This window comes from Phaseolus vulgaris, chromosome 8 (assembly GCF_000499845.2).
Source record: "Phaseolus vulgaris cultivar G19833 chromosome 8, P. vulgaris v2.0, whole genome shotgun sequence".
Taxonomy (NCBI): domain Eukaryota; kingdom Viridiplantae; phylum Streptophyta; class Magnoliopsida; order Fabales; family Fabaceae; genus Phaseolus; species Phaseolus vulgaris.
Genome location: NC_023752.2, coordinates 26,696,457 through 26,767,240, shown reverse-complemented (window position 1 = coordinate 26,767,240; position 70,784 = coordinate 26,696,457). Strand labels below are relative to the sequence as shown.

Sequence of the window (70,784 nt, the reverse complement as noted above, 5' to 3'; positions counted from 1 at the left end):
TCAGACCAAAACACCAAGGAGTAAGGCGCAGTAAGTCCCAGACCGAGAGTGAACAAAACCTGTTTTCCGAAAACAAAACGTCCTGGCTTTTCTTCCCCGTATCCTCTTTCTGCGATTTGTTTATGGACGTGCCTCCTTACCTGGGTGCAAACAACATACGAAAGTACTTGCGTGAACTTTTTCAGCGCAATACGGACCCGGAAAAAAATTGCAGAAAGTAGGGCGGGAATTTCACAAGTTTTGCTAGAGGATAGCCTTGGTCTGCGCAAAATTTCTGAAAAATTCTCCCGAAATGGTTTTTTCCTGAAATTCCGCGTAAGAATCTCCACTGAATTTGGGACAAAACGCGACAGATTTCAGGTCAAACGGATGAGTATTCACCAGGAAAACAGTCAAACAGTTTCACTCACGGACGAACCTCCCTTTCAGCCCGGGCAGTGATGAATAAAAATTTATTGCGAATCTTGTGGGACGAGTCTGGGGCTCAAATCTCAGCCAAAACTCAATAGACACAATGGCCAATGTCTGGTAAAAATTTCAGACCAAAACACCCAAGGAGTAAGGCGCAGTAAGTCCCAGACCGAGAGTGAACAAAACCTGTTTTCCGAAAACAAAACGTCCTGGCTTTTCTTCCCCGTATCCTCTTTCTGCGATTTGTTTATGGACGTGCCTCCTTACCTGGGTGCAAACAACATACGAAAGTACTTGCTTGAATTTTTTCAGCGCAATACGGACCAGGAAAAAAATTGCGGAAAGTAGGGCGGAATTTCACAGTTTTGCTAGAGGATAGCCTTGATCTGCGCAAAATTTCTGAAAAATTCTCCCGAAATGGTTTTTTCCTGAAATTCCGCGTAAGAATCTCCACTGAATTTGGGAACAAAACGCGACAGATTTCAGGTCAAACGGATGAGTATTCACCCAGGAAAACAGTCAAACAGTTTCACTCACGGACGAACCTCCCTTTCAGCCCGGGCAGTGATGAATAAAAAATTTATTGCGAATCTTGTGGGACGAGTCTGGGGCTCAAATCTCAGCCAAAACTCAATAGACACAATGGCCAATGTCTGGTAAAAATTTCAGACCAAAACACCCAAGGAGTAAGGCGCAGTAAGTCCCAGACCGAGAGTGAACAAAACCTGTTTTCCGAAAACAAAACGTCCTGGCTTTTCTTCCCCGTATCCTCTTTCTGCGATTTGTTTATGGACGTGCCTCCTTACCTGGGTGCAAACAACATACGAAAGTACTTGCGTGAACTTTTTCAGCGCAATACGGACCCAGAAAAAAATTGCAGAAAGTAGGGCGGGAATTTCACAAGTTTTGCTAGAGGATACCTTGGTCTGCGCAAAATTTCTGAAAAATTCTCCCGAAATGGTTTTTTCCTGAAATTCCGCGTAAGAATCTCCACTGAATTTGGGACAAAACGCGACAGATTTCAGGTCAAACGGATGAGTATTCACCCAGGAAAACAGTCAAACAGTTTCACTCACGGACGAACCTCCCTTTCAGCCCGGGCAGTGATGAAAAAAAATTTATTGCGAATCTTGTGGGACGAGTCTGGGGCTCAAATCTCAGCCAAAACTCAATAGACACAATGGCCAATGTCTGGTAAAAATTTCAGACCAAAACACCCAAGGAGTAAGGCGCAGTAAGTCCCAGACCGAGAGTGAACAAAACCGGTTTCTCGAAAACAAAACGTCCTGGCTTTTCTTCCCCGTATCCTCTTTCTGCGATTTGTTTATGGACGTGCCTCCTTACCTGGGTGCAAACAACATACGAAAGTACTTGCGTGAATTTTTTCAGCGCAATACGGACCAGGAAAAAAATTGCGGAAAGTAGGGCGGGAATTTCACAAGTTTTGCTAGAGGATAGCCTTGGTCTGCGCAAAATTTCTGAAAAATTCTCCCGAAATGGTTTTTTCCTGAAATTCCGCGTAAGAATCTCCACTGAATTTGGGACAAAACGCGACAGATTTCAGGTCAAACGGATGAGTATTCACCCAGGAAAAAAATCAAACAGTTTCACACACGGACGAACCTCCCTTTCAGCCCGGGCAGTGATGAATAAAAATTTATTGCGAATCTTGTGGGACGAGTCTGGGGCTCAAATCTCAGCCAAAACTCAATAGACACAATGGCCAATGTCTGGTAAAAATTTCAGACCAAAACACCGAAGGAGTAAGGCGCAGTAAGTCCCAGACCGAGAGTGAACAAAACCGGTTTTCCGAAAACAAAACGTCCTGGCTTTTCTTCCCCGTATCCTCTTTCTGCGATTTGTTTATGGACGTGCCTCCTTACCTGGGTGCAAACAACATACGAAAGTACTTGCGTGAATTTTTTCAGCGCAATACGGACCCGGAAAAAAATTGCAGAAAGTAGGGCGGAAATTTCACAAGTTTTGCTAGAGGATAGCCTTGGTCTGCGCAAAATTTCTGCAAGTTTTGCTAGAATGATAAATGCAATCGGTAAAGATGACCAAAAGGGGGCCAGGGAAAAGAAAAACCATACCTTTGGATGATCGTGAGAGTTTAGGATCACAGAGAATTTGAAGAGAGATGTGTGCGCAGAAGAGAGATTCGCAGAGAGTCTGGGGGTCAAATGAAGAAGATGAAGGAACAGTGGAAGGGCGCGCCAATTTGAATGAAAGAAGCGCTAGCGACGCACAGCGCTGGCCGTTGATGGGGCCACGTGTCGTGAGATTAAGAAGGGAAGTCCAAACGTTAAAGAAGCAGCACGTGAGGTGGCACGTGAGGCGGCCCCACTTACCACGTGGACTGAGGGCACGACCACTTAGTCTCTTCGCTGAGAACGAGTTCTCGACTCGAGACTGGGGGGCTTGTGATCCGATCGGTCATCGGTAGTCGATGACGTCAGCATCAGAGAACCACGTGGACCACTCGCAGGGCGACACGTGGACCAGGTAGCAGAGAGGTAGGGGGACGATCGCCAAGAGAGGTGATCGGTGGTCAGTAACCAAGTTACAACCGACAGATCAGGCGGGAGAGAGGTCGGGGAATAGATCACCGAGAATGGTGATCGGTTGTCGGTAGCCAAGTGACCACCAGCAGACCAGTTCCCAGACTCGCGCCTGGAGGCAGAGCGCGAGTAGCGAATAAACACTGATCAGTCATCGGGTGTATTGTCATCGGGGTCCCGTGTTACACGCAGTTAAACTGGGACTAAGGTTCCCAGCGAGAGCGTTACGCACGGACCTCGCATGAGCACACCTCAAGGAATCATGCACGAGAGTGGCCTGAGGGAACTAGTAAGCCAGTCGGTGATTGGTGATTCCCTCAACCCATTACGTGCGTGGCATCGTGAAGGGTAAGTCGCCTACGTAGAGAGTAACGTTTGGTGAGTGTGCCTAGACCAGCCACACCCGACGTTCTCCTAAGAGTATGCAATTTACCCAGATAAGAGAAGCATCCTAAGTTACTCCGCAAGGGCGTAACTTAGGCAGACAACGAGAGGCGCTAGAGCCCTTCCAGTAAGTGACACGTATGTGGTTAGATGTGAGTTGCAGGCCTCCACGTGTCATCATCTGAGAGGGGTGCGGTCCAGACAAAAGAGCACTCCGTACCACTAAAGGTACAGACAGGCACAGCCAAGCGCAGACATGCGCAGACTCTCACGCTCCCCATTGCTGATTCTGAAGGTACGCTTTCTCTGAAAAGCATAACAGGGTTCTGACACATGCCAGAAAAGCATAACGGAATTCTGTTATGCCCAGAAGCAGGGAAAAAGAGATAAAAGAGAGAATCAGAGGGGGAGTGAGGGGGATAGAGAAAGAAACAGAGCGCAAGTTTTACACACACACACATTTTACTAAGTTTCCAGTTTCTGGTGGTTCTGTTGAACTAACTTGATCGTCGGAGTGCAAACGGCCGCTAGAGGCGCCGTCTGTGTATTTTGCAGGTCACACTTTGAAGTTTCTGAGAGAGAGAGAGTTCAGAAGGTGATTCTTCAGGAGACGCAGTCGCGAAGACAGGGCAGAAAGTGTTACGAAGCGATTCACCCACGTTCAAGTTGCCGGCAGGATCATTTGGCGCCCACCGTGGGGCCCGAGTGAATCGTTGTCCCACATATACCATAGTTTTAAAAGCTCACCGGAGTTTTGTCAGTTTCTCTGATAGAGAAGATGCCTAGAAACAGACAACCATCACCTGCGCCATCCGCTGATGAAGGAGCTGTGACAATGGCGCAGGTCCTGGAAATGGTGCGCACGCTGCAGGATAACGCTGCAGCGTCGAAAGTCGAACAAGAGAGGATGCAGACGGAGTTGGCTGCGTCGCAGAGCAGGAACGACGAACTGAATCGTGTCAACGAAGAGTTGAGAAGAACGCTGCAGGCGCAGAGGGAGCACGTTGTTGACGAAAGGGTGTCTAGGCAGCCCTCACCTCCAAGGGCATTTCCCATGCCATTCTCCCCTGAGATCATGGGAACCATGGTGCCTCCCAACCTGGTGGGGGTAAAAGCGTCGTTCAAAGGGGAAGAAGACCCGGAGGCGCATCTGACGGCATTCCACACCCAGATGATGTTGTCTGGGGGCTCAGACGCTGTATACTGCAAGATGTTCATGAGCACACTGAGCGGAATCGCCATGGAGTGGTTCGTGAGTTTACCAGAAGGGCATATCACGTCGTTCTCTCAGTTCTCGAAACTCTTCATTGAACAATACATTGTCAACAAGGCACCTGCAGTGGTGTCCTACGACCTGTTCGACGTGCGCCAATACCAGGGGGAGTCGCTGAAAGACTACCTCAACCGCTTTGGAGCACAAGTGGTTAGACTACCCAGCAAAGATGAAGATATGCTTGTGCACGCGTTTAAGAAGGGAGTGCTGCCTGGCCCTTTCAGTGAGTCTCTCATCAGGAGCCATCCCAGCACCTTTGCAGAGATCCGACGACGTGCGGTGGCGCACATAGTGGCAGAAACAGAGGTTTCTGAGAAAAGGGGAAGCGCTGCACCACCCAGACCGCGTGGAGGGCAAGGAAAACCACAGCAAGCAAGGGTGCATGAGGCCAAAGAGGGGAAGAAGGCGCGGGAAAAACCTCGTCCCTATGCACCAGGCAAAGACCAGAGTAAGGGGCGTGCAAGGGAGAATAACGCACCCCCGAGATACAACTTCATGGTGGGATTGGCGGATCTCATCGCCCTTCCTGCTGTAGCAGCAAGACTACGAGTACCAGAGAAGACAGACAAGGTACTCGGAAGGAAGAAGAATGAATGGTGTGAGTTTCATCAGGCCTTTGGCCATACACTTCATTCCTGTTTGGCGCTGGGACACCAACTGGCAGAGTTGGTGAAGTCTGGCTTTCTAGCAGATTACCTGCGTGAGCCGCAGGGTGATCGAGCGTCAGGATCCCAAACTGGAGAGCAACAGCATGAAGTCCCTGTGCATGGGGAAGTGCAGACGATCGCTGGAGGCTTCTCTGGTGGGGGATGCACAGCTTCACAAAGAAGGAGATACACTCGATCTGTGATGGCGGTAGATGCAGTGAATGAGAGTCATTACCCTGAGGTGGACATTGTCTTCAGGAAAGCTGACCTACGAGACGTTGTCCCGCACGACAACGACCCTGTGGTCATTTCTCTCATCACAGCAGGAAGACGGGTGCATAGAGTACTCGTAGATCAAGGAAGCTTGGCGGATGTCATGTTCTGGCCAACATTCAACAAGCTACAGTTGTCCCCTGATCAGTTGAGACCGTATGCTGGTTGTCTCTACGGTTTTGCAGGGGATCAGGTAGAAGTGCGGGGATACATCGAGCTGAGGACAACGTTCACTGACGGAACGACAGCCCGCACGGAAAAGATAAAGTACCTGGTGGTGAACGCCCCTTCTGCGTACAATGTCCTGTTGGGGAGGCCAACGCTCAATAGACTGGGCGCAATACCATCGACAAGGCATATGAAGTTGAAGCTACCGTCGATGGAGGGGGCCGTGATAACCATCAAGTCGGATCAGGCTGAGGCAAGACGCTGTTATGAGAACAGCTTGAAGCAAAAAAGAAGTGTGTGCCATGTCACCACAAAACCACCACCAGGCGTGCGTGAAGAGCGATTGGCGGTCAGGGAGACACAAGGCGCTCAGAGGATGGAGAACGCTGCGGTGGGGGGCGCCCAGGTGGCCCAAGTCGAGGAAGAAGAGGAAGGCACGATCACTCCTCGCGAGTCAGGGATCGCGAGAGCGGTCATTGCCAGTGAGAGGAGGCCCCACCCAGCTGAAGGATGGGTCGAGGTGGACATCGGGGGAAGAAAATTCAAGCTGGGGGGATCCCTCATTGAGGAAGAGCGAAGGCTGATCATGGGTGTGATTGAGAAGCACATGAATGCCTTTGCATGGTCATCATCCGATATGCCAGGAATCGACCCCGATTTCCTCTGCCATCGTCTATCAATGGACCCCATGGTTCGACCGGTACGGCAGAGAAGAAAGAAATTTAACGAGGAGAAGAGGAAGGTGATCCACGACGAAGCACAGAAGCTCCTTGACGCAGGGCATATCAGAGAAATCCAGTACCCCGAGTGGCTAGCGAATGTGGTACTGGTGCGGAAGGCAAGCGGCAAGTGGAGAATGTGCGTGGACTTCACTGACCTCAATAAGGCGTGCCCCAAGGATTCTTACCCCTTACCCAGTATAGATGCTCTAGTCGATAGCGCCTCCGGGGGAAAGCTACTCAGCTTCCTGGACGCTTTCTCAGGGTATAATCAGATCAGGATGCACCCAATGGACGAATGCAAGACCGCGTTCATGACGGAACGGTCTTGCTACTGCTACAAGGTCATGCCATTTGGGTTGAAGAATGCGGGGGCTACCTACCAGCGGCTCATGGATAGGGTGCTCTCGCCCATGCTGGGGAGAAACGTACACGCCTATGTAGATGACATGGTGGTTACGTCCCAAGAGAAGAAGCATCATGCAGCTGATCTGGAAGAGCTATTCGCCACCATCGCCAAGTATAGACTGAAGCTCAACCCTGAGAAATGCATTTTCGGTGTAGAGGCTGGGAAGTTCTTGGGTTTCCTCTTGACAGAGCGAGGAATCGAAGCTAACCCGGAGAAGTGTGCGGCGATCGTGGCGATGAGGAGCCCAACGACGGTGAAGGAGGTGCAGCAGCTCACCGGTCGCTTAGCGGCACTGTCCCGGTTTATGTCTGCTGGGGGGGAGAAAGGTCACCCATACTTCCAGTGTCTCAAGCGCAACAGCAGATTTCTCTGGACGCAGGAGTGCGAGGAGGCCTTCATTAAGTTGAAGGGATATCTGGCAAGCCCACCAGTCTTGCGAAAGCCCCAGGTAGGCATCCCTCTCCGTCTATACTTTGCTGTTACGGAGAGGGCAGTCAGTTCAGTCCTGGTGCAAGAGCAGGACCAGGCCCAGAGGCCTGTTTATTTCGTCAGCAAGGTGCTGCAAGGCCCTGAAACCAGGTACCAGGCCCTCGAGAAGGCTGCTCTGGCGGTGGTATTCTCAGCCAGAAGACTCAGGCATTATTTCCACAGCTTCACAGTGGTGGTGATGACTGATCTGCCTATCCAGAATGTATTGAAGAAACCTGATGTGGCAGGAAGGATGGTCAAGTGGGCAGTAGAATTGTCGGAATTCGATATTCAGTATGAGCCCCGAGGACCGATCAAGGGGCAGGTGTTCACAGACTTCATAGTCGAGCTATCATCCATCGCGACACCTGCAGAAGGGCTAGATTTCCGATGGGTGTTATCGGTGGATGGCTCCTCTAATCAGCAAGGAAGCGGCGCTGGGGTCATCCTGGAAGGGCCAAACGGAGTACTAATCGAGCAGTCCCTCCGTTTCGCCTTCAAGGCTAGCAACAATCAGGCGGAGTACGAGGCCCTGATCGCGGGAATGTTGCTAGCAAGGGAAATGGGAGCAAGAAATCTGCTGGCCAAGAGCGATTCGTTACTGGTCACCGGGCAGGTTACCGGGGAGTTCCAAGCAAAGGACCCCCAGATGGCAGCCTACCTGGAGTATGTGCAGCTCCTGAAGACGTCTTTCGCCGAGTTTGAGTTAGTGCATGTACCAAGAGAGCAGAACGCCCGAGCAGACCTGCTTGCCAAGCTGGCCAGCTCAGGCAAAGGGGGGAAGCAGAGGACTGTCATTCAGGAGACCCTGAAGGTGCCGCGCGCGTTTGTATCAGACAACCAAGTGCTTCATGTATACAAGTCAATGGAGCGTCTAACGATCGGTCATCGGTCGTTGACTCAAGAGACGCTGAGAGCGTCGAGGGTGAGATCGCGACCCTCAAAGATCGGTGAGTCGATGGAGGTCCACGCGGAGAAGGAACCCCACACCTGGATGACGCCATACCGGCTATACTTAAAAGATGGTGTACTCCCGCTCGATCTGGCAGAGGCCAAAAGAATAAAGAGGGGTTCAAGTAAGTTTACTCTCATAGATGGAAGCCTATTTAGATTTGGATTTTCTCACCCTGTGCAGATCTGTGTACACGGCGAGCAGTGCACCAGACTCATGTCCGAGCTGCACGAGGGGGTGTGCGGAAGCCATGTAGGTGGTCGCGCTTTGGCAAGTAGAGTACTCCGCGCGGGGTACTACTGGCCGAAGCTGAAGGAAGATTGCATAAGGTTTGCTCAGCGATGCAAACAATGTCAGCTGCATGCAGATTGGCACAAGGCACCCCCTGAGGAGTTGAGGTCCATCCATAGCCCGTGGCCATTCCATACATGGGGGATTGACATCCTAGGACCTTTTCCCCTGGCGACAAGGCAGATGAAGTTCCTCATTGTGGCCATCGAATATTTCACTAAGTGGGTGGAGGCAGAGCCAGTTGCACACATCACCGCACAGAAAGTCGAACACTTCGTCTGGAAGAACATTGTCTGCCGCTTCGGAATACCCAAGAGGCTGGTTTCCGACAATGGCACCCAGTTCACCAGTCATCAGTTGAGGAAGATGTGTGAAGAGCTAAAGATACAACAGGTTTTCGCATCAGTGGAGCACCCACAAACAAATGGGCAGGTGGAGTCAGCAAATCAAGTGCTGCTCAGGGGGCTGAAGCGAAGGCTAGACAAGGCCAAAGGAGGCTGGGCAGAGGAGGTCCCCAGAATTGTATGGTCTTATCACACCACCCCACAGTCCAGCACCCATGAGACACCCTTCAGCCTTGTCTATGGGACAGACGCCATGATTCCTGTGGAGATACAGGAGAGCTCCCCCAGATTCTTGAACTTCGTTGCTGAGGAGTCCAATGAAGAGCGTAAGGTGAATCTGGATCTGCTAGACGAAGTGCGAGAAGAGGCCAGAGTCAGTGCTGAAGCTGTGAAGAGAAGAGTAGAGCGGAGGCACAACTCTAAAGTGAGGCCCAGGCGCTTCCAGGAAGGTGATCTGGTGATGAGAAAGGCGCATCAGAATGACATGCAGAACAAGTTATCCCCAAAGTGGACAGGCCCGTACAGAGTGGTGGAGACATTAGAGAACGGAGCCTATCGCCTAGAGACTTTGGAAGGAGGAGCAATCCCCAGAACGTGGAACGCCACCTACAGTAATGGCGTTCTCGCGCTAAAAGACACATGCTCTGTATGTGGTGGAAACAGTTGAACAGACAAGGGGGCACTCTTTTCCCTAAAGAGGGTTTTTAACGAGGCCACCCAATTAAAGAAAAATTTCCAGCATATCAAGTGTGCTCAAGTATTAAAGTTAAAATCCTCCTTGCCCCGGGTGCAAGTGCAGGTGATTGGTTAGGCCCTACTTGCCCTAGGCACAAGTACTGGCACCGATCTAAGTCTTCCTCACCCCAGGTGTGAGCGCAAGCAGAAAGGTTTGAAAAGCCAGGGGTGCTAGTAGGACCAACAGAGGGAAAGGAAAGGTTTTGATAAAACGTCCTTACCCACTTGGCATGCACCAATATTGGCCCAGTAAGACTCTCAGTCAGAAAACCTTTCTCACCCCAGGAGTGAGACAGGGAGTGAGCGACTCAACCCGCCAAAGGGTGATGACCTCGGGGAAAGGGAAAGGGGTTAGCGAGAAACACTTCCTTTCCCCCAAGATGAGGCCTCACTTTGAGCAATCGATGTCAAGGTCCTTTATGCACTTAGCGCTAGAGCGACAGAGAAAGCTAAGTAAGGACTAAAGAGCGATCACCGATGAGTCGTCAGTAATTGGCTAGTAGTACAAAGCAGCGCACGAGGACTGTTAAGCTGAGGGAACAGCCAGTCGAGATCATGCAGATCGCGCTAAGCCTGAGTTGGTTAACACTTAGTCGCGCGCAAAGAGTAAGAGAAGCAGATCGCGCTAAGCCTAAGCTGGTTGACACTTAGTCGTGTGCGAAAGGAAAGGCAAAGCCCAAGATCGCGCTGAACCTAAACTAGCTAACAGTTAGTCGCGCACATAAAAGTAAGTGGAGTCCAAAGAAAATACAAAGAAAAATTGAGCAATTGAAACCAAGGTATATCACCAGAGATGTTCATACAATTGTCAGTTACAAAGAGTTGAATGGTGCAGAAACATAAGGTTACAAAATGAAACTTTGTACAGAAGAAGTCAAAATTACAGAAGGAAGAGATTCAGGGAGTAGGAGGCTTAAGTTTCCCATCTACCACCGAGTGATGAATGCTGAATTGCGCAAGGTCCAGTTCTGGAAGGACGCAGCGGACTTGCTCGAGCGCCAGCTCGAATCCATCAATGAGGGAATCGGCGCCCACGTTCATCAAGTCCTCTTTCTCCGCCTCCAGACTTCGCCTCGAAGCCTCTGCAGCATCCCTCTGCGTGGTAAGGGTAGCAAGGGAGGAGGCAGCCTCAGACAGCTTGCCCACTGCCTCCTCAAGCTTCTTTTCGGCGGCAGCAGTTGCCTCCTTGGCGGCCTTGAGCATCTCTACCCGCTGAGAATCCTGTTGGCGTAGGGAGGAGTTCTCAGCCTCTAACTCCTCCACCCTCTGACTCCGTTCGAGCAAAGAGGAATTCTCAGCCTGTAACTCTGCCACCTTCCAGTCCAGGGGACCAACAGTCTGCCCCATCAAGATCTCCATCTTGATGGTCTCCTGGACCTGCAGCAAGTACTCCCTCCTGGCCTTCTCCACCATGCCTCGCATCAGCTCGACAGACCCCTGAGCGGCTTCAAGGTCACTGTGCAGCGACTCGTTGTCGTGCTCAAGTTCCTTCACCCTTTTCTCCAGGGCTTTCTGCTTGCGATGCTGGTTGGAGAACTCCAGCGAGAGCACCACCTGCTTGGCAAGGTGTGCGTCTATCTCCTCCCCGCTCCAGTCGACGAGCTCCCCATTGCTGATGTGCTGTCGCACCATGGAGATAACTCTGCTGAAGTTCTCATGGTTGGCTCCAGTGTTGCTTGGGCGCGAGCCAGACCCACCATGTTCAACATTGGCGGTGGAGATTGTCATTGGAGGCGGGGCACACTCTTTTTGAGCAGAAACACCCCCAGCAGGGTGAGCGGATGGACCAGGTGATTGGCCTGCTGGGGGGAAGTTGGTGGTTGAGAGGTTGGGGGCGATTTTTGACCAGGAGAAGGGGACATGCGGGCTCTGGGGCCGATCGAGTAGAGGGAGAGGGAGGTGGTGAACCTTCCTCTACCTCTACCACCTCTATCCCTCCAGGCTGGAGAGACGAGACCCCCTCGCTACTGCTTTCTTCCTCTGGCGGTGAATGAGGGGGGAGCCTGAGCTTTCCTCTTCCACTGAGGCAGCAGCAGCAGTAGGTACCAGCGAAGAAGCCTTCACCAGTCTCTTCCTTTTCTTCCCTTGCTCAGGGCCTTCGGCTGGCGCGACCGAGAGCGGAGGGGCTTCGATTGGCTCAGTGGTGGAAGAGGAAGAGCCAGTCCCTTTGGCCGCTCGGCGTTTAGCGAGCTCCAACACCGCCAACCTCCTATCTTTCCCTGACATTGAATCTGCATAGGCAAGAAAGAGGGAAATTAGACAGCTAAGAGACGCAAGCAAGGTGAAAAGTATAAGAGCATGCATGAGGAAGTATAAATGTCCTAAGGGGCGGCAGAGAAAGAACTACCTATATATTTCTTCAGGGAAACCACATCAAACTCATCCTTGATGAGGCGAGCGGAGTCATACTTAGCCCCCAGGAGCAGCCCACACAGCTCGCGCTCGTAGGGGCCATGGTCTGGAGATCCTTGGGTTTCTTAAATTGAACCTGGGGAACCCAGTAGAGGGGGTACCCCTCGAGCAGATGAGGGCTTTGTGGGGTGGCGGATATCATATAAAATCTGCCCTTCCAGTCTTTGAAGGACTGCTGGTACAGGCCCAGAAGCACCCGTCCAGCAACCCCGTTCAGGCTGACCCAAAACCTATCCCCTGGTTTCTTCGCCTCAAAGAAGTAGAGGAACACCTCCACCGAGGCGTTGTGCCCAAAGTAGTTGCACAGAATCTGGAACGCCCGGATGAAGGCCCAGGCTTGGGGTGGAGTTGGCAGGGCGCGACATTCAACTCCATCATCAGCTCTTTCTCGAAGAAGGTGAAGGGGAGTCGCAGCTTCAGCCTTTTGAAGATCGCGGAGTAAACAAAAACGAAGGGCACCCCATTGGTGGCCCTGTCGTCAGCGCAAATGGGCATCCCTCGGGGAGGGATGCGGACTCGGATGTGGAAGTCGTTTTCCCTGTCTATGGAACACGAGGGTTCTCCGGGTCGTGGCTCAGAAGCGAGTTAAGATGATCCTCGGTAGCAAGATGGACGTTTCAGATAGCAACGCCAGAGGGGCCCAGTCATAGACTTTGGCGTTGTCATGGAATGAGGTGACAACAGGCGGTGGCGAAGCTGGTGCACTCGCGGAGGGCTGTGCACCAGAAGAAGAGGCAAGGACACGAGCGGTCTGCTTCAAGCGAGCCATCGAGAGATAGCTGCAATGGAGGAAAAACGAAGGGTCAGAAATAGAAAGGGAGAGAGTGATGGATGGTCGGTGAAAAACAGAGAGGGGAATGAGGGAGAAATGCCCAGGTAAAGGAGAAAGAAGGGAGGCAGAAGCCAAAGCGGAAACATGAGAAAAACCCTAGCGCGGGTTGAGAAGAAGAAAAACAGGGAAGTGGATGCATGATAACTAGAATGTAAATGCAATCGGTAAAGATGACCAAAAAGGGGCCAGGGAAAAGAAAAACCATACCTTTGGATGATCGTAGGAGTTTAGGATCACAGAGAATTCGAAGAAGATGGGTGCGCAGAAGAAGGTTCGCAGAGAGTTTGGGAGTCAAATGAAGAAGATGAAGGAACAGTGGAAGGGCGCGCCATTTGAATAAAGAAGCGCTAGCGACGCACACGCTGGCCGTTGATGGGCCACGTGTCGCGAGATTAAGAAGGAAGTCCAAACGTTAAAGAAGCAGCACGTGAGGTGGCACGTGAGGCGGCCCCACTTACCACGTGGACTGAGGGCACGACCACTTAGTCTCTTCGCTGAGAACGAGTTCTCGACTCGAGACTGGGGGCTTGTGATCCGATCGGTCATCGGTAGTCGATGACATCAGCATCAGAGAACCACGTGGACCACTCGCAGGGTGACACGTGGACCAGGTGCAGAGAGGTAGGGGGACGATCGCCAAGAGAGGTGATCGGTGGTCAGTAACCAAGTTACACCGACAGATCAGGCGCAGAGAGGTCGGGGGAAAGATCACCCAGAATGGTGATCGGTGGTCAGTAGCCAAGTGACCACCAGCAGACCAGTTCCCAGACTCGCGCCTGGAGGCAGAGCGCGAGTAGCGAATAAACACTGATCAGTCATCGGGTGTATTGTCATCGGGGTCTCGCGTTACACGCAGTTAAACTGGGACTAAGGTTCCCAGCGAGAGCGTTACGCATGGACCTCGCATGGCACACCTCAAGGAATCATGCACGAGAGTGGCCTGAGGGAACTAGTAAGCCAGTCGGTGATTGGTGATTCCCTCAACCCATTACGTGCGTGTCATCCTGAAGGGTAAGTCGCCTACGCAGAGAGTAACGTTTGGTGAGTGCGCCTAGACCAGCCACACCCGACGTTCTCCTAAGAGTACGCAATTTGCCCAGATAAGAGAAGCATCCTAAGTTACTCCGCAAGGGCGTAGCTTAGGCAGACAAAGAGAGGCGCTAGAGCCCTTCCAGTAAGTGACACGTGTGTGGTTAGATGTGAGTTGCAGGCCTCCACGTGTCACCATCTGAGAGGGGTGCGGTCCAGACAAAAGAGCACTCCGTACCCTAAAGGTACAGACAGGCGCAGCCAAGCGCAGACATGCGCAGACTCTCACGCTCCCCATTGCTGATTCTGAAGGTACGCTTTCTCTGAAAAGCACGACAGGGTTCTGAACATGCCAGAAAAGCATAACAGAATTCTGTTATGCCCAGAAGCAGGGAAAAGAGATAAAAGGCAGAATCAGAGTGGAGTGAGGGGAAAGAGAAAGGAAAAACAGAGGCAAGTTTTTCTCACACACACATTTTACTAAGTTTCCAGTTTCTGGTGGTTCTGTTGAACTAACTTGATCGTCGGAGTGCAAACGGCCGCTAGAGGCGTCGTCTGTGTATTTTGCAGGTCACATTTTGAAGACATCTGAGAGAGAGAGTTCAGAAGGTGATACTTCAGGAGACGCAGTCGCGAAGACAGGGCAGAAAGTGTTACGAAGCGATCCACCCACGTTCAAGTTGCCGGCAGGATCACCGCCAATCGCCGAAAAACGATGGGGACTTTAAAACTTTTACTTAGAAAGCATGCAACATAACTTTAAACTTGCCTTGAATCATGTACGAGTGATAAGGTCTTTTTTCTAAAACTTTCGAAACAACAAGCATGCAATCTTAGAAGCTTTAAACTTTGAAAACTCTTCTTTATTGGGTGGCCTCATTAAAAACCCTCCTTAGGGAAAAAAGAGTGCCCCCTTCAAACTGTTTGAACAGAAAGCTTGCAAATCTCTTCATCTTCGTTTTTACTTACAACGCTTTAACTGTAATATAACTTGAGGTCTGTGGCATTCCAGGTGCGAGGAATCGCCCCTCCTTCTAACGTCTCTAAGTGGTAGGCGCCGTTTCCGAGCGCCTCGGTTATTCTGAACGGTCCTGTCCACTTAGGCGATAACTTGTTTTCCATCTCGTACTGGTGGGCCTTCCTCATCACCAGGTCGCCCTTTCTAAACTGCCTTGGCATCACCTTCGAGTTATACCTTCGCTCAATCCTCCTTTTCACTGCCTCAGCCTTTACCCTTGCCTCCTCCCTGACCTCATCCAGTAAATCCAGATTCAACCTTCTTTCTTCGTTCGAGTCCTCCGCCACAAAATTCTGGAATCTCGGCGAGCTCTCCTGGATTTCAACTGGAATCATTGCATCACATCCATAGACCAAGCTGAACGGAGTCTCGTGGGTTCCTGACTACTCGGTGGTATGGTACGCCCAAACTATGCGGGGTACCTCTTCAGCCCACGATCCCTTAGCTTTCTCTAGCCTTCTCTTCAAACCTCTTAGCAACACCCGATTGGCAGACTCTACTTGGCCATTAGTCTGAGGGTGCTCGACGGATGCAAACACCTGTTGTATTCCCACCTCTTCGCACAGCTTCTTCAGTAGGTGACTTGCAAACTGAGTCCCATTGTTTGACACCAGGCGCTTAGGCACACCAAACCGGCACACGATGTTCTTCCATACAAAACTCTCGATCTTGTGTGTGGTGATCTGGGCTACTGGTTCTGCTTCGATCCACTTGGTGAAGTATTCAATCGCCACCACCAAGTACTTCATCTGCCTGATCGCCAATGGGAAAGGTCCCAGAATGTCAATTCCCCACGTATGAAACGGCCAAGGGCTGTAAATTGACTTTAACACTTCTGGAGGCGCCTTGTGCCAATCAGCGTGCTGCTGACATTGCTTGCAACACTGTGCATACTTCTTGCAGTCCTCCCTCATCGTTGGCCAGTAATAACCTGCACGGAGAGTTCTTGCAGCCAGAGCTCGACCCCCGACGTGACTTCCACATATCCCTTCATGGAGCTAGGCCATAATTCTAGTGCATTTTTCTCCGTGCACACATTCTAGGAGTGGGTGTGTGATCCTGCCTGTTGACCGGAACGCTGGAAACTGCCTCGTCAAAGGATCGACGTGCGCACCGCTTCACACCTCTGTTCCTCTTCGAGATCCACCTCAAGAACCTGCAAAGAAACAGAGCGGCGCCGCTGCGACCGATCGCACTCCAACGCCCAAGTCAGTGACCGAATCACCCAATACTAAGAGAACAAGAACCGTGCAAATCCTCTCTCACAGTCAGCTCTATAACTCGTAAGCGTAAAGAGTATAAATTGAACGTGCGTACCTCAGAAAGTTTGTTGAGAACTCTTTTATACCTGGTTGTTTTCTCTCTCCTGGTAGTTACAGACCTGGACACGTGGCTCGCATCCAGTCGTACACGTGCCATCATCTGGAGCCTCCTTGACTTGGCGCTGCTTCTACTCTCATTTTGGCTAAGTTACTTATGCATGGTACTGCCCAGTGCATAGCTAACTTGGGAGTGCGATCTCTACTGGAATTGGCGAGTTAGGGTGTCCTCATACACCTTCCCTATGGTCTCGCCGGCCGCCTTCGTAATTTGCTTCTCCTTCATCTTCGGCGATGTGCCTTCTCTGGCGATCTCCAACTGCCTGGTCGCCTGAGTTCACATCTGGCGACTTCATCTTTAACCCGGTGATCGCCTATTCTGATATGCTGGAGATCGGAACACGCCAACTTAATAACTGGCGGCTTCACGAGCCCCCCGACTTCCTTTCCTTCTGCCAGCCTGGCGCCTTGCCAACACGCCTATACTGTAGCAGGATGCCACGTCATCACTCCCGACTACCAGGGCGGTACACAAGCCCCTCAGTCTTAAGCGAAGACTTGTCTAGCGAAAAGACTGAAAGAGTCACGTCAACACCGGTCTACGTGGCACTGACGCAGAATTCCAAACGGTTGTACCTTCTGCTTTTCTGACGCTCCACCAAACCCCTCGCCCATCGCTCGACACGTGGCTTCATCAACGGCTCTCTTCAGTTGCCGTTTGCACTTCCTAAACCCATTTCGAAAAAACCCTTAAACCTGTTTTCACTCAACACTGTTCCATCACTTTCCCTCGCATTCACGAACGCTCTAACTTTCTTTTGCGGAAAACTCTCAGCGCTCTCCAGCATTCTGAATCACCATCAACCTTCATCGTCTTCCTGTTCATCAAAAGGTACCTACTTTCCTTCTTCTGCTGGTTTTCCTTGCATTTTAACCGATTCGCATCATCCTGTAACTGCCTGGTGCATACGCTGTGGGTTGCTTTTCCATTTCTCCTACTGCGTAACTTAGGGCTTCGTCAATCGTCGCAACGAACCTACATTCGTTCGTTTTTCACCTTCCTTCTATGATCGAGTCAGCCTCTGTAACCCCTGATCATTTTTCCTTTTCTTCTTCCTTTGTAGCTGCAACCATGATTCGCACAAAGATCACCTCGAATCCTCCTCCTTCATCAAGAAACCCCCCTTCTCAAGCACACGATCCACCACGAGTTCGTGGCGCTTCATCTTCCCAGGCTGAGAGGCCTGCCTCTTCCCGTCCTGTCCTGGCCCAGGCGACTCCACCTATCGCCGGAGGAGCCCCCGTTCCCTTGCCAGACTTCAAAACCTTGTATCCCTGGGCCAACTCGACCCTTCTGAGGGAGACATCCTCTGTGAACACTGCGGGAGCAGTTTTGCGGCTGACTAAGGGGGATGAGCCTCATCAATCATTTCATAAGGAACACGACGAAAGGATGATGGTGCTGCCTTGCCCCCCCGATCTGCCTGTTTGTGCCGATGACAAGGTGAGTGCCGACGGGCCTTTCTGCTTCGTCTACACGACCTTATTCAAGAAGGTGAAACTCAAGTTCCCTTTCACACGATTCGAGAGGGAACTCCTTACCGAGCTCAACATTGCCGCTGCCCAGCTTCACCCCAACAGCTGGGCGTTTGTTCGAGCTTTCCAAGTGATGTGCGACCATCTGGGGTTGCCCGCATCAGTGGACGTGTTCCTATTCCTCTTCGAAGCCAAGCACCCAGGAGACCGCCTGTGGGTTAGCTTGAACGCGATTGCTGGGAGGTCCATCTTTGCTATCTTCCAGCAATCCTACAAGGACTGGAAGGGGAAGTTCGTCCAAGTACACGCTAATGACAAAGACGCCTCCCTTCTCGACGGCTTCCCCTTGTACTGGGTGGACAAGGGGAAGAAAGAGTCCAAGAACTGCTTCAGGAGACCCAGAAGTCCTGACAGCATGGGAGCATTGGACAGAGATCTCTGTCTCTTCTGGAAAAGGGTGGCGGACGCCAACATTACTTTCCTTACCACCACCTTGATCTGCTTCGAATTCTACGAAGACCAGCTAGAAATTCGAATAGGTTAGAACATTAAAAACTGTTGTTTTAATACTGCTTCTGTTTAACTGTTTCTGGGCGTCTTGTGCGTTATGCGCAAGACTTTGGTTTTATCTTTCCTGCACATATCATCTGCTTTGCTCTGTACTACCTTACGCACTTATTTTTTCCTTGAGTTAACCCATGCATTTTCGTTCCATGTAGATAACATGTTGGGCAAAGGCATGCTCGCTGAACTGAAGGCGCTCGCTCGAAACCACGGGTTGGCGACGGGTTCTCAAACGGTGCCTAACTCGGTGGTGGAGACAGCCATCGTCCACGGGCGATCGCCACCTAAGGAACCTGCCCAACGCAAGAAATTGGTCCTCAAGAGACCTAAAAGGAAAGCCCCTCAGGTGATCCACGAGGAAGAGGAAGAAGATGACGAGGACACCGAAGACGGTTTGGTCTCAAAGAGGAAGAGGGTGGCACCTTCTTCACCGCCTGCTCCACCCCCTCTTCCAACCTCAACACCTCCATCGACGCCTGCTCCTCCTCCATCATCGCCACCCCCACAGGCTCCTGCCTCACCAGTCCAAGCGGTCCCACTGGCCACTGCGCCACCTGCAGTTGAGGCCCAAGAGCCAAACTTCATGGAGGACCCCCCAAGCGCCTCTACACCATATGTGTCAGCTGGAGGGGGTCCCCCTTCAAACACCTCAGCTGCAGAAGTTGCTCCAATCGGGGATGAGGTTGCTCATACCTCTCCGATTCTGATCACCGAATCCCCGATTCCGTCGCCACGCCAGGAAGCGCCTACTGAAGAACCCGCTAAGGAAGGTGGCGACGAGAACCAATAACAGGCTCACCTGGTGCCTCTCCAAGCAGCAAACCTCCCTTTGGAGGTCACAAGGATGTGGGAGCCTCTAACTGCCAAGCTGAAGACCATAGCAGAAGATATCCCGGCGATCATAACCAGAGCTATGGAGAGCTCAACCAGGAGGCTCCAAGACGACCTCTTCAACCTCAAAACAGAAAACAGCACCATGAGGGTCGAGGTGGAGAAGTTGTCTTTCAACCTAACGCTCGCAGAAATCGAACACTCCCGAGTGGAGGATGCAATGAACACCGAGCTCAGGCTGGCGCGCAAGGAGGCCACTGACCTTCGCCACAAGGTGCATCAACTTGCTCAAGAGAAGGTCGAACTGGAGAGCAAGATTGTCCCTCTTCGCGTCAGGGTGGTTGACCTGGAGGCTCTCATGAAAACTGACGCCGCTAAGGTGCAGAAATTGGAGCAGAGGTCAGTCGACCGAGAGAAATTCCTTGGGCAAGTGGAAAAGGCAAGGGACGACGCCATAGCCGATCTTGTCGAGGCCAACACAGAGAAGGGAAAGGTGGCTGCTGAACTGGCCCAAGCACAAGCGGAATCCAAGAAGGTTACTGAAGACCTTCTCCAGGCTCAAGAGACCAATGAACAACTCAAGAAACAGGTTGAAGAGCTGGAGCAACAAAATAAAGAGCTGAAAGAGCAAACTGAAGACCTCAAGAAGCGGATTGAGGAACTTTAGAAGCAAATTGAAGAACTCAAGCTGAACTCTGCTCAAATTCTGGCTGCTGGATTCAAAGCTGCGCGGGAACAATTTGCTTGCCTATTCCCCGACCTGGATCTCAGCATGGTGTCGCTGAACAATGAAGTGGTGGATGGAAAAGTCGTTCCTGCTGAAGACTAATCAACTCTTCTTCATCTGCTACCTTCGTGCTTTCCCTTGTATTATAACTTGTAATAAACTTTATGTCCCTTCGTATATATGCTCTGAACTGTTAACTGTTAATGACAAAGGTCTACGTTTTTCCTTTTATAACTTCTTCACTCGCTTCAACTTTCCTTGCTTGTTTAATTTCAAAGAAATGACTTAGGAAAACTGTAGGTACAACCTTTGACTTAACTGCTTCGGATCACTTCATCCTTAAGCAACAAACACTTAACAATTCGTAATCTTAAGGCAATTAACCTTATCGTAAAAATATCCCTCGAGCAATGAACTGCAACTCAGTCACTGGCTTAAACACCGCTCCACTCGACCTGCTTCATCAAACAGGTGTTTTAACCTTCTCGCCGCTGTTTGAACTCTTCCTGATCGCCAAAGACTCTTGGTGATATCAGCTTCTTTCTAGCCTCATGCTTTGGCCATTGCTTCTTTGTCTGGGGGTAGAAACGCCTTTTGGGATCCTTCTTTACCTCCCTGAACTTCAGAACAAAAGACTGGGTGACTAGGCGTTCTCTTCGAACCTACCTTAGCCACCTTCCAAACTTCTTCCACCCTCTGCACCATACCTGAACTCGTTCGAGACGAGAAGGATTTTATCTTGCTTAAGCTCGCATGTAGGCGAGAAGGTCTTTAACTCGCCTGAACTCGCTCATCGGCGAGAAGGTCTTTAACTTGCCTGAACTCGCTCATCGGCGAGAAGGTCTTTAACTTGCCTGAACTCGCTCATCGGCGGGAAGGTCTTTAACTTGCCTGAACTCGCTCATCGGCGAGTAGGTCTTTAACTTGCCTCCACATTGCCCCAGGGGTTACATCTTCTCGCCCTCAGAAACACGGAGGACTTTTTACTGGTGCCTCTACATTGCCCCAGGGGTTACATCTTCTCGCCCCCAGAAACACGGAGGACTTTTTACTCTTCCTCGCCTGCACTCGCTCGACGGCGAGGAGGTCTTTATCTCGCCTCAGAACGCGCGAGGGCGTTGAGGTCTTTTATCTGGTGCCTTCGATCGCCGAAAAATGATGAGGACTTTAAATCTTTAACTGGTGCTTCCAATCGCCGAAAAACGATGAGGACTTAAAAACTTTAACTGGTGCCTCCGATCGCCGAAAAACGATGAGGACTTAAAAACTTTTAGAAAGCATGCGATATATCTTTACTTGCCTTAAATCACGTACAAGCGACAAGGTCTTTCTTCAAAACTTTTGGAAAATAGCAAACATGCAATCTGAAAACGCCTTATACTTCGAAAACTCTTCTTTTATTGGGTGGCCTCATTAAAAACCCTCCTTAGGGAAAAAAAGAGTGCCCCCTTCAAACTGTTTCATCAGAGACATTGTAATATGACCTTTGTGTTTGTCTTTACTTACAAAGCTCTTAACTATAGTACAACTTCAGGTGCGTGGCGTTCTAGGTGCGAGGAATCGCCCCTCCTTCCAGCGTCTCTAAGCGGTAGGCGCCGTTCCCGAGCGCCTCGGTTATTCTGAACGGTCCAGTCCACTTGGGCGACAGTTTATTCTCCATCTCGTACTGGTGGGCCTTCCTCATCACCAGATCGCCCTCTCTAAACTGCCTTGGCATCACCTTCGAGTTGTATCTTCGTTCGATCCTCCTCTTCACCGCCTCCGCCTTTAATCTCGCCTCTTCCCTGACCTCATCCAGTAGATCCAGGTTTAGCCTCCTCTCTTCATTCGAGCCTTCCTCTACGAAGTTCTGGAATCTCGGCGAGCTCTCCTGGATCTCCACTGGAATCATGGCATCACACCCATAGACCAAGCTGAACGGGGTCTCATGGGTTCCTGACTGCTCGGTGGTGTGGTACGCCCAGACTATACGGGGTACCTCCTCAGCCCAACTTCCCTTGGCTTTCTCAAGCCTTCTCTTCAAACCTCTCAACAACACCCGATTAGCTGACTTCACCTGGCCGTTTGTCTGAGGGTGCTCGACGGATGCAAACACTTGTTGAATTCCCACCCCTTCACAGAGCTTCTTCAACAGGTGGCTTGCAAACTGAGTCCCATTATCCGACACCAGGCGTTTAGGCACTCCAAACCGGCACACGATGTTCTTCCACACGAAACCTTCGATCTTGTGTGCGGTGATCTGGGCCACTGGTTCTGCTTCGATCCACTTGGTGAAATATTCAATCGCCACCACCAAGTACTTCATCTGCCTGATCGCCAGCGGGAAAGGTCCCAGGATGTCGATTCCCCAGGTATGAAATGGCCAAGGGCTATAAATCGACTTCAACTCCTCGGGAGGCGCCTTATGCCAATCGCCGTGCTGCTGGCATTGTTTACAACATTGGGCGTACTTCTTGCAATCTTCTCTCATGGATGGCCAGTAGTATCCTGCACGGAGAGTCCTCGCGGCCAGAGCTTGACCCCCGACGTGGCTTCCGCATATACCTTCGTGGAGCTCCGCCATGATTCTCGTGCACTTCTCGCCGTGTATACACTCCAGGAGCGGATGAGTGAACCCAAACCTGTACAGATCGCCATCAATCAGGGTGTACTTGCTAGAATTCTTCTTTACCTTCCTAGCCTCAGTCGGATCCAGCGGGAGAAGGCCATCTGCCAGGCACCGCTTGTACTGTGTTATCCAAGTGTCTGGCTCATGGGTAGCGCAGACCTGCATCACATTCACCTTCTCTCCTCGACATGCTCTAATTCTCGGCGATCTCAGAGTTTCTTGCATCAGGGACTTATGGCTTCTCGCGACGTTCTCCGTCGACTTGCTGATCTGAAGGACCAGGTGATCTGCCACAAATGCTCTCGGCGTCTTCAGAGTTTCTTGAATCACCGTCCTCTGCCTACCCCCCTTGCCTGAGCTGGCGAGCTTAGCTAGCAAGTCAGCTCGGGCATTCTGCTCTCTGGGTACATGTACTACTTCAAAGGAGGCAAAGGAACTCTTCAATTCCTGCACATACGCCAAGTAAGCCGCCATTTGTGGATCTTTAGCCTGGAACTCGCCTGTTACTTGCCCCGTGACTAGCAGCGAGTCACTCTTAGCCATCAGCACCGTAGCTCCCATCTCCTTGGCCAGCAAAATTCCGGCGATCAGCGCCTCACACTCTGCTTGATTGTTACTGGCTTTGAAGGCGAACCTCAGAGATTGTTCGATCAGCACGCCGTTGGGTCCTTCCAATATGACTCCAGCACCGCTGCCCTGCTGGTTCGACGATCCATCCACCGAAAGTACCCAACGGAAATCGTCTCCTTCAACCCGCGTCGCCTCTGATGAGAGCTCAACCACGAAATCTGCAAAGATTTGCCCCTTGATCGGGCCTCGGGGCTCATATTTAATATCAAACTCTGACAACTCTACTACCCACTTCACCATCCTTCCCGCAACGTCAGGTTTCTTCAAGACCTTCTGGATGGGCAGGTCAGTCATCACCAGTATTGTGAAACTATGGAAGTAGTGGCGCAACCTCCTCGCCGAAAATACCACAGCCAGCGCAGCCTTCTCCAGGGCCTGATATCTCGTTTCGAGGCCCTGCAACACCTTGCTCACAAAATAGATAGGCTTCTGAGCCTGATCTTGATCCTGGGCGAGCACCGCACTCACCGCTCTCTCAGTTACAGCAAAATGCAACCTGAGAGGGGTTCCCGCCAGCGGTTTGCACAGAACCGGCGGGCTCGCTAGATACTCCTTCAGCTTGACGAAAGCTTCCTCACACTCTTTCGTCCAAACAAACTTATTATTTCGCCGCAGACACTGAAAATAGGGATGCCCCTTTTCTCCGCTAGCTGACACGAAGCGAGATAGGGCTGCCATCTGACCTGTTAGCTGCTGGACTTCTTTCACCGTAGCTGGGCTCCTCATCGCCAAGATGGCGGCACACTTGTCTGGGTTGGCTTCTATTCCTCTTTCAGTCAAGAGGAAACCCAAAAACTTTCCAGCCTCCACGCCGAAAATGCATTTCTCCGGATTGAGCTTTAACCTGAACTTGGCAATCGTTGCGAACAATTCTTCCAAGTCGGCAACGTGCTTGCTTTTTTCCGGCGAGGTCACGACCATGTCATCGACGTACGCTTGCACGTTCCTTCCCAGCATTGGTGCAAGTACTCGATCCATCAGGCTCTGGTATGTGGCCCCCGCGTTCTTCAGCCCAAACGGCATCACCTTGTAGCAATAGCACGACCTCTCCGTCATGAAGGCTGTCTTCTCTTCATCCATGGGATGCATCTTGATCTGATTATATCCCGAGAAGGCATCCAGGAAACTCAGCAACTTACACCCTCCAGCACTATCGACAAGGGCATCTATGCTTGGTAAAGGATACGAATCCTTTGGGCAAGCTTTGTTCAGGTCGGTGAAGTCGACGCACATGCGCCATTTCCCGTTACTCTTCTTCACCAGCACGACATTCGCCAGCCATTCAGGGTACTGGACTTCCCTGATGTGGCCTGCAGCGAGGAGTTTCTGTGTTTCGTCCCTGATCGCCTGCCTCCTCTCCTCGTTGAACTTCCTTCTCCTTTGTCGCACTGGTCTCACCAAATTGTCCATCGCCAGATGATGGCACAAGAAGTCGGGATCAATCCCGGGCATGTCCGAAGAGGACCATGCAAACGCGTCCAGATGCCGCTCAATCACCTTGGCGATCTGGTCCTGGAGCTCGACCTCCAGAGATCTTCCCAGCTTGAAGACCTTTCCTCCGATCTCCTTTTCGAGCCACTGCTCGACAGGTTTTGGCCTGGATTCTCTGGCGATCACCGCCCTGGCGATTCCCTGCTCCCTCGCTTCCTCAGGGCGATTCCGCTCCTCTTCCTCCTCCAGACCAGCATTCTTCTCCCCCAGCTCAGCGTCCACCATCTCCACATCTCTTCCGGCGGCCTCCTCTGTTACCGTCGATCTGGGCTTCACACCGGGAGGTGGGGTGGTTGTTACATAACTCACTGATCTCTTGTTTTTCATGCTATTCTCATAGCACTTTTTCGCTTCTTTCTGATCAGACTTGATTGTGATCACCACCCCTTCCATGGACGACAACTTTACCTTCATGTGCCGAGTCGACAGAATGGCGCCTATCCTGTTAAGCGTGGGCCTTCCCAACAGGATGTTATATGCTGAAGGAGCGTTTACGATGAGGTACTTGATTTTCTCCGTCCTCGACCCAGCCTCATCTGTAAACGTGGTTCTCAGCTCAATGTACCCCCTGACCTCCACCTGAGAAGCCCCCTGCAATGGTGTGGATCTCCCCGTGGATAGGCATCTCGTGTTGCTGGGCTTCTCCACCTGCTGGCTGGGAACTTGACACTCCCCCCGTCCTCCTGTCCAGCAGATAGTCATTTAGGAACCCGCTCTTAGCCAGATCGTCGAGCTGATATCCCAAGGACAAACACGGGTCCAAAGTGTGGCCAAAACCTTGGTGAAACTCACACCAGGCATCCGGCTTTGACCCCAGCACCTTGTCGCCCACCTTCTCAGGCGCTTTCAACCTAGCAGATATATTAGGAATGGCGATTAGATCCGCTAGTCCCATGACAAACTTGTGCTTAGGCGGGCGATTGTATTCCCGGCGTGCTGGTTGCTGGCGCCCCTGGCTCCTTCCCTTGTTCCTCCTATCGTAAGGATGGCGAGTCCTCTGGTCCTTCCTGGCCGCTGCCGCTGTTTCCAGCACCCTCTGCGGCTGGATCCTGGTCTGGGCGCGTGGCCTGGCGGGAACCACGCTTCCTCTCTTCTCGGCGACTTCGCTCTCGTCAGCGATGTGAGCCACCGCAAGTCGCCTGACTTCAGCAAACGTCGCGGGGTGAGCCCTGATCAAGGCCTCGCAGAATGGTCCCGGCAGCACGCCCTTTTTGAAGGCATAGACCAGCATTTCTTCATCCTTGGCTGGCGACCTGACCATCTGCGCTCCAAAGCGATTCAGGTAATCTCTGAGGGACTCTCCCTGGTACTGCCTTATATCAAACAGATCATAAGACACCCTGGGCGGTGCCTTATTCACGATGTACTGCTCGACAAAAATCTTCGAGAACTGTTGAAAATTGGTTATGTGGCCGTTAGGCAGGCTCACAAACCACTCCATCGCCGTTCCCTGGAGCGTACTCACGAACATCTTGCAGTAGACGGCGTCTGACCCTCCCGACAGCATCATCTGCGTATGGAACGTGGTTAGGTGAGCCTCTGGGTCCTCCACGCCGGTAAAGACAGCCTTAACCGGAACCACGCTCGTGGGAATAGGCGTGTCAGTAATCGCCTGAACAAAAGGCATAGGGAAAACACGAGGTGGCGATGACGGCGCCACCTCCTCAGCAGAAGAACGCCCTTGCTGCTCCTGAAGAGCTTGACGCAGCTCCTCAGTCACCTTGCTGAGCTCCTCATTCCTGGCGCGAGAGGCGACCAGGTCCTCATGCATTCTCGCCTGCTCCACGCGTGAGGCTTCCACAGTTGCCTGCAACGAACGCATCATCTCTACCATCTGCGCCATGGTCATGGCAGCGGCGCCTTCGGCAGCAACGGGCGCAACTGGACTTGAACGATTGCTTCTCATTTTTCTCATGAAACTCAGCGAATCACAGAATGCAGCGAACGACACTTCAACCAAGATCGATTCAGCGATCAATCGGAGAAAACTGTGCGAAACTGCGCAAGAAAACTCAAGAACACCGTAAACCTTCAAAGAAAACCACAACTTCACCAGAAACCACCGCTACAACCAAACGAGCGAAAGAACTCGAACTCCACCGAACAAACTACGCGCAAACAGCAGAAAAACCTCACTCCACCGATCGAAAACCCAAACAAATGGTGTAAAACGCGAATTCACCGAACGAAACTCAAGCAAACAGCGAACGATGGTTGCACCAGCACACAACCACGCAGAAAACTTCGAAAACCTCCAAGAACTCCCGCTGTGGATGGGAGCAATTTTTACACGGCCCCACGGTGGGCGCCTGATGATCCTGCCTGTTGACCGGAACGCTGGAAACTGCCTCGTCAAAGGATCGACGTGCGCACCGCTTCACACCTCCGTTCCTTTTCGAGATCCACCTCAAGAACCTGCAAAGAAACAGAGCGGCGCCGCTGCAGCCGATCGCATTCCAACGCCCAAGTCAGTGACCGAATCACCCAATACTAAGAGAACAAGAACCGTGCAAATCCTCTCTCACAGTCAGCTCTATAACTTGCAAGCGTAAAGAGTATAAACTGAACGTGCGTACCTCAGAAAGTTTGTTGAGAACTCTTATATACCTGGTTGTTTTCTCTCTCCTGGTAGTTACAAACCTGGACACGTGGCTCGCATCCAGTCGTACACGTGCCATCATCTGGAGCCTCCTTGACTTGGCGCTGCTTCTACTCTCGTTTGGCTAAGTTACTTATGCATGGTACTGCCCAGTGCATAGCTAACTTGGGAGTGCGATCTCTACTGGAATTGGCGAGTTAGGGTGTCCTCATACACCTTCCCTGTGGTCTCGCCGGCCGCCTTCGTAATTTGCTTCTCCTTCATCTTCGGCGATGTGCCTTCTCTGGCGATCTCCAAATGCCTGGTCGCCTGAGTTCACATCTGGCGACTTCATCTTTAACCCGGTGATCGCCTATTCTGATATGCTGGAGATCGGAACACGCCAACTTAATAACTGGCGGCTTCACGAGCCCCCCGACTTCCTTTCCTTCTGCCAGCCTGGCGCCTTGCCAACACGCCTATACTGTAGCAGGATGCCACGTCATCACTCCCGACTACCAGGGCGGTACAGTGTGTAAACCCAAACCTATACAGCTCGCCATCTATCATGGTGAACTTGTTGGAGTTCTTCTTTATCTTCCTAGCCTCCGTCGGATCCAGCGGGAGAAGGCCATCTGCGAGGCAGCGCTGGTACTGTGTTATCCATGTGTCTGGCTCATGCGTAGCGCAGACCTGCGTCATGTTCACCCTCTCCCCCCGACATGCTCTTATTCTCGGCGATCTCAAGGTCTCCTGAGTCAAGGACCTGTGACTCCTCGCCGCTTTCTCCGTCGACTTGCTTATCTAAAGAACCAGGTGGTCTGCCACAAATGCTCTAGGCGTCTTCAGAGTTTCTTGGATCACTGTCCTCTGCCTACCCCCCTTGCCCGAACAGGCGAGCTTGGCTAGCAAGTCTGCTCGGGCATTCTGCTCTCTGGGCACATGCACTACTTCAAATGAGACAAAGGAACTCTTCAACTCCTGCACATACTCCAAGTAAGCCGCCATTTGTGGATCCTTGGCCTGGAACTCGCCTATTACTTGTCCCGTGACTAATAATGAGTCACTCTTGGCCATCAGTACCCTAGCCCCCATCTCCTTAGCCAACAAGATCCCGGCGATCAGCGCCTCATACTCTGCTTGATTGTTGTTGCCTTTGAAGGCAAACCTCAGGGACTGCTCTATCAGCACGTCGTTGGGTCCTTCCAGAATGACTCCAGCACCGCTACCCTGCTGGTAAGACGATCCGTCCACCGAAAGCACCCAACGAAATTCGTCCCCTTCAACTCATGCTGCTTGTGACGAGAGCTTGACCACAAAATCAGCGAAAATCTGTCCCTTGACCGGTCCTCAGGGCTCATATTTGATGTCGAACTCCGACAGCTCCACCGCCCATTTTACCATTCTCCTAGCCACATCAGGCTTCTTCAAGACTTTCTGGATGGGCAAGTCGGTCATCACCAGCACTGTAAAGCTGTGAAAATAGTGGCGCAACCTCCTCGCCGAAAATACTACAGCCAATGCAGCTTTCTCCAAGGCCTGATACCTTACCTCCGGGCCTTGCAATACCTTGCTGACGAAATAAATAGGCTTCTGAGCGTGGTCTTGATCTTGGGCGAGCAGCGCACTCACCGCCCTCTCAGTCACAGCAAAATACAACCTGAGAGGGGTTCCTACTAAGGGTTTGCACAAAACCGGCGGGCTCGCTAGGTACTCTTTAAGCTTCACGAAGGCTTCTTCACACTCCTTCGACCAGACAAACTTATTGTTTCGCCTCAAACATTGGAAATACAGATGGCCCTTCTCTCCACTAGCTGACACGAAACGAGACAGGGCGGCCATCTGACCTGTAAGTTGCTGCACCTCCTTCACGGTAGTCGGGCTCCTCGTCGCCAATATGGCAGCACACTTATCAGGATTTGCCTCTATTCCTCTTTCAGTCAAAAGAAAACCCAAGAATTTCCCTGCCTCCACGCCAAAAATGCATTTCTCGGGGTTTAGCTTTAATCTGAACTTGGCAATCGTGGTGAACAACTCCTCCAGGTCTGAGACGTGTTTGCACTTCTCTAACGAGGTCACGACCATATCATCTACGTACGCTTGCAGATTCCTTCCCAACTTCGGTGCAAGTACCTTATCCATCAATCTTTGGTACGTGGCCCCCGCATTCTTCAGCCCGAAGGGAATCACCTTGTAGCAGTAGCACGATCTCTCAGTCATGAAGGCAGTTTTCTCTTCATCCATAGGATGCATCTTTATCTGATTGTACCCCGAGAAGGCGTCCAGAAAACTCAGCATCTATGCTTGGCAAAGGATACGAATCCTTTGGGCAAGCCTTGTTCAGCATCTTCCCGTTGCTCTTCTTCACCAGTACGACATTAGCCAACCACTCAGGGTACTGGACCTCCCTGATATGGCCTGCGGCGAGGAGCTTCTGTGTTTCATCCCTAATCGCCTGTCTTCTCTCCTCATTAAACTTCCTTCTTCTCTGTCGCACTGGTCTGACTTGTGTGTCCATTGCCAAATGGTGACACAAGAAGTCGGGGTCAATTCCCGGCATGTCTGAAGCAGACCATGCAAAAGCATCCAAATGCCGTTCTATCACCTTGGCGATCTGGTCTTGGAGCTCAACCTCCAAAGATCTTCCCAGCTTGAAGACCTTTCCCCCGATTTCCCTTTTGAGCCACTCCTCGACGGGTTTGGGTCTGGTTTCCCTGGCGATCACCGCCCTGGCGATTCCCGATTCCCTCGCTTCTTCTTCCCGTCCGGCGCTCTCTCCCTCCGGCTCAGCATCCACCATAGTGACATCGCCTCCGGCGGCCACTTCCATCGCTGCATCAACAACTCGCCATTCTGTTGGCCTGGGCTTCACACCGGGAGGCGGCGTCGTGGTGATGTAACTTACTAACCTCTTATTCTTCAGGCTATTTTCATAGCACTTCTTCGCCTCCTTCTGGTCAGATCTGATGGTGATCACCACCCCCTCCATCGATGGTAACTTAACCTTCATGTGCCTAGTTGAGGGCACAACTCCTATTCTGTTGAGGGTTGGTCTCCCCAACAGAATGTTATACGCTGAAGGGGCGTTCACAACGAGGTACTTGATTTTCTCCGTCCTCGAGGCCACCTCATTCGTGAACGTTGTTCTCAGCTCAATGTACCCCCTGACCTCCACCTGGTCGCCTGCGAACCCATACAAGCACTCTCCATATGGTCTTAGCTGGTCAAGGGGTAGTTGCAACTGCGTGAAAGTCGGCCAGAAAATTACATCCGCCGAGCTTCCTTGGTCCACCAGTACCCGGTGGACTTTCCTTCCCGCCGTGACGAGCGAGATGACTATGGGATCGGTGTCGTGAGGCATAACGTCCCTAAGATCCTCCTTTGTGAACGTGATGTCCACATCTGGCGAGTGATCCTCGAACATATCCACCGTCATCACTGACCTTGCATATTTCTTCCTCTGTGATGCAGTGCATCCACCACCCGAGAAACCTCCAGTGATGGTGTGGATCTCGCCATGAGTGGGCATCTCATGCTGCTGAGCCTCACCACTCGCCGGCTGGGAGCTCGACGCACCTCCCGTCCTCTTATCCAGCAGGTAATCATTCAAAAAACCGCTCTTGACCAGGTCGTCGAGTTGGTATCCCAAGGCCAAACACGAATCAACAGTGTGACCAAAACTCTGGTGGAACTCACACCAGGCGTTTGGTTTTGGTCCCAACACCTTGTCGCCCACTATCTCAGGCGCCTTAAGCCTGGCTGCTATGTTGGGAATGGCGATCAGATTCGCCTACCCCATGACAAACTTGTACTTTGGTGGGCGATTGTACTCCCTGGGGCGCCTTGGGCCCCTTCCCTTGTTCTTCCTCGGATCATAAGGATGGCGAGTCCTTTGATCCTTCTTGGCCGCCATCGTCTCCAGCACCCTCTGCGGCTGGATTCTAGTCTGGGCTCGTGGCCTAGCAGGGGCCACGCTCCCTCTCTTCTCGGCAACCTCACTCTCGTCGGCGATGTGGGCCACCGCAAGTCGCCTAACTTCAGCAAATGTGGCGGGGTGTGCCCTAATCAGTGCCTCACAGAAAGGTCCCGGCAGCACGCCCTTTTTGAAGGCGTACACCAACATCTCCTCGTCTTTAGCGGGCGAGCACACCATCTGTGCTCCAAAACGGCTCACGTAGTCCCTGAGGGACTCTCCCTAGTACTGCCTTACGTCAAACAAATCATAAGACACCCTAGGTGGCGCCTTGTTCACAATGTACTGGTCGACGAAAAGCTTCGAAAACTGCTGGAAATTGGTTATGTGTCCTGTAGGCAGGCTAACAAACCATTCCAGCGCTGTTCCCTGGAACGTGCTCACAAACATCTAGCAATATACAGCATCTGAGCCTCCTGACAGCATCATCTGCGTGTGGAACATAGTGAGATGTGCCTCAGGATCCTCCATGTCGGTGAAAGAGGCTTTCACAGGTACCACGCTTGCAGGGATCGGCGTGTCCGTGATCGCCTGAGCAAATGGCATCGGGAAAACGCGCGGTGGCGACGACGGCGCAACTTCTTCAACCACTGTGCGTCCTCTCTGCTCCAGAAGAGCTTGTCGCAACTCCTCAGTGACTTTGCTGAGCTCTTCATTCCTGGCCTGAGAGGCGACCAGGTCTTCATGCATCTTTGCCTGCTCTATGCGCGATGCCTCCACATTCTCTTGCAATGCGCGCATGATCTCCATCATCTGCGCCATAGTTATGGTGCCTTCTGCGGCAGCTGGCACAACGGGACTTGAACGTGTGCTTCTCATCTTTCTCATGAAAAATCGACAGATCAAGCTTCAGCGAACAAAACCTTCACCAACAAACGATCGATCCATCAATCAATCGGTCAAAAAACTCTCAAACTCCCAAGAACTTCCAGGAACGCAAACACAACAGCACGCTGATCGATTCGGACGCAGAACCTTCACAGAAACTTGCGTTCTCAGCACAAACCTACTGCTTCTTCGCCAAAACTCCCAATTTACCGGTCAAGAACACAAATGAATGGTAAAGACTTCAATTTACCAATTGAAACTCGTACAAACAGCGAAAGACTTCAACTCTCCGAATAAGAACTCGAACGAACGGGGAAAAACTCCAATTCACCGAACAAAACGCAAGCAAACGGTGAAAAACCTCAATCCACAGAACAAAAGCTCAATCAAACGGTGAAGAACGTCAAACTACCGATCAAAACTCCGAACGAACGGTGAAAAACGCTAATACACCGAATGGAACTCGAACGATCGGTGGAACACGCCGAAAATGGTTGCACCAGCACACAACCACACAAAAATCACAGAAACCTCAAGAACTCACGCTGTGGATGGGAAACAGGTTTTACACGGCCCCACGGTGGGCGCCTGATGATCCTGCCGGTTGACTCGAGTACAAGAGTCTTGCCATGTCAAAGGTATCTCCAGCAGTACACGTGTCAACATCTGGAGCGTCCTCTACTTGAGCGCCACTTCTACTCTTCAGGCTGTTCGACTAAGTTACCCATGCGGGGAGTAACTCGGTGCTTAGCTGCCTTGGAGCGCGATCTCTTCTAGTGGCGAGCACGGGGTGTCACCATGCACACCTTCTCTGTGGTCTCGCCTGTCGCTATCACGATCTGTTTTACTTGCTTATCATGTATGTTCTGGTAAACTGTTCCCTTGCCTCAACCTCTGGCTGGGGAATGATCATCTGATAACTTCGTCCTTCGTACTCGTACCCACTGAAGGCCCTAAGCAAGCCTTCCTGATCCTTCGGCGATGTCCTTCTTTCGGCGATCTCTAACCATTTGGTCGCCGAAACCCACATACGGCGACTATGATACAAGCCTGGTGACCGCCGGTTAGATATGCTAGAGATTGGAGAACGCCAACTTAACGATTGGCGACTACATAGACTTCCCGATGTACTTCCCTTCTGTCAGCCAGGTGTTCCGCTCAACACGCCTATATTATCGCTTGCTGCCACGTCATCACTCCCGACTACCTGGTCGGTACAGTTTTGGAAAAACTGAATCCTAAATCAAGGTTCTTTCAAAGTATTTTCATTCTAAGGTTAAAAGTTTGCAAAAATCTTTCTTAAACAATTCACCCCCCCTCTCGTTTAAGGCCATATATTCTAACACTCATAGCTGGAATGCTCTTAGCCAAGGAGATGAGAGTACGAAGTTTGCTGGTAAAGAGCGATTCCCAATTGGTTACGGGTCAAGTGATCGGGGAGTACCAAGCCAAGGATCCACAGATGGTCGCGTACCTAGGGTACGTTGAAGTCTTGAAGAGCGCGTTCATGGTGTTTGAGCTGGTGCACGTCCCAAGGGAGCATAATGCCCGAGCTGACCTGCTAGCCAAGAAAGCAAGTTCGGGCAAGGGGGGAAGGCAGAGGACGGTGATACAGGAAACCCTCAAATCACCACGGACGTTTGTCGCTGATAATATGGTAGGCGTTCATCAGATCAATACGTTTAAGGGAAAGGCGAGGAGTCACCGGTCGTTGACTCAGGAGACGCTGAGGAAGCCCAGTGTGTGCGCTTACCCGGTTTCGCTAGGAGAAGGGGATCCTATGCAGGTATGCACGGTTGAGGAGGGGGACACATGGATGACACCCTACAGGCGCTACCTGGCTGATGGGATACTCCCATTGGAACCCGAGGAGGGAAAGAAGATTAAGAGAAACTCTGCCAAGTACACCCTTGTGGATGGGGAGTTGTTCAGGCATGAGTTCACTCACCCAATCTTGGTGTGTGTGAGTGGAGATCAGTGTACACGAATAATGGCTGAGCTCCACGAGGGATTTTGTGGAGGCCATGTTGGTGGTAGGTCCTTGGCATCAAAGGTTGTCCATGCAGGGTACTACTGGCCAACAGTAAGAGAAGATTATACGAGGTACGCCCAACAGTGCAAGTAGTGTCAATAGTACGCTGAATGGCACAAGGCGCCGTCAGAAGAGCTGATATCGATTTACAGCCCGTGGCCTTTTCACACATGGGGAATCTACATTCTGGGGCTCTTTCCTTTGGCGATAAGACAAATGAAGTATCTTGTAGTGGCCATTGAATACTTCACGAAGTAGATTGAGGCTGAGCCAATAGCGCAAATCACAGTTCACAAAGTACAACACTTCGTGTGGAAGAACATAGTATGTCGCTTTGGCGTGCCGAGGCGTCTAGTTTCTGACAACGGTACAAACTTTGCAAGCCAACAACTGGGCAAGCTGTGCACAGAGGTCGGGATAAAGTAGGTGTTCGCATTGGTTGAGCACCCCTAGACAAATGGGTAGGTTGAGTCCGCCAACAGAGTCCTACTCAAGGGCCTGAAGAGAAGACTCGAGAAGGCTAAGGGGACCTGGGCGGAAGAGGTTCCCAGAATAGTGTGGGCTTACCACACCACGCCTCAGTCCACCACTAGAGAGACACCATTCAACTTGGTGTACGGGTCGGATGCAATGATTCCGGGAGAGATTTGGGAGAGCTCGCCACGTTTTCAAAGTTTTGTGGCTGAGGAGTCTAATGAAAAAAGAAAGGTGAACTTGGATCTGCTGGACGAGGTCAGAGAGGAGGCAAGAATCAAAGCGGAAGCAGTAAAGAGAAGGGTGGAGCATAAGCGCAATTCCAAGATAAAGCCCCGACAGTTCCAAGTCGCTGACCTGGTAATGCAGAAGGCTCACCCATACCAGTTGGAGAACAAGCTGTCCCCCAAGTGGATTGGCCCCTTTAGGGTGACAGAAGTCCTGGGAAACGGGGCATACAGGCTTGAGACCTTGGAGGGAGGCGCCATTCCTCGTACTTGGAATGCAGCCAATCTCAAGTTTTATTTCAGTTAAAAACTCTAACACTGTGCACAGTTTAATGGGACACTCTTTTTCCCTTCTTAAGGGTTTTTTAACGAGGTCACCCAATAAAAATTACATTTCATGTACACTGATCCGATCGGTCATCGGTAGTCGATGACGTCAGCAACAGATAACCACATGGACCACTCGCTGGGGGACACGTGGATCAGGTGGCAGAGTAATCATGGAGGAGATCCCCCGGTATGGAGATCGGTGGTCAGTAACCGAGTGGCCACCGACAGATCAGTTCCAAGATAAACGGGGGACACGTGGATCAGGTGGCTGAGTAATCATGGAGGAGATCCCCCGGTATGGGGATCGGTTGTCAGTAACCGAGTGGCCACCGACAGATCAGTTCCAAGATAAACACCCGGGGGAGAACGCGAGAAGCAATAGAGCACCGATCAGTCATCGGGTGCATTGTCATCGGGGTTTCGTGTTACACGCAGTTAAACTGGGACTGAGATTCCCAGCGAGAGCGTTACGCATGGACCTCGCATGATCATACCTCAGAGAAAGAGGAGCTCCTCGTCGGTATAGTCATGCACGAGAGTGGCCTGAGGGAGTCAGTAAACCGGTCAGTGATTGGTTACTCTCTCAACCCATTACGTGCATGGCATCGTGAAGGGGAAATCGTGTATGCAGAGAGCAATGCTTGGTGAGTGTGCCTAGTCCAGCCACACCTGGCGTTCTCCTGGGAATGTGCGATTTCACCCAGATGGAAGAAACGCGCTAAGTTACTCCGCAAGGGAATAACTTAGGTGCACAAAGAGATGCGCTAGAGCCCTTCAGGTGGTGGCACGTGCACGGTTAGATATGAGTTGCATGCCTCCACGTGTCACTGTCTGAGAGGGGCGTGACCCAGATAAAGGTGCACTCCGTGTCGTGAAAGGTACAGACAGAAAACCCAGACACCCACGTCCCTGACTGTGGTACATTTTCGTACAAAAGCATAACAAAATTCTGACACACGCAGAGAACAGCGTAGCAGAATTCTGTTAGGCACAGACACAGAGGGAGATAAAAAGGGAATCAGAGAGAAATACAAACACACTATTTTTTACACACATTATTTTCTAGTGATTCTGTGATCTAACATGAGCGTCGGAGTGCAAACGGCCGCTAGAGGCGCTGTCTGTGTGTTTGCAGGTTGCGTTCGGAGTTCCCAGAGGAGGAGGTTCTAAGAGTGTTCTTGCAGATAGCACAGTTGCCATAGGCGGGTCAAGCAAGTGACGAGGAAATTCCTCCACGCTCGAGTTGTCGGTAGGATCATTTGGCGCCCACCGTGGGGCACGTATAAAAGGTGATTCCCAACCATAGTTTGTGTTGGTGGTGCTTCGAGTGTTTTCTGTTCGACTGCTCGCTATCGCAGTCGACTCCTGGAGTTTTCACCGTTTGTTTGGAGTTCTTTGAGTTGCTGAGTTTGCTGAGGAAGGATGAGGAATACGCGCTCCAGTTCAGTTGCGCCATCAACCGACCAAGATGCTGTGTCCATGACGCAAGTGATGGACATGATGAGGACGCTGCAGGAGAACGTGGCTGCATCGCGTTCTGAGCAGGAAAGGATGCACGAGGCGCTGGTGGCCTCGCAAGCAAGGAACGAAGAGCTCAACAGGATCAACAAAGAGTTGCGCAAAGCCCTTCAGGAGTGGGAGGAGCGTGCGGCAGGGGACAGATCTGCACCCCCATCCCCACCACGCAGCTTTCCTATGCCATTTTCCCAAGAGATCATGGACTAGGTAGTCCCGGCTAACACTGTGGCAGTGAAAGCGTTTTTCACTGGGGTGGAGGACCCTGAAGCCCATCTCACGGCGTTTCATACTCAGATGATGCTCTCAGGGGGCTCAGACGCGGTGTATTGTAAGGTGTTCATGAGCACTTTGAGCGGAACGGCGTTGGACTGGTTCGTCAGTATACCCACTGGCCACATTACCACGTTCCAACAGTTTTCCAAGATGTTTGTTGAGCAGTACATAGTGAACAAGACGCCACCTTTGGTGTCTTACGACTTGTTTGATATAAGGCAGTACCAAGGGGAGTCCTTGAAGGATTTCCTGAACAGATTCGGAGCTCGGATAGTCCGTTTGCCAGGAAAGGACGAAGAGATGTTCGTGCACGCCTTCAAAAAGGGCGTGTTGCCTGGGCCTTTTAGTGAGTCGCTCATCAGCAGCCACCCCGCCACGTTCGCCGAAATCCGGCGACGTGCTGTGGCTCACATCGCCGCCGAGAGCGAGGTCACCGAGAAGAGAGGAAATGTGGCCCCAGCAAGGGTACAGCCTCAGAGGGTAATGGAGGCGGCGGCGGGAAAGAGGGATCAAAGGACGCGTCATCCTTACGACCCTAAGAAAAATAAGAGCAAGGGACCAGGGCGCCCCAGGGAGAGTAATCGCCCCCCGAGGTATGAGTTTGTGATGGGTTTGGCTGATTTGATCGCCATCCCAAACATAGCTGCCAAGCTCAAAGTGCCTGAGAAAACGGCGGAGAAGATTTTGGGGCCAAAACCAGACGCATGGTGTGAGTTCCACAAGAGTTTTGGCCACTCTATCAATTCGTGTTTGGCTCTGGGCACCAGCTCGCCGAGCTGGTCAAATGTGGTTTCCTGAAGGATTACTTGCTAGAGAAGCAAGCGGACCAAGCATCAGGGTCTCAACCGGGGAGCAGCGGAGGGCAACAGCACGAGGTGCCTATTCACGGCGAGATCCACACCATAGCTGGCGGATTCTCCGGCGGGGGGTGAACAGCGTCGCAACGAAAGAGGTACGCGAGGTCGATAATGTCAGTGGAAGTCTTTGAGGATCACTCGCCCGACGTCGACATCACGTTCACCAAGGGGGACCGCAGGGACGTGGTGCCTCACGACAACGACCCCATTGTGATCTCGCTTGTCACGGCGGGAAGGACCGTCCACCGGGTGCTGGTCGACCAAGGAAGCTCAGCAGATGTGATGTTTTGGCCAACCTTTGAGAAGTTGCAACTGTCCCCTTATCAGCTAAGACCATATGGGGGCTGCTTGTACGGTTTTGCCGGCGACCAAGTGGAGGTGAGGGGGTATATCGAGCTGAGGACGACCTTCTCTGACGGCTTGGCCTCACGAACGGAGAAGGTCAGGTACCTTGTTGTAAACGCCCCGTCAGCATACAACATACTGCTGGGGAGGCCAACGCTCAACAGAACAGGAGCTGTGCCTTCGACAAGGCACATGAAGGTCAAGCTGCCGCCTATGGAGGGTATGATCATCACTATTTGCTCCGACCAGAAGGAGGCGAAGAAGTGTTACGAAAACAGCCTCAAGAACAAGAGGTTTGTGTGCCACGTAACCACAACGCCTCCCCCTGGCGTGGAGCCGGAGCGCGAACCCCGGCGAGCTTCGGATGCAGCGTTAGAGGTGGTCGCCGAGGGCGATGTGCCGATAGGGAATGTAGAGGCGAGGTCGGAAAGAAACTGCTCGGAGGCCGCCAGAGAAACCGGTATCGCGAGGGTGCTGATCGCCAGCGAGAGGAAACCTCAGCCAGTGGAGGAATGGCTCGAGAAGGAGATCAGCGGGAAGGTGTTTAAGTTGGGAAGAACCCTGGATAGCAAGACGCAAGACCAGATCGCCGAGGTAATAAGTAGACACTTGGATGCGTTTGCGTGGGCTGCTTCAGATATTCCGGGGATCGACCTCGATTTCTTGTGCCATCGTTTGGCAATGGACCCCCAAGTCAGGCCCATCGGCCAAAGAAGAAGAAAATTCAATGAGGAGAAGAGACAGGCGATCAAAGAAGAGACGCGGAAACTACTTGCAGCGGGCCACATCGGGAAATCCAATATCCAGAATGGCTCGCTAACGTTGTCCTGGTCAAGAAGAGCAGCGGAAAATGGCGGATATGTGTTGACTTTACAGACTTGAACAAGGCCTTCCCGAAGGACTCTTACCCTTTGCCAAGCATTGACGCCCTAGTAGACAATGCATCAGGGTGCAAGCTGCTCAGTTTTCTGGATGCCTTCTCGGGGTACAACCAAATCAAAATGCACCCCATGGACGAAGAGAAGACCGCCTTCATGACGGAAAGGTCATGTTATTGCTACAAGGTAATGCCCTTCGGGTTGAAGAATGCAGGGGCCACATACCAAAGGCTGATGGACAAGGTGCTCGCGCCCATGCTCGGAAGGAATGTGTAGGCATACGTCGACGACATGGTCGTGACGTCCCTGGAGAAAGACAAGCTCGTCACAGACTTGGAAGAGTTGTTCATCACAATAGCCAGGTACAAGCTCAAACTGAATCCTGAAAAGTGCGTTTTTGGCGTAGAAGCAGGGAAATTTCTGGGGTTTCTTCTGTCAGAGAGGGGAATTGAGGCTAACCCCGAGAAATGCGCCGCCATTTTGGCAATGAGGAGCCCCGCCAATGTGAAGGAGGTGCAGCAACTCACGGGGCAGATGGCCGCCCTGTCTCGATTCGTATCGGCAAGCGGAGAGAAGGGCCACCCATACTTCCAATGTTTGAAGAGGAACAACAGATTTGTTTAGACAAAGGAGTGTGAGGAGGCCTTCGTAAAGCTCAAGGAATATTTGGCGAGCCCTCCAGTTCTGTGCAAGCCCCAAGGTATAACACCCCTCAGCCTGTACTTTGCCATAACTGAAAGGGCGATCAACGCAGTGCTAGTGCAGGATCAGGACCAGACCCAAAGGCCTATATATTTCGTTAGCAAGGTGTTGCAAGGCCCGGAGGTAAGGTACCAGGCCCTAGAAAAGGCAGCATTAGCGGTTGTATTCTTGGCGAGGAGATTGCGTCATTACTTCCAAAGCTTCACGGTACTGGTGATGACTGATCTGCCAATCCAGAAGGTTTTGAAGAAGCCCGATGTGGCTGGAAGGATGGTGAAGTGGGCGGTCGAGCTTTCGGAGTTCGACATCAAGTATGAACCCCGGGGATCGATCAAAGGGCAAGTCTTCGCCGATTTCGTGGTCGAGTTGTCCTCCGAAGTGGCACAGAACACCGAGGGTGACTTTCGTTGGGTACTCTCTGTTGATGGGTCGTCCAACCAGCTGGGCAGCGGGGCTGGGGTCATTTTGGAAGGGCCCAACGGAGTTGATAGAGCAGTCATTGAGGTTCGCTTTCAAAGCAAGCAACAACCAAGCAGAGTATGAGGCTTTGATCGCTGGAATCCTGCTGGCTAAGGAAATGGGGGCGAGAGTGCTGATGGCCAAGAGCGACTCACTGTTGGTCACAGGACAAGTAACTGGCGAGTTCCAAGCCAAGGACCCACAGATGGCAGCCTACTTGGAGTACGTGCAGGAGCTAAGAAGATCTTTCGCTTCATTTGAAGTGGTACACGTGCCAAGATAACAGAATGCCCGAGCTAACTTGCTAGCCAAGCTCGCCAGTTCGGGCAAGGGGGGTAGGCAGAGGACTGTCATTCAAGAAACTTTGAAAGCGCCTCGAGCATTCGTGGCAGACCACCAAGTTTTCCATGTTTGTATATCAATGGGAAGACCGGCGAGAAGTCATAGATCCCTAACGCAGGAAACTCTGAGGGCGCCGAGGGTCAGAGCGCGCCCAGCGGAAGGGGCAAGATCGATGCAGATTTGCGCTGTCCACGAGCTAGACATGTGGATAACGCCTTACCAACCTTACTTAGCGGATGGTGTGCTTCCAGTTGACTCAACTGAGGCCAGAAAAATAAAGAAGAGCTCCAGCAAGTTTACCCTTATTGACGGCGAGCTGTACAGGTTTGGATTCACACACCCCCTCCTTGTATGTATACACGGAGAGAAGTGCACGAGGATTATGGCTGAGCTCCATGAGGGAATTTGGGGGAGCCACATTGGAGGTCGATCGCTGGCGACAAGGACTATCCGTGCAGGCTATTACTGGCCCACGATGAGAGAAGATTGCAAGAGATACGCCCAGCGTTGCAAGCAATGCCAGCAGCACGCCGATTGGCACAAGGCACCCCCAGAAGAGCTGAAGTTGATTTAGAGCCCCTGGCCGTTCCATACTTGGGGAATTGACATTCTGGGACCCATTGGCGATCAGGCAGATGAAGTACTTGGTAGTGGCGATTGAATACTTCACCAAGTGGATCGAAGCGGAGCCAGTGGCCCAGATCACCGCACACAGGATCGAGAGCTTTGTATGGAAGAACATAGTGTGCCGGTTTGGTGTGCCTAAACGCCTGGTGTCAGACAATGGGACTCAGTTTGCAAGTCACCTCTTGAAAAAGCTGTGCGAAGAGGTGGGGATACAACAGGTGTTTGCATCTGTACCGACCAGGTCATCGGGTGTGATGACGTGGACAAGAGAAAGGTAGGTAGTCAAGAAGTCAACGTAGTCGTCGAATGTAAAAGCGACGTTCTGCAGCGTAAATAAGCGGTTATCGCCGAGATGTGTCACCGCCAAGATGGATCATCGCCCATCGCCTAAGTAAGACATCGCCTGAGTAAGACATCGCCCGAAGAGTCAACCCGCATGACGTAAGCATTTCACAGAGAGGGGGCCCACACGATGGGATAACCCTAAGTTGGGTGGCGGCACTGTGGGTCCCTATGCACAGAATAAATGATCAAGTCAAAAGGGCACGTGGTAATGCCCACGTGCTCACTAAAGGTATTCAGGGAAGGCTGCATGCATGACACGTGTTTAATTAGGGCACTCGAACAGTATGATGGCACGATAAATACAGCGCTCAAGTTAGAGCCCAAGGGGCCATAAGGTTATACATTGCACTCCAGATAAGGGAAGTCCATGGGCCAGATACGCTAAGATCCTAAAGATAGCGACGCAAGGACCTTCTCCAAGGAACCCTAGATAATAGCAGGCAACGCAGAGGTAAACCCTAGTTTTCACCTGCATAAAGGGCGCGAAGAGCCCTAGTAAGGTACATTTTTCACAGTTACACGAGTTTTAACCCAGTTCCCAGATAGACATACAGAGCACTAAACCCTAGTTGTTCTTGACGGCACACCCAGCTGTGAGCACAAGGCAATTTGGGCAATACAGTTCCAGTCATTGAGATAATCATACAGTCTTTAGTCACTTTGGTGTTTCTCGCGAGCTGACTTGATCGTCGGAGTGTAAACGGCCGCGAGGGCGCCCCTTTGTTCTTCTTTTTCAGGTACTCACAGACGGAGCAGAACGAAGGTGCCCTAGCTCGTTAGAACAAGCCACGCATAAAGACGACCCAGGTCAACCGGCCGGAACATCTGGCGCCCACCGTGGGGCCGATATAAACATCGGTTCCACCACGCAAGCTTTCAGTTCCAGATTCCAACACTTAGATAAGTCGAGAGGATCCCTAGAGAGCCATGGCCACCCGACCAACACGCGCTAGGAGTGAAGAGATGACCCTACAACAGCTCATGGGCATGGTGCATGGGCTACAAGACGCAGTGGCAGCCTCGAAAGTAGAACATGAACGCATGCAGGCGGACCTTACAGCTTCTCAAGCAAGAAGCGAGGAACTCCACCGCACCAACGAGGAGTTACGCCATAGATGGCGTGGCAGAGACGAACCAGAGGCTGCATCCCCACCCAGGGAATTCACAACACCATTTTCACAGGCAATCTTGGAGACGGCAATTCCCAATACGTTCACAGGACCCAAAGCGACCTTCACGGGAATGGAGGATCCCGAAGCGCACCTCACGGCGTTCCATACGCAGATGTTGCTGGTAGGTGGTTCGGACGTTGTTAGGTGCAAGCTTTTCATGAGCACCCTAACAAGGATGGCCATGGACTGGTTCATCAGCCTCCCAGAGGGCCACGTCACGTCCTTCGCCCAACTTTCACAACTATTTAGAGAACAGTACCTAGCCAACAGAACTCCCGCCCCAGTCTCGTACGATCTTTTCGACGTCAAGCAGTTCCAAGGTGAAACCCTAAAGGAGTACATAAGCCGCTTTGGGGCATAGGTGGTGAAAGTAGGTACCAAGGAGGAACCCATGATTGTGTACGCGTTCAAGAAGGGAGTGCGTCCCGGATCTTTCAGTAAAACGCTTAACCGCAGTCGCCCCAAAACCTTCGCTGAGATAAGGCGACAAGCGGTAGAACATATTGCCTCGGAAGGTGAAACGTATGAGAAATGTACAACCACTATGCCAGCGCGCCCCAAGGCACAAATACGCACGCAACCTGTTCGGGTTTACCAAGCCGTCACAGAAAGGAAACACTTTGGCAGGAAACGCGCTTACGAGCCACGAAGGACTCAACCTAAGAGTCGAGTAGAGGAAGGGAGAGAAGCAAGCAAGACGCCAAGACACAGCTTCGTGATGGAACTCAAAGATCTGATTGCGATACCCAGCATAGCCGACAGGTTGAGGCCGCCGATTAAAGCTGACAAGGTGCTAGGGCCTCGCAAGGAGTCGTGGTGCGAATTCCACGAGGCATTCGGGCACCATATCAACAACTGTCTGGCACTTGGCTATCAGTTGGATGAGCTCGTGAAGAATGGCTTCTTGAAGGATTACTTGATGGAGAAACAGGCGGGACGACCACATGGCTCGCAACCAGGGGGCAGTGAGGGGCAGCAGCACGAGGCGCCCGGCAGACGTGATGTTCTGGCCGACCTTCGAAAGGCTACAACTATCCACAGACCAGTTGAGGCCATATGGGGGCTGCTTATACGGTTTTGCGGGTGATCAAGTCGAAGTCAGGGGATACATTGAGTTAAGAACAACGTTCACAGATGGGACCGCCTCGCGCACAGAGAAAACCAAATACCTTGTTGTGAACGCCCCTTCAGCATATAACATCCTATTGGGAAGGCCAACACTCAATAGGATAGGAGTTGTACCCTCCACGAGGCACATGAAGGTCAAATTACGTTCAATGGAAGGGGTGATCGTCACCATCCGATCTGACCAAGAGGAGGCAAGGAGATGTTACGAAAACAGCCTCAAGAACAGGCGATCAGTGTGCCATGTGACCACAACACCGCCTCTTGGTGCGAAGAATGCGCAGGAAAGCCGACGGGCCATGGATGCGGCGACAGAGGGGACCGCCGAAGGCGACGTGGGTATGGACGTGACATTGGAAGCAGCCACCAAGGGCGACGTAACAATGGGAGATGTCGAGCCGAAGCTTGAGAACAACGCTGGAGTAGAGGAAGAGGAAAGCTGCTCGGAAGCCGCCAGGGAATCAAGCATTGTGAGAGCATTGCTCGCTAGTGAGAGGAGGAACAGATCGCCAAGGTGATAGGCAGGCATCTGGACGCGTTCGCGTGGTCTGCCTCGGATATGCCAGGAATCGACCTCGATTTTTTATGTCATCGTCTAGCAATGGACCCTCAAGTCAGACCAGTCTGACAAAGAAGAAGAAAATTCAATGAAGAAAGGAGACAGGCGATCAGAGATGAAACGCAAAAACTCCTCGAGGCAGGCCACATCAAGGAGATACAGTATCCGGAATGGCTCGCCAATGTTGTATTGGTAAAGAAGAGCAATGGGAAATGGCGAATGTGTGTCGACTTCACAGATCTAAACAAAGCCTGTCCGAAGGATTCCTATCCTTTGCCAAGTATAGACGCCTTAGTGGACAGCGCAGCAAGGTGCAAGTTGTTGAGTTTCTTAGACGCGTTCTCGGGGTACAACCAAATTAAGATGCACCCCATGGACGAGGAAAAAACTGCCTTCATGACAGAGAAGTCGTGCTATTGCTACAAGGTGATGCCTTTTGGGCTGAAGAACGCGGGAGCCACGTACCAGAGATTGATGGATAAAGTGCTTGCACCTATGCTTTGGAGGAAAGTGCAAGCTTACGTTGACGATATGGTCGTAACATCCCTGGAAAAAAACCAGCATATAGCCGACTTAGAGGAGCTGTTCGTTACGATAGCCAAATACAAACTAAAACTGAACCCTGAGAAATGCATTTTCGGCGTGGAAGCGGGAAAGTTCTTGGGTTTCCTCTTGACTGAAAGAGGGATCGAAGCAAACCCTGACAAGTGTGCGGCCATTTTGGCAATGAGGAGCCCTGCTACGGTGAAGGAGGTGCAGCAGCTCACGGGTCGGATGGCCGCCCTGTTGCGATTTGTGTCTGCCAGTGGAGAGAGGGGTCACCCATATTTCCAGTGCTTGAAAAGGAACAATAGGTTTGTCTGGACGAAGGAGTGCGAAGAGGCTTTCGTAAAACTCAAAGAGTACTTGGCAAGCCCGCCAGTTCTGTGCAAACCCCAAGTGGGAGTGCCCCTCAGGTTATACTTCGCCGTAACCGAGAAGGCGCTGAGTGCGGTGCTCGTCCAGGATCAAGATCAAATTCAGAAACCCGTTTATTTTGTCAGCAAGGTGTTGCAGGGCCCAGAAGTGAGATATCAGGCTTTGGAGAAAGCAGCACTGGCAGTAGTGTTTTCAGCGAGGAGGTTGCGCCATTACTTCCAGAGTTTTACAGTGTTGGTGATGACCGACTTACCTATCCAGAAGGTTCTAAAGAAACCAGATGTGGCTGGAAGAATGGTAAAATGGGCGGTAGAGTTGTCGGAGTTCGACATCAAGTATGAGCCCCGGGGACCGATCAAGGGACAAATCTTCGCTGACTTCGTGGTCGAATTATCTTCTGAAACAGTGCAAAGCGCCGGAGATGGTTTTCGTTGGGTGCTCTCAGTGGATGGATCCTCTAACCAGTTAGGCAGTGGGGCCGGGATAATTCTGGAAGGACCCAACGGCGTGTTGATAGAACAGTCCCTAAAGTTCGCCTTTAAAGCCAGCAATAACCAGGCGGAATACGAAGCTTTGATCGCTGGTGTTTTGTTGGCAAAGGAGATGGGAGTAAGGGTGCTGTTGGCCAAGAGCGATTCATTGCTAATCACAGGCCAAGTGACCGGCGAGTTCCAGGCTAAAGATCCGCAGATGGCAGCTTATCTGGAGTATGTGCAGGAGTTGAGGAAGTCTTTTGTTTCGTTCGAAGTAGTGCATGTGCCAAGAGAGCAGAACGCCCGAGCCGACTTGCTAGCAAAGCTCGCCAGTTCGGGCAAGGGGGGCAGGCAGAGGACCGTCATACAAGAAACCCTGAAGACACCTCGAGCGTTCGTGGCGGACCACCAAGTTCTCCAAATCTACAAGTCGAAGGAAGGGATGGCAAGAGGTCATAAGTCTCTGTCTCAGGAAACCTTGAGGACGCCGAGGGTTAGAGCACATCCAGTGGGAGAGATAAAGATGACACAAGTTTGCGCCGTCCACGAGCCGGACACATGGATAACGCCATACCAACGCTACATGGCAGATGGCGTACTCCCAATGGACCCGACGGAAGCTAGGAAGGTAAAAAAGAACTCCAGCAAGTTCACCCTCATCGATGGCGAGTTGTACAGGTTTGGGTTCACACACCCCCTCTTAGTATGTGTGCATGGAGAGAGGTGCACGAGAATTATGGCCGAGCTCCATGAAGGGATCTGCGGGAGTCACATCGGAGGTCGAGCCTTGGCAACAAGAACCATCCGTGCAGGTTATTATTGGCCGACAATGAGGGAAGACTGCAAGAGATATGCCCAACGTTGGAAGCAGTGTCAGGAGCACGCCGATTGGCACAAGGCGCCTCCGGAAGAGTTAAAATCAATCTACAGTCCCTGGCCTTTCCACACATGGGGAATCGATATCCTGGGACCCTTCCCATTGGCGATTAGGCAGATGAAGTATTTGGTTGTGGCAGTCGAATACTTCACGAAGTGGATTGAAGCAGAACTAGTAGCCCAGATCACAGCGCACAAAATTCAGAATTTCGTATGGAAGAATATTGTGTGTCGTTTCGGTGTGCCCAAGCGTTTGGTATCAGATAACGGGACTCAGTTCGCAAGTCACCTGCTGAAGAAGCTGTGCGAGGACGTTGGAACTCAACAGGTGTTCGCTTCTGTGGAGCATCCACAGACGAATGGGCAGGTGGAGTCTGCTAATCGGGTTTTACTAAGAGGTTTGAAGAGGAGATTGGAGAAGGCCAAAGGATCTTGGGCTGATGAAGTTCCCCGTATAATATGGGCATACCACACCACTGAACAGTCAGGAACCCACGAAACCCCGTTTAGCTTGGTGTACGGGTGCGATGCGATGATCCCAATTGAAATCCAGGAAAGCTCAGCGAGATTCCAAAACTTCGTGGCAGAAGACTCGAATGCAGAAAGAAGGATGAAGTTAGATTTGTTGGATGAGGTCAGGGAGGAAGCAAGGGTAAAGGCTGAAGCAATAAAGAGAAGAGTCGAGCGCAAGTACAATTCTAGGACAAGGCCAAGGCAGTTCAGAGATTGCGACCTGGTAATGAGGAAGGCCCACCTGTACGAGATGCAGAATAAATTGTGACCCAAATGGACGGGACCGTTTAGAATAACTGAAGCACTCGGGAACGGCGCCTACCGTTTGGAAACGCTGGAGGGAGGGGCGATTCCTCGCACTTGTAACGCTACCCATCTCAAGTTTTATTACAGTTGAAGCCTTGTAAGTAGCAGTTAACTCGAACAGTTGAGTGAAAACAGTTTTTCAAGGTGGCGCTCTTTTTCCCTGAGAAGGGTTTTTTAATGAGGCCACCCAATAAAGAAAAGTTCGAGTCTATCAAGTTTTCCCAGTTATTGAGTTTTGCATGATTATCATTTTAAATAGTCTATCAAGTTTTCCCAGTTATTGAGTTTGCCTGATTATGATTTTAAATTTTTTAAACAAAAGACTTAGTCGCCCTTGTGTAATTTAGGGCAGATTCAGATCACATGCATTCAGTATAAAGTTTTTTAAGTCCTCATCGCCGCTTGGCGATCGGAGGCAAAGATCAAGTTTTAAGTCCTCATCGCCACTTGGCGATTGGAGGCACAAATTAAGTTTTTAAGTCCTCATCGCCGCCTAGCGATCGGAAGCACAAGTATAAAGTTTTTAAGTCCTTGTCGCCACCTGGCAATCGGAGGTGAAAGTTAAGTTTTAAGTCCTACTCGCCTAGAACAAGTATAGGCGAGAACAGAATAAAAAGTCCTACTCGCCTAGAACGAGTATAGGCGAGAACAGAATAAAAATTCCTACTCGCCTAGAGCGAGTATAGGCGAGAACAGATCAGAAGTCCTACTCGCCTAGAACGAGTATAGGCGAGTGTTCAGAGCAAGATGACAGGTATGTCCAGTATGAGTTAAAATCCGGGCGCCTAGTCCTTGAGTAGGGGTTAAGGGATTCCTTTGGGACGCCCCCTCCTCAAGTATGAATAGCTAGCCCCGGTACCAGTTAAAATCCGGGCGCCTAGTCCTTGAGCAGGGGTTAAAGGATTCCTTCGGGACGCCCCCTCATCAAGTATGAATAGCTAGCCCCGGTACCAGATGAGTTGAAATCCGGGCGCCTAGTCCTTGAGCAGGGGTTAAGGGATTCCTTCGGGACGCCCCCTCCTCAAGTATGAATAGCTCGCCCCGGTACCAGTTAAAATCCGGGCGCCTAGTCCTTGAGCAGGGGTTAAAGGATTCCTTCGGGACGCCCCCTCATCAAGTATGAATAGCTAGCCCCGGTACCAGATGAGTTAAAATCCGGGCGCCTAGTCCTTGAGCAGGGGTTAAAGGATTCCTTCGAGACGCCCCCTCCTCAAGTATGAATAGCTAGCCCCGGTACCAGATGAGTTAAAATCCGGACGCTTAGTCCTTGGGCAGGGGTTAAAGGATTCCTTCGGGACGCCCCCTCCTCAAGTATGAATAGCTAGCCCCGGTACCAGAGAAAGTCCTCCTCACCCTCGAGTGAGTTCAGGCAAGATGAGATTAAAAGTCCTCAGTGCATCCAGGGAAAAGGTAGCGCCTGGGCAAGTTGAGGCACCAGATAAAGTCCTTCTCACCGTCGAGCGAGTTCAGGCCAGATAAAGTCCTTCTCACCTCAAAGTGAGTTCAGGCAAGAACAGAATAACAAGACCTCTTTGCATAAGCAAACTGAGGCAAGTTCGAAAGTCCTCAGTGCAGAATCAGGCCAGCCCAGTTTAGGCGATGACCTGGTGGCAGATCGGGCAAGCGAGATTTCAGATACTAAAAATGACTCTCGCCTACTGGTCAGTAAGTAATTTCGTGTCAAATGTTATTGCTATAGACTAACCGTTTGTTTAAAATAAGTTGATCGCCAGAAAATTAAACATCAGTCTGCTCTAAGTTAATTGGGTTGAGTGAGAGCCCACCAAATTATCAGGCGATCGCACAACAGGTAAAAGATAAACCATGAGCATAAGTTAACACGGTCCGAAAAAAAGAAGTCATTACAAACAGATTCGTTGCACATAGACAGAGGTCGAATATGTAAGTCTTTCAAAATGTTTCTAAAGAAAACGTCAAATGAAAACAAATGAAAACGTTAATCTGAGGGTACAATTTTGCCGTCTACCACTTCATGGAAAATCGAGAACTGGGAGAGGTCCAAGTCGGGGTAAGCACAAGCGAACTGCTCCAAGGCTGCGCCAAACCCGGAAGTCAGAATGTTTGCGGCGTTGAGGTGGAGTTCTTCACTTTGTTTCTTCAGCTTTTCGTTCTCCTCAAGCGCCTGGGCAAGTTTTGCTGCAGATTCGTTCAGCTCCTTATCTTTCTCGTTCAGTTCCTTGGCTTTTTGGTCCATGTCATCTTTGATGTTACCCAGCAGATCCTCCCTCTCAATCGACTTGGCCTCGAGCTCGTCCGCGTAGGCCCCTTTAGCCTTGAGAGTCTCCTCAAGGCCCGCTATCTTCTCCTGCTGATGCACGAGTCTGCCCTCGAGTTCAGTGACCTCTAAGAGTTTGGCGTTGAGTTTTTGGCCTAGTTCAGTGCTATTTTTGCGTTCGCTCCGCAATTCCTCCTTCAGAGCATTCTCTAATCGCGAAAACTCCAATCCCCGCATCGTAAGATCACGCTTAAGTTGTTGAACTTGGTCTTTCGCAACACCGGCTTCGGATTCATACTGGCTCAAGGAGTCCCTTAAAGCCTCGCCCATCATCTGGTAAAGGCGTTTCTCTACGCACTCGGTAGTCATAGCGCTAAGGTAAGCGGCGTGGGCTTTCAAGACCTCCTCGACAGGGGCTGGAAGAGCAGGGATTGGAAGAGGAGTCGGGGGTTGGTTCTCGCCGCCGCCTTCATAAGTATGAACAACCAGGGGAACATCAGGACATGGCGGCGACACGTCTGGCTCCACTACAGGTTGGGGAGACCACTGAATGTCCGCAGCTTGCTCCGGAACGCCCCCAACAGCTGAGGTGTTTGATGGTAGAGCATCCCCAACACTCTCAAAGGGTGTAGAGACGCTGGGGGGATTTTCGGCATAATCTGGGCCCGTACTCTCGTTTGCGGGTAGCTCGGTGACGGTTGCCCTGTTCCTTTTGCAGATAAGTCCATCTTCAGTGCTCTCGTCATCCTCCTCATCCGACACCATTATGGGATTCTTCCTCTTGGCCCTCTTTGGCGGCAGCTTCTTTCTCGAAGGGACAGGAGGGGCGATAAGGGAAGATGAGCCCACGGGAGGAAGCTCGCCTCGGGCAACAGCGGCTTCTGCTACAGAATTCGGGACAGTTTGAGAACCCGCAGCAAGTTTGTGGCGTTTGACTATAGAACGCAGTCTGGCCATATGATCCTTTCCCAGCATTGTGTCTGCACGAAGTGATCGATGTTCGCAAATCAATACAATTATAGATACAGATAATTAGCAGTGCAAGGGTAAGCGCAGGACATGTAATGCGAACAAACTTGGTAAAGAAGTAAAACAGATTTGGCACAGGAAGAAAAATCCAGGTGGAGTGGAGGGACAAACCTATGTAAAAGTCTAGTTGATCCTCATAGAATTCGAACTTGATGATTGAGGAGGTAGGTAAGGTGGTATTGGTGGAGGGAACTTCCTTCCATAAGTGACACAAATCTCTATCGAGCTCCCCCTTCTTCTCTGGACTCCTAGCTTTCCGAAAATGATCCTGAGAATCCTTTTTTCCCTTGTCAACCCAGTACAAGGGGAACCCATCGAGAAGTGTGGGACTCTGATCATTACAGCAAACATGAACGAACTTACCCTTCCAATCCTTATAAGATTGTTGGAAGATGGAAAGGATGGATCTCCCAGCAATCCCATTAAAGCTTACCCATAGGCGGTCCCCCGGGTTTTTGGCCTCAAACAGAAATAAGAACACGTCTACAGAGGCTGGATGGCCTAAATGTGCACAAACAATTTGGTATGCCCTGACAAACGCCCAGCCGTTGGGATGCAGCTGAGCAGGGGCAATATCAAACTCGGTAAGGAGCTCCCTCTCAAAGCGAGTAAAGGGGAACCTGAGCTTAACATTCTTAAACACGGTTGCGTAAACAAAGCAGAAAGGGTGGCCATCGTTGCCATCGCTATCAGTACAAACAGGTTCCCCGGGAGGACAAGGACGAATGACAACCTTGTCATCATGCTCCTTATGGAATGTGAGGTGGGTCTTATCTCTCAGGCGAAGAATGTCGGCCTCAGAGTTAATCGAGGAAGTCTCGTTCAGCAGAGCTGGAGGAGCCCATGAGTACAACAGTTTGTAATCAGGAATGGGGCGGGGCAGTGGCGCTATTTTGTGGGGGAGTTGATTGCGATTGGTTGGGACGAGAGGGCGCAGGACTCTGAGCCCGATTTGAAAGGATGCCAGGATCTCTAGGTGGGTTACGAGACATGGAGGGGTTTCCTGACGAAGGTTGTTTGCGAGATTTTGAAGGAGGGTTTCGAGAGGGGGCAGGGGTGGCACCTGTACGAGCCATCGAGAACTGCAAGAAAGACGAAAGGAAAGTAAGAAAAGGAAAGCGGAGGGTCGCTAAAAGGAATGATTCGATTCGAAAAATAGGGAGGAAAAGCATCATGAACAACAGGGGTCGTAGGAAGGGAAAGAAAACCTAAAAACGCAGGGAAAAAAGCGAGACAGAGAACAAACAACCCACAACGTATGCGTCAAACAGTTAAGGGATGATGCAAGTTGATCAAAATGCGGTGAGCACCAAAAAAGTGATAAAGGGCTTACCTTTTTTATGATCGAGGGAGCGTACGAGGAAATGATGATTGGGGAGATGAAGCGTTCACCAGAGCATATCGAAAGTTTGAAAGTGAAGCAGGAAGATAATGTAACAATGGGGTGGCGCGAGAAGTTTAGAGTTTCGAAGGTTATGGGAAGCGCGAACGACACAAAATAACAACCATCGATGAATCCACGTGTCATTTGATGGGAGGGGGTTGGTGAAGTGTCAAATCAGTAACCGGCGTGCGCATTAGCGCGCGGAACCACGTAGATTGCCGAAGTTTAAACTCACCCTCCCCGAGTCGCCAAGGGCGATGACGTGATCAGGAAGTGCGAAGGGGGCGGTCTGCAAAATGTGCACGACCGCCGACGGAGTCGTCGTCAAACCAAAGACTAGGGGGTCTGACATCACTACGAGCAGTACGTCGCCAACCATCCCAATGAGCTCGGGTGCGATAATGCTGAAGGTTCGAATAAGAAAGCTCAAACGGAAAGGCATCCATCACAAAAGCGAAGGCCGAGCAAAGCCATAAACAAGACAACCAGAAACAGGATGTTTAAGGAAGGGAAAACAAACAAAATCTAAGAAATTCACGCCGAGCGTAAAGGCAATATCGGAGTGACGTGCTCGGCATGACAAAGAACGCAAGCATGCAAGATAATTTAAACAGCATTCAGCATACAAAAAAGTGCAGAACCAATGTTAGGGTTACAGACGAAGTTTGTAACATTTGCAAAATGGAATTGTAGTCCTATACACATCCAAAATATCTGCACAAAAAGCAAGAACACATCACTCATCAGTGGCCCCAGGCTTCGAGCAATGCGACAAAAAGGCCCCGTCTCCGAACCGCAAAGCCCGAGTCAGAAGCGTCCTCTGATGATCGTTTATCTTTGAACCTACGTGAAAGAGAGGAGTAAAGTATAGTAAGAGACATACGGGAAACAAAGTATTTCTAAGCGAAATCATAACAAGAAGTGGGAAAGTCATGAGAAAAGCCTCACACACATATATATCTTTCCAGAAGCTCGACATTATACTCCAAGCTTATTAAAGCAGCCGCATCAAATCCTCCAACACCCGCCAGGATCTTGCAAGCTTCCTGATCCCTTGAGGACAACTTCTTAAGGGGTTTAGATCTCAGGGCTCTGGCGTCCTTTGTCCAGTACAAAGGAAAGCCGTCCAGGGCAGAAGGCACCAAGCTGGAACAGCATACCTTAAAAAACCTGCCTTTCCACCCTGTGAAGGCTTGCTGAAAAGGAGTCAAAAGAATCCTACCAGGGACATTGCTAAGAGTTACCCAAAGACTGTTTCTCTGCCTCTTCACCTCAAAGAAGTGAAGAAAAATGTCCACAGAAGGCGCACACCCAAGGAAGCCAAACAAAATGTCAAAGGCCTTCACGAAGGCCCAACTGTTAGGGTACAGTTGGGCTGGAGCGGTGTTCATCTCCATTAACAGCTCCCTCTCGAACCTGGAAAAGGGAAGGCGTACGCCGACGCACTTAAAGCTACTTGGTAAAAATAGAAAAAGGGGACCTCGTTATTGGATCGTTCATCCCCGCACACCGGCTCCCCCATGTTACAAGGAAGCACGACGATGTCATCATCGTGCCTCTTTGCGAAGGCACGATGGTCATAGGAGCACGCTTCCCCCACGTGTTCCTCAGGGCCCTAGTAGAAAGTAAGCAAGAGTACTCGTCGAGTAGTTCATTCGAAGCCCAGGGATAAAGGTCCTTGTGACTCACTCGGGAGGAAGATGGGTTGGTGGACATTTTAGTGTGTACTGGCAATAAGGAAACTGGGGGTCAAGGGTTCAGTAACGCAACAAAGGGAAAGGTCGCAAAGAAAGAACGTGGGGCAAGAAGTTCTTGGGAAGAAGATGAATAGTGCAAGAAAGATACGAAAGAAGCAGAGACAATGAGTTGAGATGCGGGGTTTTCAAGATTCGAGCCTCATGATTGAAGCGGTAAAGCAAGTGCCTCGTGAGTGGGCCACGTGTCGCGAGGTAAAGGTACGGATTAAAATGTCATTTGTCTCACTCAGAGAATGTCACATCGTCAGAGCCCTTGAGGGTACGTTGCGCCGGCGATACAGAAAGATCACGTCAATCGATCGAAAGGTGGCATGTCATCAAAACGCCGCAAGGGTAGCAGGGGGCAAGCTTTAGTCTTTTCGCTGAAAGCAAGTTATCAGTTCAAGACTGGGGGGCTTGTGTACCGACCAGGTCATCGGGTGTGATGACGTGGACAAGAGAAAGGTAGGTAGTCAAGAAGTCAACATAGTCGTCGAATGTAAAAGCGACGTTCTGAAGCGTAAATAAGCGGTTATCGCCGAGATGTGTCACTGCCAAGATGGATCATCGCCCATCGCCTAAGTAAGACATCGCCTGAGTAAGACATCGCCCGAAGAGTCAACCCGCATGACGTAAGCATTTCACAGAGAGGGGGCCCACACGATGGGATAACCCTAAGTTGGGTGGCGGCACTGTGGGTCCCTATGCACAGAATAAATGATCAAGTCAAAAGGGCACGTGGTAATGCCCACGTGCTCACTAAAGGTATCCAGGGAAGGCTGCATGCATGACACGTGTTTAATTAGGACACTCGAACAGTATGATGGCACGATAAATACAGCGCTCAAGTTAGAGCCCAAGGGGCCATAAGGTTATACATTGCACTCCAGATAAGGGAAGTCCATGGGCCAGATACGCTGAGATCCTAAAGATAGCGACGCAAGGACCTTCTCCAAGGAACCCTAGATAATAGCAGGCAACGCAGAGGTAAACCCTAGTTTTCACCTATATAAAGGGCGCGAAGAGCCCTAGTAAGGTACGTTTTTCACAGTTACACGAGTTTTAACCCAGTTCCCAGATAGACATACAGAGCACTAAACCCTAGTTGTTCTTGACGGCACACCCAGCTGTGAGCACAAGGAAATTAGGGCAACACAGTTCCAGTCATTGAGATAATCATACAGTCTTTAGTCACTTTGGTGTTTCTCGCTAGCTGACTTGATCGTCGGAGTGCAAACGGCCGCGAGGGCGCCCCTTTGTTCTTCTTTTTCAGGTACTCACAGACGGAGCAGAACGAAGGTGCCCTAGCTCGTTAGAACAAGCCACGCATAAAGACGACCCAGGTCAACCGGCCGGAACAGCATCCGTCGAGCACCCACGGACGAATGGCCAAGTGGAGTCTGCCAATCGTGTGTTGCTGAGAGGTTTAAAGAGAAGATTAGAGAAAGCTAAGGGATCGTGGGCTGAAGAGGTACCCCGCATAGTTTGGGCATACCATACCACTGAGCAGTTAGGAACCCACGAGACCCCCTTTAGTTTGGTTTATGGATGTGATGCGATGATTCCAGTCGAAGTCCAGGAAAGCTCGCCGAGATTCCAGAACTTCGTGGCGGAAGACTCGAACGAAGAAAGAAGAATGAATATGGATTTGCTGGATGAGGTCAAGGAGGAGGCGAGAGTGAAAGCCGAAGCAGTAAAGAGAAGAGTTGAGCGAAGGTACAACTCTAAGGTAATGTCAAGGCAGTTTAGAAGCGGCGATCTGGTGATGAGGAAGGCCCATCAGTATGAGATGCAGAACAAGTTATCGCCCAAGTGGACGGGACCGTTCAGAATAACCGAGGCGCTCGGGAGTGGCGCCTACCGCTTGGAGACGTTAGAAGGAGGGGCGATTCCTCGCACTTGAAATGCCACACATCTCAAGTCATATTACAGTTAAAGCCTTGTAAGTAAATACGAATATGAAGAGATTTGAATAGTTTCTGTTAAAACAATTTCAAGGGGGCACTCTTTTTTCCCTAAGGAGGGTTTTTAATGAGGCCACCCAATAAAGAAGAGTTTTTCAAAAGTTTAAAGCTTCTATGTTTGCATGCTTATGGCTTCGAGAGTTTTAGAAAAAAGGCCTTATTACTCGTATGTGATCTAGGGCAACAGTAAAATCGTATTGCATGCTCTCAGTTAAAGTTTTAAAGTCCCCATCGTTTTTCGGCGATCGGCGACATCAGTTAAAAGTTTTAAAGTCCCCATCGTTTTCGACGATCAGCGACATCAGTTAAAAGTTTTAAAGACCTCGTCGTCTTTCGGCGATCGGAGGCACCAACAATGATTAAAGACCTCAACGCCCTGGCGCGTCTTGAGGCGAGAAATAGATAAAGTCCTCCTCGACATTGTGCGAGTGCAGGCGAGAACAGATTAAAGGACCTCTCTGCACCAGCAGATAGAGGCAAGATTAAAAGTCCTCAGTGCATCCAGGGGGGTGGAGATGTACACCCTGGGCAAGTTGAGGCACCAGATAAAGTCCTTCTCACCTTAGAGTGAGTTCAGGCAAGATAAAGTCCTTCTCACCGAGTGAGTTCAGGCAGGATGAGCTGAAAAGTCAGGGGTGTTTGTGCCCTTAAGTGGTGGGAAGGGAAGGAAAATGCCTTTCCCCCTTTAAGTGAAACATCAATATTGACCCAGTAAGACCAGATCATTGTTCTGAAACTCAGGGAGGTAGAGAAGGATCCGAAAGGCGCCTCTACCCCTAGATGAGGGAACAATGATCAGGTCAAGAAAAGAAGAAAGGTAACATCGCCAGAACCTTATGGCGTGAAAGTTGAGATAGTGAAGGGGTTGTGTGGCGAGTACCAGATCAGAAGAGTTCCGGGCGATGACAGAAGTAGGGGGGATTTCACTTGGCAGATCAGGTAAACTGTATTTTAATACTAGTTTGAGTCAGAACCTGCTGCCTAGTAAGTGATTTTATGTTAAGATTTGTTGCCTTAAGTTCACAAGTTTTATTGAACGTCATCGTCGGAGAGTTGATAGTTGCTCAAGTTTACTTTGAGTTAACAGTTTGCCAAGTTTGTTATAAGGTTAAACAATTTGCTCGAGTTAAAAGCGGTACATGGAGGGTCAAGTTCAAGTATTGCTGAGTTCACGCAGTTGAGCAAGTTTCGCCAAACAAGGTATCACCTCTAACGATCGATGTCCTGATGAGCAAAGTGAAATACGAAGAACGATGACTGATGAGTTGTCGGTGGGTACGCTGCCCGAAGAACGATGACTGATGAGTTGTTGGTGGGTACGCTGCTTGAAGAACGATGACTGATCAGTCTTGCCTTGTCGAGGGAAACTTTTCCAAACAAATTCTTACACAACAAGCTGAGGCAGACAGACTACGCCTAGTCAGTCATCCAGTACAAAGCTATGCATAAGAACTGTTAAATACAAAGCTAAGGGAGTGGCTAGTCGTGATCAAGTAGAGGCCAAGATCAAAGAGTACAAGATCGCGTTAAACCTAAGCTAGCTAACAGTTAGTCGTGTGCATAAAGAAAGATGAAGCTCAAGAAAGTACAAGAGAAGAAGCTTATAGCTGAAACGAGTATGTATTCACACCCAGTTTTATACAAATTCCAAGTACAAAAAGTTGTGCAGAAGTATAAATTTACAAAAATGAAAAAGAGCTCAAGGAGGAGGAATGAGCTTTCCATCCACCACCTCATGATAAATGCTGAACTGTGAGAGGTCCAAATCCGGGAGAACGCATTGGATCTGCTTGAGCGCCAGCTCGAATCCGTCAGCAAGGGCTTTAGCACCCACGCTCATAAGGTCGGCGTTCTCAGCTTCTAATTTTTGCTTTGAGGCCTCCGCAGCATTCTTCTCGGTGGTAAGGGCAGAAATGGAAGAGGCAGCTTCTTCCAATTGGCCCTTTACCTCAGACAGCTTGCTCACCACCTCCTCAAGCTTCTTCTCCCCAGTAACGACCGTCTCCCTGGTAGACTCGAGCTCCCCCACTAGTTGTGAGTTCAGTTGGCGTAGGGAGGAGGTCTCGGCATCCAGGTGGATCACCTTGCTCCGCAGTTACACCACCTCGCAGTCCAGAGAGTTGACGGCTTGCCCCATCAAGATCTCAGTCTTGATGGTCTCTTGGACCTGCGCTAGGTACTCTCCCCTGGCTTTTTCCACCATACCCCTCATCAGATCTACAGACCCTTGCGCGGCCTCAAAGTCACTTTGCAGTGACTCCTTGTCATGCTCAAGCTCCTTGATCCTTTTCTCCAGGATTAGTTGCTTGCGGTGCTGGGTGGAAAACTCCAGGGAAAGCACTATCTGCTTAGCCAGGTGCATGTCTACCTCCTCTCCGTTCCATTCGATAAGCTCCCGGCTACGAATGAGCTGTCAGACCAAAGCAATGACTCGGCTGAAATTCTCATTGCTAGCTCCAGAGCCGCTTGGTCGCGAGCTGCCCCCACCACCTTCAGTAGTAGCAGTGGAGGTTGGTGGTGGTGGTGGCGATGCGAGAAGTCCCGGGGGACCCCCCGAGTGAGCAGAATCGCCCCTAGCAGGTGGAGTGGATTGACCAAGAGCTTGGCCTACTGGGGGAGGAGATGGAAGGGGAGCGGGAGATGGTGATCGAAGAGCTGGAGATGGTAGTTGTTGGGGAGAGGGGAAGGATGTTGGCGCTGGGGCAGGTTGAGCAGAAGGGGGCGAGGCTGAACCTTCCTCTATCTCCACAACTTCAATCTCCCCAGGCTGAAGGGATGAAGCCCCCCCAACCTCTGGAAGTTTCCTCTTGCGGTGTACAAGAGGAGAGCCAGAACTCTCCTCTTCGGTTGAGGGGGTAGGAGCAGCAGCAGCAGCTGTAGCAGACGAAGGAAAGGCCTTCGCTGGTGGAAGAAGAAGAGCCAATCATCTTGGCACCCTGGATTCGGGCAAGCTCCATCAATGCCTTCCTCCTTTCCTTCCCTGAAGTCATGTCTACATCGAAGGAAAAAAGAATAGTTAGATGGCATAATTGTGCAAGTGGGTCAAAATGTATGCAAGTATGCATGAGAATGTGCAAGTATCCTAAGAGGTGAAAGAAGAAGAGCCTACCAATGTACTTCTTCAGAGCCAACACATCAAACTCGTGTTTGATGAGGAGAGCTGAGCTGTACTTTGCCCCTAGGATTAGCCCACATAGTTCGCGCTCGTAGGGGGCCATGACTTCAAGGCCACGGGGTTTCTTGAATTCTACTCCAGGAACCCAGTAAAGGGGAAACCCCTCGAGCAATGTTGGACTTTGCGGGGTAGCAGATATCATATAGAACCTGCCCTTCCAATCTTTGAAGGATTGCTGATACAGGCCCAAGAGCACCCGTCCAGCAATCCCGTTCAAGCTGACCCAGGACCTATCCCCGGGGTTCTTCGCCTCGAAAAAATATAGGAATACATCTACGGAGGCGTTGTGCACGAAGTAGTTGCAGAGGATCTCGAATGCCCGTATGAAAGCCCAGGCATTCGGATGGAGTTGGCAGGGGGCGACATTTAGCTCCATCATCAGCTCCTTCTCAAAGAAAGTGAAGGGCAGGCGCAACTTCAACCTCTTGAAGATGGCGGAGTAGACGAAGGTGAAGGGCACCCCATTGGTGGCCCTGTCATCAGCACAGATGGGCATCCCTCGAGGAGGAATGCGTATACGGATATTGAAATCGTTTTCCCTGTCGACGGCGCAAGAAGGCTCATATGGGTCGCTGCTCAGAAGGGATTTGAGGTGACTCTGCGGTAGTAGGGTGGAGGTTTCGGCCAGCAACGCCAAGGGAGCCCAGTTGTAGACCCTGGCGTTGTCATGGTAGGAGGTTGCATCGGGTGGTGGCGGCACCGGTGCACTTGCTGAAGGCTGTGCACCAGAAGACGAGGCGATGATTCGAGCGGTTTGTTTTAAGCGAGCCATTGCGGGATAACTGCAATGGAGAAAAATGAAGGGTCAGAGGAATGGAAGAAGAAGAAATGATGAATGGTTCGGTGAAAAACAGAGGAAGGGAAGAAGAAAGAAATGTCCAGGCGGAAAAGAGGAAGAGGGAGAAGCAGAAGGCAGAGTGAGGGGCGCGAAAACCCTAGCGCGGGTCGAGAAGAGGAAAAACAGAGAATATGAATGCATGATAATGAAAGGGACGAATGCAATCAGTGAAAAGAGCCTAAATAGACCAAGGAAGAAGAAAAACCATACCTTTGAGTGATCGCGAAAGGTTTGGAGGTAGAAAGCTTGAAGGAAGATGGGCGCGCAGAGAGGGAATTCGAAGTGAGCCTGAGAGTGTTGAAGAAGATGATGAAACAGTGAAAACGCGCGCCTATTTGAATAAGGGAAGCGCTAGCGACACTCCACGCTGGCCGTTGATGCGGCCACGTGTCGCAAGATTAAGAAAGGAAGTTGTAACGTTAAAAGGCAACACGTGAGGTGGCACGTGATGCGGCCCCACTTGCCACGTGGACCGAGAGCGTGACCACTTAGTCTCTTCGCCGAGAACGAGTTCACAACTCGAGACTAGGGGGCTTGTGATCCGATCGGTCATCGGTAGTCGATGACGTCAGCAACAGATAACCACATGGACCAATCGCTGGGGGACACGTGGATCAGGTGGCAGAGTAATCATGGAGGAGATCCCCCGGTATGGAGATCGGTGGTCAGTAACCGAGTGGCCACCGACAGATCAGTTCCAAGATAAATGGGGGACACGTGGATCAGGTGGCTGAGTAATCATGGAGGAGATCCCCCGGTATGGGGATCGGTGGTCAGTAACCGAGTGGCCACCGACAGATCAGTTCCAAGATAAACACCTGGGGGAGAACGCGAGAAGCAATAGAGCACCGATCAGTCATCGGGTGCATGGTCATCGGGGTTTCGTGTTACACGCAGTTAAACTGGGACTGAGATTCCCAGCGAGAGCGTTACGCATGGACCTCGCATGATCATACCTCAGAGAAAGAAGAGCTCCTCGTCGGTATAGTCGTGCACGAGAGTGGTCTGAGGGAGTCAGTAAACCGGTCAGTGATTGGTTACTCTCTCAACCCATTACGTGCATGGCATCGTGAAGGGGAAATCGTGTATGCAGAGAGCAATGCTTGGTGAGTGTGCCTAGTCCAGCCACACCTGGCGTTCTCCTGGGAATGTGCGATTTCACCCAGATGGAAGAAACGCACTAAGTTACTCCGCAAGGGAATAACTTAGGCGAACAAAGAGATGCGCTAGAAACCTTCAGGTGGTGGCACGTGCACGGCTAGATGTGAGTTGCATGCCTCCACGTGTCACTGTCTGAGAGGGGCGCGGCCTAGATAAAGGTGCACTCCGTGTCGTGAAAGGTACAGACAGAAAACCCAAACACCCACGACCCTGACTGTGGTACGTTTTCGTACAAAAGCATAACAGAATTTTGACACACGCAGAGAACAGCGTAGAAGAATTCTGTTAGGCACAGACACAGAGGGAGATAAAAAGGGAATCAGAGAGAAATACAAACACACTGTTTTTTACACACATTATTTTCTAGTGATTCTGTGATCTAACTTGAGCGTCGGAGTGCAAACGGCCGCTAGAGGCGCTGTCTGTGTGTTTGCAGGTTGCGTTCGGAGTTCCCAGAGGAGGAGGTTCTAAGAGTGTTCTTGCAGATAGCACAGTTGCCATAGGCGGGTCAAGCAAGCGACGAGGCAATTCCTCCACACTCGAGTTGTTGGCAGGATCATACACGTATTCTCGAGTTTTCTGTACATTGCAGGGGTGAACGTCGTTGCTTTGGTGTTTAGACACCTCGAGAGGGAGTGGCAACTTCCCTTAGGACGCCTCCCCCTCGAGCGTGGGCACCAAGCGTGGACAACACGATTCAGTCAGAAACAAACCCGTTGCCTTGATGTTTAGACACCTCGAGAGGGAGTGGCAGTGCCCTTTGGTACGCCTCTCCTCGAGCGTGGGCACCAAGTGCGCGAGTAGCAATGTTCAACCGGTGATGAACTGGTTGTCTCGGTGTTTAGACACCTCAAGAGGGAGTAGCAGATTCCTTCGGGACGCCTCTTCCTCGAGCGTGGGCACCAAGTACGAATAGCAGGCTTCGGCCAGTTAAGTCCTCCTTCGCCTCTGAGCGAAGATGAGGCCAATGACGCGCCTTGAGGCTAGACACCTCGAGACCGCAAAGTATGAGTAAGTATCAAGCAAATGAGTTTTCCTTGTCCAAACAAGAAGTAGAGGCAAGGACAATTGAAGGTTCACGCATGCTCACTTCCATCACAAGTCGTTAAGCAGTTAAGGCAGAGGGCGAGAAGGCGTGCTACCTGAAGTTCAAAGTTTTAAAGTTTGTCAAGGATGTCGTATGGTGTTAGCATCATAATGATGTTAGTAAAAGCGATAAGTTAAAGACACAGTCCTCGACAAATAAAGATGAATAAAGAAAGTAAAGTAAGGTGCGAATTGTATTAAGATTATAAGTGTTTCGAAGGACACATTTGTTATGCCTAAGATCTAAGCAGTTTCCTTCTGAGGACGCCTAGACACAATCTGCCCATCAACAATGTGGTTCATCGTCGCGAAGGGGGAAATGTCCATCTCAGAATGCTTGCAAGCAACCTGAGCAAGGGCATCTTCGAACCCAATACCGTAGGCGTCGGCAACATCATCAAGAAGTTCCGCCTTGGCTTTCTCGAAGTCTTCAGCTTGTCCAGTGAGCTCCTCCTTGGCCTTCTCAAGGGCTTCAGCCTTTTCGGTGAGCTCAGCCTCCACCTTGCCCAGTTGCACCTCCCGATCAACAGAGCGCTCTTCAAGATTGGCCATTTTAGCTTTGTTGGCCGCAACCTCTTCTTGGAGTTCCACCACCTGAGCACGTAATGGCACAACTTTACCCAGTAGGGTGGTGTACTCTTGGCCTTTGTCATGGAGCTTCTTGTTGGCTTCTAGCTCGGTCTGTCGAAGGGCACTCAGTTCCTAGGTTAGTGCGGTCTCACGGATGAAGAAACCCTGAGCCTGATTTGCAAGTTGCTCCTTCACTAGGGCCAGTTCTTCCGCCAAGGCCAGTTGCTCTTTAGTCTTCAACTCTGCCTCATGGGAGGAGGTGTGGGCCTGAGCAAAGAATTCACTAAGGTTGAGAGCCAAGTTTTCCTACACTGCCTCTGGTAACCTTTTAGGATTTTCTAAAGGACCATGGGAAACTCAGGGGCAAGAGTAGGGGCTAGTTCAGGCACGCACTCGCCGCCAACCTCGAGCGCAAGGGGGCCTCGGGGGGAGGAGGCGCTAGGAGGGTTATCCCTAAACGAGGAAGGACGCCCAGCTGAAGAAGAATGGGAGGTAGCTGTTGTCGCGGCCTTGCGCCTCTTGAAGACAGGAGCTTCCATCGTGTCCTCCTCATCGTCAGAAGCAATGAACACCACCCCCTTGCCTTTCTCAATGGGGGCTGGAGGTAGAGAAGCCCTGACAGTTGCCAAGGGAATATCGACTATGGGGGCTGAGGAAGCAGGAGCAGGAGTGGTTTGGGTGGAAGGTGGAACAGGGGTGGTTTGGGTGGCAGGTGGGGTAGGGGATGTTGAGGCGGCTGTTGCAGCAGTGGCGTCGTCGCGAATGGATAGAACCTCAACTAATCTTTCCCGTTTCTCTGCGTTCAACACCATCCCTGCACCAAAAGAAGGAGAGTTAAGAACTTAGTAAACAGGGAAGAATCAGAAAAGTCACACAAGTATAAGCTAGCAGATAAAAGACAAAGTAGTGCGTGAGGAGGATCAGGAAAGGGTTCCTATACCAATATAACCAGCAAGCCCAGTCGGGCTGTATTCGTTCAGGCTGGCCAACACTTGGCATACCCCGCGATTAGCAGAAGAAAGCTCATCCAAGGTTTTGGCTTTCTTAAGTTTTAACTTTCCCACCCAGTACAAAGGGAATCCGTCTAGGGCGGTGCGGTCGTGCTCGGAGCAGCACACCCTAAAGAATTTTCCTTTTAACCCCTTGTAAGACTACTGGAACAAGGTAAGGAAGACTCTCCCTATCCCCCCGCTGAAGCTAACCCAGAGGTTTTTCCTATGTTTTTTGGCCTCAAAGAAATGGAGGAAAACGTCTACGGAGGGGGCACGACCAAAGTGGTTACAGAGAATGGAGAAGACCCTGATGAAGGCCCAGCTGTTGGGATGAAGCTGGGCAGGGGCAACGTTTATCTCAATTAATAACTCCCTTTCGAAGCTGTTGAAGGGGAGGTGCTACCTAATGCGCTTGAAGACAGTTTGATAGAAGAAAAAGAATGGTTCACTGTCATTGGCGCGGTTGTCCACGCACACGGGTTCGCCCTCTACACAGGGGCGAACCGAGATGTATGCATCACACTTTTTCCCGAATGCCCTACCCTTGAAGTCGGGTTCGCTGTCCAGGTGTGCTCTCCAGTCAGCAAGAGAGGTAAGGAAGGAGGTTTCAGCGAGGAGCTCATTAGAAGCCCAAGGGTATAAGGGCTTATAGTTGACGGTAGGAGGAGGAGGGTTGGTAGTGACTTTCGTTCGTGCCATGATGAAGGAAGCTAGGAAAAACAAGGAAAAGAAGAAAGCAAAGGTTCAACAAGGGGGGACTATGGTGTAAAACTAAAGAAACCCAGAAAACCCTATCCTCGTAGAAAACCCCAAAAAATAGAGGAACGAAGAAGATGCAGAAGAAAACTCAAAATGTGGAAATTTAAACAGTCCCAGACAGTTATCAATGCGCAAATCAGAAGTAAAGAGCAATCAATGGAGAAAAAACCATACCATTGATTATTGTACCGTCCCGTACCCGGGCGTTGACAAAGTCAAAGTCAAAGTCAGCATCGAGGTCCAAGTCAACACAAGGCGTCGCCTAGGTGAGGCGACGCCAAGTGTGAGCATCGCCAAGACGGGGCGTCGCCAAGATAAGACGTCGCCTAGAGCAAGGGTCGTCCAGTTAGGGCGTCGCCAAGGTAAAATGTCACAAAGGCAAGGCAATCACAATGTTGCTCCCCGATACCCATGGGTAGGAAAGACCATGGAGGGAGTGACGCCGTTGGAAGGCCTCAAACCCCGATAACTCGGGGTAGCAATAAAGAGAAGAGAAAGGTGGCTTCAAGGCCATAGTAATAGCACCAGTGGAGAGCAACTTGACTCGTGAAGTGCCCATGCCGCCCCAGAGAACCCTTGGGGTAGTTACGACTCAGAGAACCCTTGGGGTTGACCGAGACGTCTTCGTGCGCGACCTCAACCGTCAGCTAGGGATACCTTCCCACTGGTTGCCTATGGATTCCTGCAAAAAAGAGGACAAAGAGGCGCCCTAGCGGCCGTGTGCACTCCGACGCTCAAGGCAGCCAGCAAGAAACACCAAAAAACTGTCCACCTACGTGTCTGAGCACCGCATGTGGCACTCTGAAGGTGGTAAAATAACTGTGTATATGTGTGTGTTGTCTCCTTCAGGCAAAAATATTCCCCAGTCACTTGTACATAACCTTGAAGCACGAGCAAGCAACTAGAGAGTTCTCTGGTAAGTTTGCCGAAAGTTCCAACCAACCCCCTTTCCAACATTCTCCGCGCTATTTAAACTACCCAAGCATTTAAAGCGTCTTAAAGCGCTTTTAATCACAAACGTAACGCACTCATTAAAGCGCTTAATTAGAAAACGTAGCTCATTTAAGACGTTGAAACACTCGGGAGCCATTATAGTACCTGAATGCTAAAAAGGGAAACTGTATTGAATGACTTTTAATTACCTGGCACCTGACTGAAAGGTGTTTCTATTCTGGCATGGCTGTCGTACACGTGGAGGGCCTCACGACGCCATGACCCCATCCGGGGGCGCTCCTGCCCACCTGGGGACGTTTCTACGTGTGAGTCCTCCTGCTGGGAGTGCTACTGCGCTAGGGGTGACTTTTTGGGTGCCAACTCATGCCCCCAAGTATCTAGTCACTTACTTTGAGAGCGTATCTGCCTTCCTTTTGTACTCTGCACCCGGTTGCCCTGGGCGTGACTTTCCTCTTGAGTCGTATCTGCCCCACAGGCGTCTCTGGGGCGGCAGGAGCACTTCACGAGTCAGGCTGCCCTTCACTGGTACTATTACTATGGCCTTGAAGCCACCTTTTCCTTCTCTTTACTACTGCCCCGTGCTATTGGGACCTGAGGCCTTCCCACGGCGTCGCTCCCTCCATGGTCTTTCCTACCCATGGGTATCGGGGAACCACACCGCGATTGCCTTACTTTAGCGCTGTTTGATCTGGCGACACCTTGGTTGGGCGACGCCTTTACTTAGGCGACGCCCTGCCTTGGCGATGCTTCCTCTTGGCGTCTCTCCAGCGAGGCGACGCCTTCACCTAGGCGACGCCTTGCCTTGGCGACGCTTCCTCTTGGCGTCTCTCCAGCTAGGCGACGCCTCGCGTTGACTTTGACTTTGACTTAGTCAACGCCCGGGTACGGGACGGTACACAAGCCCCCCAGTCTTAAGCCGAAGACTTGTCTTCAGCGCAAAGACTAAAGCCTCGCCCACACCGTCCACGTGCCTTCCTGATGACGTGTCATTTTCTGCTGACTCAGCAATTTTTTCGACTTACTGACGTGACACTTTCTGAACCAGAGGTATTCTTAATGGCTGATTGGACATCCCTGAAATGGGAAAAATGATGTCCTTTGAAGTTGCGCTTAATCGCGTGCCACGTGGTTCATCGTGCGGTCGTCTTCAAGAACCTCTTGCGCTCCCCTTGAGTGCTTAATCTTGCAACACGTGGCGTCATCACACGGTTATCCTTTGTTGCCCCTCGCGCTTCTCGTAACGTTTAAGTTACCAAACCCCTCGCTTGCCACTACTGTTACATCCACTTTCTCTGCCCTCTGTCACTGTTCATCTTCTCTAAATCCCTTCTCTTGCGACCCCTGTTCGTTCGTGTTTCCGCTCTCCACGCCCTTCAGCCCCTAAAGGTACGGTTTTTCTCTCCTTGATGATTCTCTTTACTGTATGAACTGCCTGGGACTGTCCATATTACCGCATTTCTCTGGATATTGTTTGTATGCTTCTTTGTTCCTCTCGTTTCCCTTCGTTCTCTTGTGGGTAGGGCGCTCCTAGGGTTCTTCCATTTTTCCCTTTTCTTCTCCCCAACCCCTTTTCTCTGAACCCTTTCTTTCTCTTTTGATCTTCAGCATTGGCATTGATGGCGAAAACTAAAACCACCGCGCCTCCCCCGCTCCCTAAGTCTTATTATAAGGGCGAATATGACTGGGCCCCCGATGAACTTCTGGACGAATGTTCCCTCCTGAACTCTGTTGAGGACGTGGAGGCTCACAGGGGGGACCCTGCTCTCTATAACTTCAATGCTTTCCACAAAAATCACGACTCCCAAGTCCTGGTAAGCCGGGTGCGACCTGGGATGCCCGTTTGTGCGGACTCACGGGATACTGGGGGATGCCCTTTCTTCATCCTCTATCAAATGGTGCTCAAGAGGGTGGGCCTGCGTCTGCCCCTCACTCCCTTCGAAAAAGAGCTACTGACAGAGATAAACACTGCTCCCGCCCAACTCCATCCCAACAGTTGGGCTTTCGTGAGGGGGTTCCAAATTCTCTGCGGCTATCTAGGTGTTCCCTCCTCTGTGGACGTTTTTCTTTACTTCTTCGAGGTAAAGAAGCAAGGGAAGAGCCTTTGGATGAGCTTTTCTGGCATCGCCGGGCGCATCATCCTTATGCTCTTCCAGAATTCGTTCAAAGGATGGAAGGGGAAATTCTTCAAGGTACGCGCGACCAAGCGCGATCCTACCATCCTAGAGGGCTTCCCCCTATACTGGACAGACAAACCCATAACCATGAAGCCCTTGGCTCTGGACGAGCTTGCCCCGCCTGACCGGGATGTATGCAAAGCCTTGGCGGGACTGGGAATAGTCTTCGATACCGCCAAACTCATCGCGAACGAATTCAATGCCCATGGGCTTTCCACCTACTTCGGTATCTGCCCTTGGAGATTTATGATGCATTAGTTGTTGTGGTTATCTGCATATATTTGGCCATAGAATCTTCCTTCTGATTCATCTGAATCAAACTTATGCTACCATTTCTCGCTGTACAATGTTACTTGCATTTCACGTCTCTTCATGTATTGTGAATTCGCATAACTGCTCTGGTACTAATCCTTGCTGTTTGGCCTGTCTTGATGTAGGATCGGTGATGGGCGCTTCCAAAAGAGTGATGTCGGCGAAAGCACTGAAGGAGGCTCGTGCCGCCAAGGCAGGCGCCTCCTCCAGCCCTGCTGCCAACCCGGTTCTCCCACCGGCTCTGTCACCGCCACCTCCAGTCACCGCTGAAGCTCCTTCTAGCCCATCTCCGACATCTCCACCTGGCTCCAAAGTGCTTCCAACTCCCAATTCTCCTCCGCCTATCGCCGCCGTTCCCCTAGCTGCGGCCTCGTCACCGGCTCCAACCCCCCTTGACAAAGGGAAAAGGGTTTTGGAGATTCTGTCAGATGATGAGGATTCGGAAGGGGTGGCACCCTTCAGAAGGAGAAAATCCGCGCGGGTTCCTCTTCTGGTAGAGACGTCGCCGCAGGGAGGGAACCCCTTTATGGACAACCCTCCAAGCGCAACCTCACTCCCTCCTATGGTACTCCAAGAGGAAAGGGGCGAAGGCGCCGAATCTGCCCCGCCTCCGCCGCCACCAGAAACCACTGCTTCCCCGGCTCCCGACGCTGCCGCTCCCGACTTCATCGCCATCCCCCTCCAATCATGCATCTGATGAGGGGTTTTAGTGGCGGGACTATGCCAGAAGGTACCGACAGGAGGGAAGGCATGCCTTTCTACTTGGGGGCCTTCTTGGCGGTGGCTCTCGAATGGCGCTCCCAGGCCAGAAACGCGGTCTTGCAAGCTCAAACCCTCCAAGCCTTGGAAACAAAAGCATCTACCCTGGAAGAGGAAATGAGGACCCTGGGACGCCAGAACGAAGCCTATCAAACTTCTCTGAAACAAATACAAGAGTCCAAGGCAGAAACAGAGAGGCAACTGGCGGAGGCATTGGAGCTCCAGGCAGGCTTCTACACTCGGGAAGTTGCTCTTCAAGTGCAGGTAGCGGGTCTTCAGGAAGTGGTCAAAGCGGATGCAGAAACCCAAAAGGACCTGAAGGACCGTTGCTGCGAACAGGCTGCCAAGGTGGAGCGGATGGAGGAGGAAATGGCCACCCAGACCAAAGCGATGGACCTTCTCCGAGTTGACTACGACAAACTACGGGTCGAGGTTAGCCGGCTTCGCGTGGAGAAGGAGGCTCTGCAGAAGTAGGTGACCTCTGGAGACGCCGCCATTGAGGAACTGGAGAAGGAGAAAAAGTCCCTTATCCAGGAGATGGCGGGTACCTTCGAGGAGGGGTTCCAAGAGGCCCTGACCCAGGTGTCCTGCGAGAATCCTGGCGTCAACCTTTCGAACTGCGACCCCACACACCACGTCGTCGATGGGAAGGTCGTGCCCATGGATTTGGATGACTGAACCGCTGCCTCTCATCCGCCGCCTTCCTCTTCAAGCTTAACTCTTTTATTCTTTACCTTCGTTTTTTTATTTTATTTGTCAAAACTTGTAATTCTTTGAACTATCCATACTCTTGTTACTGATTTGGGACGTTCGTATGGTTGCCTTTATTTCTTTGCCACATACGATTCTGCCTATGCGATTCATTCTCATCTTTTCCCTTCACGCGATTCACTTATTTTATCTGGGTTCTGCCCATTTCTTTCACTTCGTTGGGCGGTTTGGTATGATCGGGAAAGGTTGCACGCCAACCCTCACGCCCATGGAGAGGCTCACTTAGTGACGCCGTATCGTCCTCGGGACGTCTCTGATACCGAAAGGCCCTTTCTCTGATCCTTAACGCCCGGCGCCCACGCCTAAGGAGAGGCCTGCTAACAGCAGCACCGTATCGTCCCCGGGTGTCTAAAACGCTGAGCGCTCTGGAGAGGGTCTGTTCCCTCCATGGTCTTTCCTTCCCATAGGTATCGGGGAACGCCCTGCCAGCGATTCGCTGGCGTTTGGCGATCTCATCTCCATCTACAGTCTTTCCTACCTGTGGGTATCGGGGAGGTGACGCCTGTGACTAACTTTGCCTTTCTTTGATTTCTTCTCCCTCCATAGTCTTTCCTACCTGTGGGTATCGGGGAGGTGACACCAGTCGGTATTTGGGTTGGCGACGCCCGCGACATCTCGCGCTGTCGTCGCCCTTTACGTCCTTCCTGGCAACGCCCGGGCGTTACCTTTACTTCGACATTGACCTTAATTCTTGCCTTGGTCAACGCCTGATAACAGCGAAGAGCCCAAGGCTTTGTCTGTGCCATCCACGTGGCGCTCCTTGTATAGCTGATGGGACCTTCTGTCATTCGACTTGATCCACGCGGCGCTGCTTGTATGGTTGATGGGGTATCTAGTCATTCCATTTTCTGACTCCTGCTGTACCCCTGGCTCACTTTCGACGGCGCATCGTACCACTGGATATTCTGCTGATACGACGTTTTCTGATTTAAACCAGTGGTGCCAGCGTCATCCTTTCATCTTCTGCCACGTGTATCAATCGTGCGGTGCATCCATTCACGTCGTTTGGCGCTCTAACCGCTTTATTTAACTCTTCAAGCTCTGGAACTGTCTTCGTCATTTTCTCACTCTTCATAACCTACTTGCGTTCTTTCTTCTTCATCCTTCCTTCTTGCACCCTTCCTTCTTGCACCCTTTCTTCTCTATCGAAGGGTTGTTCTAGTCTTGCTCCCCTCACTCAAGTCTTGCATTTCTGGCAGTCCTAATCTTGTTAAAGAATGTCATCTCACGCTGCTTCTTCCAGAGTTCGTCCCAAAGACTTGTACCCTTGGGCTTCGAATGAACTTCTTGACAAGTGTTCATGCTTACTCTCTACCAGGGCCATACGGGAGCACAAAGGAGAGTCATGTTCCTATGACCACCGGGCCTTTGCGAGGAGGCATGATGACGACATCGCTGTGCTCCCTTGCGCTCTAGGGGAGCCAGTATGTGGAGACGAACGGGCCAACGAAGGGGTCCCTTTCTTTTACTTTTACCAGGTGGTGTTCAAGACCATCGGAGTGCGCTTACCCTTTTCTTGGTT

The 70,784-nt window shown here is 51.1% G+C and overlaps 2 protein-coding genes across 2 annotated transcripts; one reads left to right on the top strand and one right to left on the bottom strand.

The window, feature by feature from the left end:
• Nucleotides 1–10,532: 10,532 nt before the first annotated feature.
• Nucleotides 10,533–31,945, bottom strand: LOC137824852 (uncharacterized). Its single transcript, XM_068630530.1, has 3 exons — nucleotides 31,640–31,945; nucleotides 10,771–11,159; nucleotides 10,533–10,581 (listed from the first exon to the last, which is right to left on the bottom strand). The coding sequence occupies exons 1-3, from the start codon at nucleotides 31,943–31,945 to the stop codon at nucleotides 10,533–10,535; spliced, it is 744 nt and encodes a 247-aa protein (XP_068486631.1).
• Nucleotides 31,946–33,518: 1,573 nt separating this feature from the next.
• On the top strand, nucleotides 33,519–34,136 carry LOC137824851 (uncharacterized). Its single transcript, XM_068630529.1, has one exon. It carries the CDS (start codon nucleotides 33,519–33,521, stop codon nucleotides 34,134–34,136), a length of 618 nt encoding a protein of 205 aa, XP_068486630.1.
• Nucleotides 34,137–70,784: the final 36,648 nt, after the last annotated feature.

What these genes read in the sequence shown, in the direction of transcription:
- LOC137824852 (XM_068630530.1), bottom strand. Translation starts at nt 31,945, where the DNA reads ATGGCGCAGATGATGGAGATCATGCGCGCATTGCAAGAGAATGTGGAG. An exon ending in CCGACATGGAGGATCCTGAG is followed by an intron (nt 11,160 to 31,639) that starts GCACATCTCACT and finishes TTCTCCAACCAG; the next exon opens with CATCGCAAGCAGAAAGCCCT. An exon ending in GAGGAGGCAGTGGGCAAGCT is followed by an intron (nt 10,582 to 10,770) that starts GTCTGAGGCTGC and finishes TGCGCAATTCAG; the next exon opens with CATTCATCACTCGGTGGTAG.
- LOC137824851 (XM_068630529.1), top strand. Translation starts at nt 33,519, where the DNA reads ATGGTGTTTGAGCTGGTGCACGTCCCAAGGGAGCATAATGCCCGAGCT.